This window comes from Lepisma saccharinum, chromosome 1, assembly GCF_977018435.1.
Source record: "Lepisma saccharinum chromosome 1, izLepSacc3.1, whole genome shotgun sequence".
In the NCBI taxonomy this organism is placed as follows: domain Eukaryota; kingdom Metazoa; phylum Arthropoda; class Insecta; order Zygentoma; family Lepismatidae; genus Lepisma; species Lepisma saccharinum.
The window spans coordinates 89,353,982-89,426,070 of NC_139229.1; the positions used below are offsets into that span (position 1 = coordinate 89,353,982).

The window sequence follows — 72,089 nt, forward strand, 5'->3', positions numbered from 1 at the left end:
ATGGGCATAGCCTATAACAATTGACAATCAACTTGCGATATATTTTTCTTACTGCAAGGTTGGAGAGGATCTTACATGAATTACCATGGACGTCCGCAGAATTTCTTTCAAGGGGGGGGGCAAGCATGGTAATTTCTTACCAGGGGGCCATATTAGGCATATTTTCCTTTTAATAGTGCTGGCCCTTCAAAAAACACTATTTCAGTCTGAAATTATAATGTTCTTCAACTGAAATAAATTGTGTGTGAAATATTTAATTTTTAGGCGGACATTCATTTTCCATGACGGGCGTGGCCCTCTTGCCCCAAACGTCCGGACGTCCATGTGAATAACTACGAAAAATGTGCCGTACGTTAAACAGAAACCACCCCTCAAAGCTATGTTGCACGTTCCCCTTTCTGTCATATTACGAAATGAAATTCTCTTTGAAGTAGCAATTGCTACTTTGCATCTCGCAACATCTAGGTAGCAAGTGCAACCTCGCCTTGCTGCAATGTTGAGAGTTTCTGGAGACATCCAAATATACAAAACAAAACAACTGTTCTGTCACGGCAAGTTGTGCAATAGTTTATTTGTGTTATGGTATAATTTAACTTTGAATGTTTTAAGTGGATTGTGGGTTGCAGTTGCACTTTATAATCTGTCTCACTATTAATACTTTAAGAAAAACAAAACAAAACAGTGCCATAACAGGTAACTCAATCTTTGGGTAACTTGTAGTGATGGGTCGTTCGTGAACGAGTCGTTCAAAAGTAACGACTCTCTCTTGTGAGCGGTGAACGACTCGTTCACCAGAATTGAACGACACGTTCAAAGAGTCGTATGTGTGCCACGACTCCTCCGCCCGCCAAGCAACTATTATTCCATTATTCCCTCTCCTTTCCACGAATTTTGCGAGGAAGGCGCATGCGCAAGTGTATACTCGCCTGGCGGCCGGAATTTTTGAAAGAAAGCAAGTCGATTCTGCGGGCAGCAAATGGGGACTGGAGAGGAGAGGGAGGAGGGGGTCCTCTCTGTTCCTTTTCCCGTAAAGCTGGCTGAAACGTGCCGTGTACGATGAGAGGGGAAGGAGCATGCTCGCGAGTCGACTCTTTCCTTCGTTCAAAGAGTCGTGGCACACCTTAGCGACTCTTTGAACGAAGGAAAGAGTCGACTCGCGAGCTCGCGAGTGTTGTTTGCAGAGAGAGAGCGCGCAACCTCAGCCCATGACGGGCAGCGAAGAACAGCCAACAAATTTGTCCTGTAGTTTCAAGTTCGGCCAAACCATTAGCGCTAAAATTACAAGAAATTAAATGTTAGTAAAAAATATTAGGGGAGTCTTGTAAAAATTTTGAGAAGGTGTTAGGCACAGACCTCTTGATTACAATATTCCGATTAGCCTTTATGTGCAGAAAGGATAGTCGGGACTGGACCTACAGTTTAAAGGAGGATCCGAACCTCCACTTTGTATTGAACACGGTACCCCTTGATTACCGGCGACGTTATCACTACGCCATCGGGGACACCCGATTAGCCTATTGGAGCATAAAAGTGGACTTTAAACATTGTCTGACAAAATCGTTTTCACATGACGTGAAATATTTCATTAACATTAACGTGTAAATATTTTACTAATGAAAACAGCATTAAAGAATAAATATAGAAGTTTAATCATAAATCTCATCGTACATGATACTGCAAAAAAGCTTTTATTGAATGACTGCAGAATTAGGAACAACTACGTAAGATGGACATGGGTCATGTTCACGAGTGATATAAACAGCTGTTGGCCATCTGCGGTGAGCCTACGTGTTAAGGTGTTTTACTAGTAGAAAGCAACATTAAAAAAAATACATACGTATAATTTGGCCCGCTTTATAGAAATTCGATCATACATTATGATATTGGCAGAAACTTATATTGAATGACTGTAGAACAACAAAAAGCTATGGATATGGGATGGACATGGATAATGTTCAAGAGCGATATATATTTCTTAAACACAGCTGTTAGCCATCCGCGGAGAGCGAGCGGGTGGATCCTACTTTAAACTGTAGATCCAGTCTGCTGGCGAGACTGCCGCCGCCGCGCCTTGTGTAAGAGAGCTCGCGACTCGCGAGCGAACGATGAGTGAGCAGAAGAGTCGCTAAGGCGAGCGAGTCGTTAAGGTGCTCCACGACTCTTCGTGCCGTCTCGAGAGTCGTGAACGATGAGTGAGCAGAAGAGTCGCTAAGGCGAGCGAGTCGTTAAGGTGCTTAATGACTCTTCGTGCCGTCTCGAGAGTCGTGAACGAATGATGGGGAAAGAGTCGTGGGACTGTGCTGTGACTCTTCGTGCTGTTTCAAGAGTCGTGAACGAGCGATGATGTGTCGCAGCGCAGATCTGGAGTGCATTTTGTTGACTCGCTTTCTCACATTTGTTGCGATATTAAAACCAGTGATCGAATGAAAAAAAGGAAGAATATGTAAATGCACGTTATTACTAATAAAAGGTTGATATAATTATATAGCATTTCTGTGTATGCTATCGTACTGCATAATTTGCATTATCCGCAGCATGAAATGTAAACTGAAACAAGATACAAATATAGAAAATCTCACTCATGAGGCAGAGTAATGAAAACAAGTATGTGCAATAAATTTTGTTTGTGTGTGTGTGTGTTTACTGTTTACACATATATGTATATCCATACACATACAGAATCGTATTTGTATTTTTCTTATTTTATGCCGCTTTTCTTCAAATTTTAAGTAATCGCGACGATGAGGATGATGCGTGATGATACAGATGAAGGGACACTCGTAAAGAATATCCTTGACCAGACCGGGACTAGAACCCGGGAACTTCTGTGGCAAGATCAAATGTCGATTACTTCAGAATCTTGGCCATCTAGTCGGCTACACGCACACACATATACACAAAAATGCAATACAATTTATTAATCTTGAAGGACGTACGTTGTGTTCGTTTACTTAAATACAATCATCTGCTTCAACACCTCCTACCCCCCTACCCCTCTTCAGGCATGTGTTTCGAGAAAAAGAAGCTTGGCGACTCTTTTGAACGACTCATTTGAACGACTCTTCTCAGTGAGCGAGCGCTCATGAGTCGACTCGCACAAATGAACGGCTTGAACCCATCACTAGTAACTTGTCAGTTGTTACGGTTGGCACTTTGGTGGGGGAGCACCAGGTGAACACATCACGAAGGACTTCCGCACTCGGTAAGTTATCGGACTAATTCAGAACAAATTCAAATATGGGGACACTACACTAAAATTGATATTCAAATCTTGCATAGTGTATACTTTATTCTGATGAGTGGGTGTAGGCAGACACTTTCCGAGTAAGAAGGAAAGCAAACATACAGGTTGTTATGGTCGACAAACCGCATTCCCCTTTCGATTATTGGTTTGCATCTAATCTGAGCAGTCGTAATCTTTGTAATAAATACAGTTGAAACAATGTAATTGAAGCACATATAAGTACGGGAGTTAACTAAGTTATACGAGACTTGCCGTACAAATTTTATGTGCTCAACTGTCCAACATTTTCCCTCGAAAGCTACTTTCTCGTCGCCGATACCTAAATTCTGTAGTGGATTTACATACGTTACCGTACTCTGTGAAGCATTGAAGGTAAAACTATCAAAGTCGGGAATTAGATTTCGATACCAGTTAGATATAGTGAAAACACATTTAACTCGTTTATTTCCGAATTATTTACATTTGTACTTACCTTATATGCATAGCGGAACATTTTTCGGTAAAATTTTCGTATCCCCAAAACGTATTTCTTCAATTTTACAGGAGAAAGTACTTACCGAAATGGGTTTATTTATACTTTAGGAAGGTCTTGGAAGTTTGTATTCACCTCGTTGAAATTTTTTTGCCGATAAATCATGTAATTTTCGACATTAATGTCACTCCGATGCACAAAAGCTGTTCCCTTGATGTCCGTCTACTACGTGAACCAAATATTTGCGAGCGTTTCATGACGTAACAACCGGTCAGTCTTTCCAAATGCGCGGTTTTGTAACTGTGTAACAGTTCTAGAACGTAAATAAACGTGAGTTACTGTTCATCATTTCTGATCACGAACTTGCGACAACATGACGTGCACAGGATCAGTGGCGTGCTCAATGTGAGGTTGATGGGGGTTATAACCCCCCCTTTCACCCAGTATCTCTAAGGCTATTTATGAATGGTTCGTGGGGCTATCCGTCAATGGTTCGTGAGGCTATTTATGAATGGTTTGTGGGGCTATCCATCAATGGTTCGTGGGGCTATCCGTGAATGGTTCGTGGGCTATCCGTCAATGATTTGTGGAGCTATTTATGAATGGTTCGTGGGGTTTTCGAACCCGAAAAAAAAATAATAATTTTGAAAAACATATTTAACTATGTTTCCTAACCTAACAGAACTTAACCTAACCTTGCCGTGCATGGTTCGTGGGGCTAATATTTATGAATGGTTCGTGGGTCTATCCGTGCATGGTTCGTGGAGTTTTCGAACCTGGAATAAAATACAAAATCAGTAACACGAAAGTAGGTATTTTTCTATGAAGAAGGTTGCAACACTGCATAACCACTGATCATGGACTACGCTAGTCAAGATTTCTCCGCCTTATCGCGTGTAACGCAAGCGAAAGCGAACAAAATAAAAATACTCGATATTTCGAAAATTGAGATTATTTGCGTGCAAAAAACGAAACTCAAAATAGAAGAATCCTTACGAAAGCAGAATATGTAAGTATCAATGTGAAAAATACGAAAATAAGGGAATTAGAGACGTTTGGTGGTTACCGAAATTTTAATCATTTTTCAACTAGGAATTATGTTTTTTTCTCTGAAAAAAGTGTAATTTTTCACATTACAAGTATTTATTGGTCGGGCGGGCAAATCTTGACTCACGTTGTCTATCGTCAGCTGATATGCAGTGTTTCCAAACTTATGAACCAAAAAATGCCGCACAAACTATCCACAAAATGTTTTTAAGCGAAAATTGATCCACAAACCATTCACGGAAGGTTAGGTTAGGCAAACAGAAAATTAAATTGGGGAAAAAATAACGCTCACACGTCATCTTGTAAAACTACCGCGTGGTTGCTACACTAACACTTATTAACCGAAAAATGATGGTTTTTAGGCTAACATTGATCCACAAACCATTCACGGAAGGTTAGGTTAGGCAAACATAGAAAATTAAATTGAAAATAAAAAACCGCTCACACGTCATCTGGTAAAACTAACGCATGGTTGCTACACTGACAGGGGGTTACATATTCAAACGCACGGAACATTTGATTCATGTAGTTGACGGTAATGGTGGCACGAGCTATCGTGCAACGGAGATACATTAATGTCGAAAATGACATTATTAAAACTCCACTCAATATTGTTTATTCCTGCTGTAAAAAAATATGTGATGTTACATAAAGTGTACCTTTGCTTAAACTGTGAAGCTGCGCCATCTGAGAAAATATGAAGACTGGAAATTGATAATCCAAGTTCGTTTTGGAGATAATCTAAAATATACTGTAAATATACATGTACACTGTATTTATCATGATTAAGGCAGTCAGATGTAATAGCAAAAGACTTCTTTTGTGATGTAGTTCCATTGTGAAACCAAGTTACAGCTGTAAAAACGGTAATTTGTTTATTGCTCCAATGGGCAGATTGGATTTCATCCTGTTCCTTGCATGTGAAGTTCTCAAAAAAGTTAATTTGTAAGACAGCTTCTTCTTCATGTAAGTTTTGAATCCACTGGAAAGCCATCTGCTGTTTACGTTTTATGAAAGTATGATGCAGAAAGTGTGGAATTTTTCCTAACAGAGACTGAAAACAATCTTGGACAGTTCCAGTCTTTTCAGTTTTCTCAACACTATTAGTAGTATTTCCCCACTCATACCACTTACAGAACTATGAAAGATCTGTTTCACTTTCATCCCTGTCTGTTATGGAATTTAAGTCTTGACATATTTTGCATTTGCCAGTCATACAATGTTCATTATCTTGACTACATACTATCTGGTCTATAAATGGCCGAAATTCTGTAGAAACATGTATACCTGAAGGATGGAGGGCGATTAATAACAGTGTAATGTTTTCATGTGTCATGCAAACACAAACATTTTGAGGTATATTTCGTAAAAGAAACACAAACTTGGGCCTGCAATCAGCAAAAGTGGAAAATTTATTTTTATCTCAGCATGCTTCAAGCAAAATATTGCATATGCTTCCTGAAGAGTTGTAAGTAAGTACTGTTTCTGATATTTTCTATTCACACACAGTTACACAGTCTCTTGCTCCAGGAGCTTGCCAAGAGATTTCATTCGTGGAGTATAATTCTTTTATAAAATTTCTAGTTTCTGATTCTATTTGGGCACTTGAGGTAGCTGTAGAGGTATTACCAATCTTTAGTCCTTCATTCCTTGCAAAATCAACTATAATAGCTTGTCTCTTTCTGGGAGAAACAGGTAAGGCAGGTGATGCACGTTTTTTTACTTTCCCAAATGATTGACGTGGTGAATACACTTTTGTCGGTGTTTCAATGACAGATGTTGTTGGTGTTCAGGAGGAATAGTGGCACTAGCATTATTCTGACTACCAGTAGTTTCGCTTTTCCTCTGTCTTTCCTTCCGTTTGTATTGATGGTTTTTCTTCTTAAGCTGCCGTTTACCTCTCTCACTAAGTGCACTTCTTTTTATTTTCTGTCTTTCAGCATCTTTTCTCTTTACTTCTTCATAACAAGCCTTTTTTTCATACACTGTCTATAATTCCGCTGCTTCTCAGCATTGCTTAATCTTGGCATCTCAAATCAGTTTACTGAAACAAAAGAAAATATATTTTGTTAAAATATATTTAGGTATTATTTTTACAATAAAATTTATTTTATAATATAACTAACATTATTTTATAACTTTATAAAAATAATTTTGAGTAATAAAAGTTAAAGCAAGACTGTCAGATAGCATGTATGAAAGTTTTTTTAATATTTTATATAACTTCTCCTTATAATGTCAGTCCGTTACCTACCCATAATACCCTAATGCCTTAAGATATAACTGTGAAATTTTTTGTCTGAGTAGTCTGGGTAAACCTAACACAGGATATAAAGTTTTATGAAATTGTCACTTTGGATTTTCTTATAAAAAAAAAATTCAAACATTTTGGTAACGGACTGACACTACCGCTTAACGAAGTTTAGCATGCATTACTTCTTCATACATGATATTTTTAGTATACAGTTTCTGTGCAAAATAATGTTACTTTTATGCACATTCTAGTAATATAATTAACTTTCAGCTAGATAGTTTCTGAATGATTTTATAGGTGTTGAAATAAAACTATTATTTATACAATGCGAGCTCTGACTAGCAGTACCATCATATTTTATTATACTGCAGCTGCAAAAATCAGTTACATTAGGATGTAATTATACTACATTAATCTAAATGAAGTTTTCTTTCCAACAAGGTATAATACATGCTACTTCGTTACACTTTGATTTTCACAATCCAGGTTGACAATTTTCTGGAATTGCTCTTTAGCAACCTTCTTAATGCAATGTAACGAGTTGCGAACGTCATTTGTTCACATGAGAAAACATGGCTTCTTCGTTGTTTATGTATCGACAATCACCGTGGTAATTCACAATGCTATTTTACAACTTCTACACATTAATTTACAATTTCTACACGTGACCACCAAATCTTAACTGTAGATATGTCATCAGGACTTCATAATTAGTGAGTATTAGAATTATTAACGAAATTATGCCTTTTTTTGGTATTGTAAAATCACAACCTTCTACATGTTATTTTGAAAGTTCCACACGAGAACTCCAAATTTTAACTGTAGATTCGTGATTAGGAGCCCTAAATTAGTCAGTATGCGAAATATGGACGAAATTGGAGAAGGGTCCGGTATTGTAAAATCATACCCTGGATTCATAACTGAAGACAATTTATACTCTAAAACAGTGGTTCTGTGCCCTGGTGCACCGTAGCTTGATTTCAGAGGCGCTTCGAAATGTTCCATTTTTTTCACTGAAATGATTATATTGTTCCAAATATTAGCTTATTTAGTACTTTTTTACATGTAAAATGTTTCTGAATTTGAAATATGTGTATATTTTTTAACCAAGGCAGGCAACCTAACCACACTAACTGAACATTGCAAGTGTTAGTTAGGCCCACATTCTGACTAGGGAGCCACAGAAAAATCATGAAACACTAGTAGGGGCACCGCGAAAAAATCTTGAAACACTGGGGACATCGTGAAACAAAAAAGTTTGGGAACCTCTGCTCTAAAAGAATCCGACGTTTGGACGTTTGTATTTAGTGAATTTCAAGTTCAAATGTTGTCATTGTTCACCTACATTTTGTCTATTTCATGTGTGTTTTTTTTTTTTATTATTTTTTTACCACCATATAAAATTTCAGGAGCGCAGAGTAAATATTGAGGTGCCCTACACCTCGGGGTCCCCCACATTGTGGGGGTGGCCGCTATACCACTGAACCCAATCAATCAATCATAGTTTCGTTATGCTTTTTACAGGGACACACGGAACATACAGCAGTATATTTACAGTTTCAATAGTCTTTTTTTTGGACCTGTGACCAATTCGTCCATCGAGAATGTGCTAGAGTCGTTTTCACGTTCAGAAGACACAATGGGCTCTTATGGGCAATGCTTTTCTTATGGGAAATACGAGCGCGCTGTTGTCAAATTTCTGGATTTACAAATTTAGCTTAAGTAAAATCGGTACCTGCAGTTTTGCAGCAAATTTTGTAGAGAATACGATGGTGAACACAAAAAACTGGTAACTTGCTTACATAATTTTAGATAAATTAAAAACTCAAATTTTCTGTGAAAACACAATTTTTACATTGTTTTCATTCCTAACGTTGAAACATGCCGTAAAATTGAAGCTTTCATTATGAAAAAAATTGACACTGTTTTTTAATTGTCATAGGTGACGGTGGTACTCAGAATTTATCAATACTTTAAAGCATATTTGCATTAAAAAATATTCAAATAAAGTATGTGGAGATTTTTTATATTCGTGCAGTAGAAAATGTCGTCGCTGGCCATTTTTTGTTCTGTAATTCCAAGTAAAAACTTCCAGCGACAAAGTTGTGGAGAAAATAATGAAATTATTTTTTATAACCACTCAAAGGTTCCCAGAAATATTACTTCCATGCATTTGGAGTTTCTTTTTAACCCGAACCGCGCACGAAGTAAGGAGACGTTGTCTGGCCATCTTGAGCTGACTCACCGCAGCATTCCGGCTAATCACCACCAAGTTTTCGAGTTATTTTATTTCCATTCATTAAAAATATGAACTTCATGCTGTTTGTTATAATAGAATTGAAATTACTTAAATTTAATAATTGACAATTATTTCCAATGCTGCTGTTGTGATCAACATTAGTGCTGTTGCAAATACACGTTGTTTTCGTTTACATTACTGTCGACATTAATACTGAAATGAAGATCACCTTTCAGTTTCCAACGTACACATAAATTCATAGACACCATATTAACCCTTGAAAGGCTTTCCAACACGTGACAAAATATGTGGCTTCAAGATAGAAATATGACATGCCTTACTTGAGTCATTCACGTCTTATCAGTTCACGTGGGCCATAACTCATTTGTTTGTTTGGGTTGCAACTTAATCTAATACATGTGCCAGGGTCCCCTTACTTGAGTGAGAGATCTGCTTTGGTCTGTTTAGACTTTTTCCCTCTCCCAAAAAAGTGTTTTCAGTTGTGTGAGCTCTCAGTGATTTTTACTTTTTTGAGTGATTTCTGAAGTGTCATATTCGTGCATTACACTCTCGTGTGTAGTGATCGCAATGGATCATAGTAAAAAAGATAACTGTAACGTTCACAGTATAATATTAATATTAATAATTACATATAATATCATTATATATACAAAATATGTAACACCTTCATTGTGAAGGAAGGTCATCATTTTCCGGCGACATGAGCTAGCGCTGTATTGGCAACACTGTGCGGTTTCTCCATAAGCGCCGTTGTCTCTTCTGAACGTGAAAACGACTCTAGAAGGAAGAAATGGTATGTGTAGAAACATTTCCATTTTTGTATTTGAAGTCAATTCCCTAAAAATAGTAAAATGGTTGTTCCCTATTTTAATATGTTATGTAACACCACACATGTTTACATTGTGAACTAGAAAAAAATGCATTGCACTCTGTTTTGAAAAATACATATTCCAATTTTATAGGTACCAGAACAAGAAGAGAAGAAAATGACAGAGAATGATGATGAGCCACACCTATTGTCTGATGACTCATCACCATTTAGGTAGGATAATAGAAATAAGATTGATATGTTGTTTTTTCTTTAACATGTTTTAGTTTTTATAATTTTTAAAAGATCTCTTTGTTCATTATTTTTTTTGTACAATGTTGACGACAGGCTTTATTATTAAAAGCTGGTGTCTGTCTGCTTGGGATTCTTTGATTTTTGCTAGTGATGTCAAAATTTGGTTATCAATTTACGTAAAATATATTTTTTATACAATATGTGCAAGAATCTGTAATTACAAAATTTTGAGATTTATAGTTATTAACAGTGCCACTAAAAACTAAAGGAAAAAGAAGACAGGAAAAAACAAAATAAAATAAGAATAAAGGCATATAAATTAAAAGATACAAAAGTTAAAGAAAAATATCAGCAACTAATAGAAGCAAAGATACAAGAGAAACATGAAAAGAAAGAAAGAGATGTAGATAAATTGTGGGATGAATTTAAGAAGATTTTGATACAGTCTGCAGAGGAAAGCTGCGGGACAACATACATTGGAAACAAAATGAAAAGAACGGCATGGTGGACAGATGAGCTGAAAGAAGAAGTCACGCACAAGAAAATACTGTGGAAAAAGTACCTATCAATTAATGATTTAGAAAGCTTCGAAGAGTATAGGAGGCAAAGGGATATAGTCAAAAAGAAAGTGTTAGAGGCTAAAAAGATCTCATGGAGAAAATTTGGGGAAAGTATGGAAGAGAACAGCCGAGAAAATAAAAAAACTATTCTACAAAGTTTTAAAGACTATGAGAAAAGATAAAGAAAGCCCATTAAAATACATAAAAGGAAAAGATGGTAAACTAAGAACAAAACCAGAAGAAATCATGCAAAGATGGAAGGAATACATTTCGAAGAATTGCTGAAGGATGAAACACAAACTAACAGGACGGAGGTTCAAACAGGAAACGAAAGAACAGAAGATACAGAAATGGAGGATGAAGAAGAGGAAATAAATGATATCAAAGTAGAAGAATTAAAAGCAGCATTAAAGAAAATGAAGTTAGGTAAGGCTAGTGGACATGATGGTTTAACACCAGAAATGCTTAAATACATGGGAAATGCTGGAGAGCAACTGTTTTTGAACCTATTGAATGCTATATGGGTAAAGAAAACTGTACCGAAGGAATGGGAGATATCAGTAATAATCCCAATCTTCAAGAAAGGGGATAATAGAGAATGCAGAAACCATCGGGGAATCTCATTGCTCAGTGTGCCAGGGAAGATATATTCAAGAATCCTGGAGAACAGACTCCGAAAATATGTCGAAGAGCAATTGGAAGAAAGTCAAGCAGGCTTTAGACCAGCAAGAAGTGTACAAGACCATATTTTCACTAACTAACTAACTAACTCTCTAGCCTTCTTAAACCCGAAGGTTCATGGCTGCAGCAACACAGGCCTTCCATCTGTCCCTATGTTGAGCAAGTTTTATATACGCTTTTCCATCCCTACCAATTTCCCTTAGGTCCATCTCAACGTTGTCCCTCCATCTTCGTCTTGGCCTTCCTACAGGTCTCTTACCATCAGGTTTCCCAACAAGAATCCTGTAAACTCCTCTTTCCCATTCGTGCCACATGGCCTACCCACCTAAGTCTTCTTGATTTAATTATTCTAATAATATCTGGACATGAATACAAATTATGTAGTTCTAAATTATTTAACCTTCTCCACTCACCTGTCTCCTCATCCCTTTTAGGTCCAAATATTTTCCTAAGGATCTTATTTTCAAATACTCTCAATTTATGTTCCTCTTTCAATGTAAGGAACCAAGTTTCACATCCATATAATACTACAGGCAAAATTACTGTTTTGTATATTTTAACTTTTAGTTTCTTAGATATTAAACGAGAAGACAAAAGTTTATGAAGAGAGAAGTAACATGCATTTCCTGAATTAAGCCTACTTTTTATTTCCTCTTTAATATAATTTTCATTTGTTAATATTACTCCTAAGTATTTGAATTTGGAAACTGGTTCAAACGAGTTGTTATGAATAATTAGATTTTGATTATTACCTAACACTTGGTTTCGGCCTGTAAGCATATATTTAGTTTTCTCTTTGTTAACTTCCAAACCTATCTCTTTAGCTGTTTTGAAAAATATTTTAGCATTATTCTTAATTGTATTTACATCATCCCCTAATAAGTCTACATCATCTGCATATGCTAACAACTGAGTCACACCATTTAATTTTAGTCCTTCTTTAGTTTCTTTTACCCTCCTAACAGCATATTCTAAGGCAAAATTAAAGAGCAATGGAGATAATGCATCTCCTTGTTTTAACCCATCATGAATTGTAAATTTGTCAGACATATTAATACCCACACGAATTTTACTTTCTGTTTCACTGGTGCATATTTTTATCATACTAACAAGCTTCTTAGGTATTCCAAACTCGACTAATATATTATATAATTTATCTCTTTTGACCGAATCATATGCTTTTTTGAAATCAGTGAATAGCTGATGGACATTTTGATTATATTCCCACTTTTTTTCAAGTGTCTGTCTGATGTGAAAAATTTGATCTGTAGTTGATCTGTTACGTTTAAATCCACATTGATAATCACCTATAATTTCATTAGCATATGGGGTTAGTCTTGTTAAAAGAATGTTAGATAATATTTTATATGTTGTTGAGAGTAGAGAAATTCCACGGTAATTATTGCAGTTCATTTTATCACCTTTTTTAAACACAGGAACAATTATGGATTCTTTCCACTGTTGAGGGATTTCTTCTTTATTCCATATTAAACAAATTAATTTATGAATTTGACATATTAATGAATTTCCACCATATTTAATTAACTCAGCTGGTATTAAATCAATGCCAGGTGCTTTGTTATTCTTTAGCCTTTTAATAACATCCTTAACTTCAATCAAGTTAGGTTCTGCTGTGTGGACTTCATTTACTTCTGATTTATCTCCTACATGGACATTTAAAAGGTCATTAAAGTAGTTCTTCCATCTATTTAGAATATCGCTTGGGTCAGCTAGAAAATCACCGTCTTTATCTTTTATCAAGTTTACTTTAGGTTGCCACTCCTTTCTAAACTCATTTACACCTTTATATAAATCTCTGATATTTTTATTTTTGCTCTTTGTTTCAATTTCGTTAATTTTGCTTTTCAAGTAATCTCTTTTTTTACTTCTAAACGTGCGGTTAACTTCTCGCTTTATTCTATTATAATTGTTTAGATTTTATCATCAGAGTTATTTAACCACCTAAGTCTACCCTGATTTCTTATTTCTATTAGATTATGACATTCATTATCAAACCATGGCTTACTTTTTCTCGGTTTATGGTATCCTATACTTTCTTTAGCTGCTGATTCTATTGCATTACGTATGTGCTCCCAATTCTTATTTACGTCTGTTTCATTTATATTTTCATCATCATTTAAATCCTGCAAAACATCAAATCTATTTGACAGTTTAATTTGGTAATCTTTCTTAATTCTTTCATCAGTAAACTTTCCTGTATCAAATTTTAGAACTTTTAGATTTTGTTGTTTATGATTTATCACTGCGAGTCTTTCTCTTAATTTAGCAATTACTAAATAATGGTCACTGGCACAGTCAGCACCTCTATGTGTACGAACGTCAATTATACTAGTATGCCTTCTCTTATCAATGAGAATATGATCTATCTGATTATGAGTTTTACCATCTGGAGAAGACCAAGTATATTTATGGATATCTTTATGTTTAAAAGTGGTACTTTTCACAATTAAATTCTTTGAGGTTGCAAAAGTAATCAATCTTATACCATTATCATTACTTAATTCATGAAGACTTTCTTTACCAATCGTGGGTTTAAATGTCTTTTCTTTGCCAATCTGTGCATTACAATCACCTAACAGTATTTTCATATCATACTGAGAAAATTTATCAAAGACCTGTTCTAACTCTGTATAAAAATCATCTTTAGTATTATCATCTTTACCTTCCGTTGGTGCATGTATGTTTATTAAAATAATTTTACACCATCTACCCTGTAAAACTGCATATGATATCCTATCATTAATAAATTCTACTGCTTTAAGAGCAGAGATAATTCTATTATTTATGAAAAAGCCTGTTCCAAAATTATGATTTTCAGTACCACCATAGAAAAAAGTATAATTTTTATTTTTACAATTCCCTTCTCCTGGCCACCTAACTTCCTGGACAGCTACTACATCTAATTTATACTTAACTATCTCATTAACTGCACACTGAAATGCCCCAGGCCGGTAAAGGCTCAGAACATTCCAGGTGCCCAATTTAATATCCTTATTCCTAACGTAGATCTTATCCTTAGTCCAGGGACCTCCCAAAGTAGTCCCCACCCGGAGATCCGAACGGGGGACTATTTTACCTTGGGAACATCCATGGCCTTATATTGCTGTTTCTTGACATTTTTTTTTACAGTGCAGAGTTGTCAGCTCTACGCTTAACCCCCAATATGAATGGAGGAGCTACTGCACAAGACAAACACAAACACATCACAACTATAACACAATATAAACACAAACATACTAGACAGCACAACTACAACACAAGACATATACATACATATCACCAATAATACACAAGACAAACAGAAATACATTAGACAACATAACTACTACATAAGATAAACACAAACACACTAGACAGCACAACTACTACACAAGACAATCCCAACCACACTAGTCAGCACACCTACTACACAAGACAAACCCACTTACAAGCACACCACAACTACACAAGACAAACACAAACACACTAGACAACACAGCTATTACACAAGACAAACTCACACACTACACAGCACAACTACTGCACAAGAGACACAAACACATAACAACCACTACACAAGAAAAGAAAAAAAACGAAAAAAAAAATGCACAACTACTACTACATAAGATTATGAAAATGATTATGATAAATAACAAGAATCAAATAAATTAACCTTTAGTCCCGCGCCGTTCCATATGTGGAACAAAAAAGAAGTATGTCCCTGTCAGCCGCAGTTGCATATATGGAACAAACAGCTTTAGATACAATTATCGAGGGTTTGCCACACTTATATTTGTATATTGAGGTTGAAACATTGGTGGCTGTTTTCTGGCATGTACTGACTGAGGAGTATCCTAATCTAGTGACGTAAACATGGACGAATTTTTGCCCTTTTTAACTTCAGATTTGTGTTAGCAAGCCTTCTCTGCAATGGCGACAATAAAATCCAAAGCAAGAAATAGTATGCATAACCTTGAGGATGACATCCATGTTTTGTTGCCTGATATAAAACATTTGTACTCTAAGCATCAATCGTAAGTCTCATATTAATAAGACAAAACTCTTTCGAAAGATTTCCAATGCAGTAAATTGTATTATATTATGATGTTTGTTTTTTCACACTCAAACAAATAACAGACAAGACAATAGAATACAATAAAAAGGCACATGTATGTTTTATAGATCTACAAAAGGCTTTTGATAGAGTTCCTTGGAATGAGATATGGAAATCTTTAGAGAAGAAAGGAAGTGGATAAAAACCTAATAAAAGCAATCCAAAGTTGGTACAAAGGATGCAGATGCTACGTGAGGACGAGAAACCACCAGTCAGAGGAATTTGAAATAACAACAGGAGTTAAACAGGGAGATATACTATCACCATATCTATTTATAATCCTATTAGATGAAGTAATAAAGGAATGCCATATAAAAATGAAACAATTTCATGTAGGATACTGGAATATGAAATCAATTAAACTAACAGAGCTCATATACGCTGATGATATTATACTAATAGCTAATACACAGGCTAGTTTACAATATAACCTAAATATTCTTAATGAAGAATTAAAGAAAAAGAATATGGAAATAAATACGGAGAAAACTAAAACAATGATAATTAGCAGAGAAAAGACAAACCATAAGATAAAACTGAATAACAAACCTTTAGAACAAGTGACAAATTTTAAGTATCTTGGAGTAATTATAAACAGTCAAGGAAAAGAAGAGGAAGAAATAAGAGATAGAATCATGAAGACAGGAAAACTATATCAAATGATAAACCGAGGATTTATAACCAAAAAAGAAATATCTACCCAAACAAAATTCACTGTATATAAAACAATTTATATACCAACACTTACATATAGCAGTGAAAATTGGACAATTACTGGAAAACACCTGCAAAGTGTACAAACAATGGAAATGATGTACCTTCGAAGAATAAGTGGGAAAACCAGGAAAGATCGGATAAGGAATCAAACCATCCGGCAATCTTTAAATGCTCAGCCACTACAAGAAACAGTTTAACGTAATCAACTCAGATGGTTCGGCCATTTGAGCAGAATGAGTGAGACGAGACTGCCAAAGCAGATATGGGAAGCACGTCCACAAGGAACAAGACCAAAAGGAAGACCAAGAAAGACATGGAATATGAGTGTCAAAGAGATTTTGGAGAAACGAAGCATAAGATGGAAAGAGGCACAGGAAAAGGCGATGGACAGAAACGTCTGGAGAGCTCTCTGTAACCCCTCGACACTGGCAGGTAGAAGAGGATGCGACTAAGTAAGTAAGTAACAGTGCCACTTAGTGTAATGTTTGTTTGCACAAGGATGTTAAGTCCATATGTCATAAATAATATGTCTTGATGCTGACAGTACAAATTGAGCACATCATGATTGTACATGGTAGGCTAAATTTACATTTAACATGGTGTGTGTGTGTTTTGTCACCATACAATACCGACCGATTTCCACAGTGCATAGAGAACATCAAAATGAACGTGGTTTTGATCGCTAAGGATGTATATTTTTTAGTGGCATTTCCATTCTGTATGTATGCAACCATGCAGTACAGTATCAGAGTTGCCACTGACACTTAAATACTCTGTCAGAAAATATCCAGCTTGGTAGTTTCAGCCCACAATCATCTATTTCATGTTTCATATGCCACTGTATTGGTAGGATAAGACTAAACTACATTTTTACATGGAGATAATGACTATGTTCACATAAATTTAAATTTCACTACATTTTTCACTTAACGATTCATATTTGAGGGCCCAATACCACTGTTTATCGTGTACTACTGGACTTTGCGTGTATACTAGAGTACTGAATTGGATCACTTTCGCTCGCTCAAACTCGATCGAATCTCCCACGCTCGAGCTAGATTCAGTTGAATATATAGAACATCAAATATCATTTCAATGTGACAATAATCCTACAAATATATGTGTAAAATTCGTGGTGGTAGTTTCAGCCCATAATCATTTTCATTTATTGCTATGTATTGGTAAGATAGACAAAGTTACATTTTAACATGAAGATGATGACTATGTTCACTTTAGTTTCAATTTCACTCCGTCTTTCACTTCACGAGTATATTTGAAGGCCCACTAGCACAGATAAATTACGGTTGTACGTGAAGTACTGGGCTTTGAGCGTATATCGATCGTTCGAATGTTCGAGCATTATTCGCTCGAGCGAAGAAACAGTCGATTTCGTAAGCCATCTAGTGTCATCTGTGCAAACTATTAGATGATCAAGCAAAAAATCCTCGATGCAGCACTCTAGTGTATACTAGTTGTTTTGCCTGTTCAAACGTTATTCACTTGAGCAAAGAAGCTGTCATTCCGTACGCTATTTAGCATTGTCCGTGTGACGTATTTGGTGCAAATTCCTCTCCCTGCAGCACTCTAGTCTGTACTGCAGTTTTTCACTAAGTACGAATGTTTTAAAACTTACATGAAATGCATGTTGGTTTTGTGTAATGTGCAGAAGCATTGTGAAAAAAGGTAAAGTTATCCCTATATACATTGCACCATACCACAAAGGAAAGACTACTTATGAGTTTTAAGTCCATTTTATGCACAGATAGGCTATCAGGACTGGACCTACAGTTTTAAGTGGGATCTGAATGACTGTATGTCTCTGCGGGGTTTCGAAACCATGTACCCTTTGATTTCAAGATGATGACCACTATGCCATCAAAGAGGCCCAATTTCTGCTGTAGAGGTGGTGATGTGATCAACACCACGTGCTATCCCACAATGTAGCTCCAATAAGGGTGAGTTCCACAGATGCATTATGAGAAATGTTGCCTGACATGGACATCCAACCCCAGTTTTTTATGGAACAGTCAGCCACCCTGCAAACTAGACCATTATGAGTCTCCAGTAGAAAATTATTATAACTGAAATACAAATGTAAATACAACTAACAAATCAACCTTAACAATTGTGGTTCCTAACTATAAGCAGTCTTCATTTTTTTAAAAAAAGATTGTAATATATTTAATCTACCTTAGACTTTCCTACATCCTACTTTTCTCTTTTCATGCCCAGAGTGTAAATTGTATACACATATTTTTATTCATAAACTTTGCTTTAAAACATTGATTGTGTGCATATTTATTTGTTTATTTTAGTGTCAACATTGCAGATTTAATGGGAAGTGATCTAACATATCCATTGTTTTTAACTGACAATGACTTAAATAATGACTTTAATACAGTTCTGCAGGTAAGAATGCTAAAATATTATTGTTCTTATCATTACACTTCATTTTCTAGTCTGTGGCGGCCTAGGTGCCAGAGTTAACTTTCTCTTTCCACTCTTTCTTCTAAGATCTGGTCCTTCCTTCTTCTATGCTTAGTTTTATTTTGGATGTGGACACTGTTGCCCTTATTCTCACATGCAATATCTTCTTCTCGGAAATGTTTTCTTTCCAGTGCTTTAAATACACCTCTCGTCCCCCCATGGTCAGCTTCGAGTGCACAGAGGCCATGGTGCAATTTTATTGCAACTTTCTAAAAAAAATATCCTAATATCAGTCAATAATTTTTGCATAAAAATTTTACAATATAGTATAGAACATTTATCGCTGCAAACATAAAATGTCAATCTCTGCAGGAAGGGAATCTGAAGAAAGATTAGTAGAAAACTTTCATTAGTTAATAGTTCTGTCATTGACCTTATTTCACCCTTTCTATGATGTCTTCATCAGCCAAGAGCTTGTTTTTTTAAACTAAAATAAGATTAAATGTTATTTGAGAAGTACAATGGTGAGTGTGGACTGGCACTTTGAAACTTCGAATGGTGTTGGGCTCGAGAGCCAGACTTGAACAAACTAGCCCAAGAAGTTGCTTCCATCAAAAAAGGGCTCTTAAAATATCATAATTTTTGAAGTAATAATGTACTTTCATGTATAATTATGTAATTTTTTAGTTTGTATTTTGTCCTATTAACATTGTGTGCCAGTTTTTACATTGATTCTAATTATGTATTTTTCATATTAGTTGCTGTTGTTGATATTGTTTTTAAGTCCACTTCATGCACAGAAAGGCCTATCAGGACTGAACCCACTGTTTAAAGTGGGATCCAAACCACTATGTACCTCCACTGGGTATCAAACCCGGGACCCCTTTTTTTCACATTTGTATGCACCAGTGTTCAAGAAGTTACTTTTTAAAAGTAACTTAATTTCTTGTAACTGGTTTCTTCCAAACACTGGTATGCACCTAATAGAAATATGTAGGTATGAGTGAATACCTTAGAAAAGAAAGTTTTGTGTAACAAGTAGGGGAGCACAAGTAAAGGTTGCAAAGGGAGAGGGCTGGATGTAGAACCTGTTAGCTAGTTATACAACTGAATCTTTCAAATGCTACTATTCTGTTCTTGTAATCAAATGCGTAACAACTTTTCTAATTCACCCTGTATATTTATTTGAATGCAGTTGGATTTTACAAATGTTCCTTGCATGTTTCAGAATGAAGAACATAATGATACTGCACCTGAAGATGGTGCCCTCTCTTCCTGCCAGGTCAACTATATTGAGAGCACTAAAGAAGCTCCAAAACACAGAAACGGACCCACCAAACCATGTTTTACAAACTGGGAGGGAGATTATAACTTCACTGTTGAGTTGGCCACTGATATGACAAATGCACCAAGTAAAAAATCATGGGTGGTGAGAAAATTCTTAATTTCAGCTACTTAGATTAAGGTGTAATAAGTATGGTCTTTTTCTATTGTCCATATTCTGTTTGTCTTTATGTGTAGCATGGTAATGTCAAAAACTTTTTTTTAGTTCATGTTGCATATGTACATTGGGAAATGGCATGAATGTACTAACTCAAATCTTTTCTGAGCAAGTTTAACAGGCTCAAGAATATTTTTTAAAGTTTTATTTAAGCCCATCTGATGCTTGTGATAGGCTAATCGGAACTGGCCCCACTGTTTGCACAAATTGTCATTTGTATTGTCTTGTAGCCATGCCAGTCTGCGCATGCTCAGTGTGTGTGTGAACCGAGTCGAGAACGGAGTTGCACACGTCGCAATTACATGTGTATTTGTGGAGAACATTAATTAGTTTCTTTAGTGTATGTTATATTCTTTGTCACTAAAGTGTAAGTAATTCTCCATACATGTTTCATTCTAGCCAGAGTGTAATTGAAATACACAAAACTACATGAACTAGGAGCAGTAGGGAGTTTGTGCATGGTACTCTGCCATGTTGCAAACGTTAACACCCACGGTTTAAATTTGGAACTGAACCACTCTGCAAGATGCCTCAAAGGGGATCAAACCTGAGACCCCTGCAGGAAATGGGTTTTTGTTTCTTTTTAATTCACTTCAGTCCCCATATCTGATCATTCAATTTACCATGTAAATTGGAGAATTTATATTAAATACATGTATTAATAACCAACCATCTATTCCAGCACTGGACCCTTCATAATAAAAAAAACAAACACTAATATCTGGAATGTAGTATGTTCCTGTTTACAGTATCATATGGCCTCCCTGGTGGCGCAGTGGTAGCGTCGTCGCCTTGTAATCAAGGTGTCCTGGGTTCGATATCCGGTGGAGGCACATGGCACAGTGGTTCGGATCCCACTTTAAACTGTAGGTCCAGTCCCGATTAGCCTTATTGTGCATAAAGTGGACTTAAAACACTCAACTCAAACAGTATCATATGTTGAATATACAAAACAGTGCAAGTGTAGGTTAGAATTGATTCTGAGTGAGGTGAGATACCCAACTGAAATTCACCCCTCCCAACTGTAACTTCTGTTTTTCCAAAGAAGAGAAAGTAGAGTTTTTTTTGTCGTTATTAGGAATTTATTGAAACCTGGTGCCAAAAGTATATTAACAGACACATCTGTAAGAGCTTTCGTTGGTTTCAACCATTCATCATGCACCTGATCCAATATAAGGGAGCTTTCAGACTGAAGTGACAGGCAACACATCAACAGCAACATTTCACACCATAGTGGCATGACAGGCTGCACAAGCCTGCATTAAATTGGTAAAATCCTTATGTGATATGGGTTGCCTGTCGCTTATCACTTTGGTGTGGAATCTCCTTTACAGTGCTATAGTAAAGGTAAAGTTCCCCGTGCATATTGCATCGTGCCATGAAGTCACATTTATCGGATTTGGGGGTAGAGCCCCCACACATTCTCGATCTCCAGCATTTTGGAGCTGATGCGATCAGCACCACACTTCGGCCACCTTTATCCCCTCCCAGGTTGCCCCCAGGCCCATTGATTTGGGGCTGGGTGAGTCCCAGAGCCGCTTTATGCAGGGACAAGGCCAGAAAAATTCCAACCTTAGATCACCTACTTCGGGAATTGAACCTGGGTCTCCTGCGCAGCAGGATTTCTGAAACTGGCAGAAAATTGTACGTTGGTTATATCATGATTGTGCTTAAGAAAAGCAGCTTTTTTTAATATTTTAAATTTAATAGGAAGACCCTCAAAGTGTGCACAATGTTAATGTTGCCATTCCTTTTCTTCCAGTATTCTCCAGTGTTGGAGAAAATCTTTTCAGTCCCGCAAAAATCTGTGCCTGTCAATTTTAGAGTCGAGACAATGGAACTGCTACATAATGCTTCCATTAGAGCATTCCTAGTTTATACAGATCCAGGATTTCAAGATTATCAAGTGATTAGATGCCCAAATCATAAGGAGGAGGATTGTGATAAAGGTATGTCTGTAAAACTGATTAATTTTGTAATTTAATTACTTGCAGAAAAAGAAGCGAAGTATTTTTTTTATTCTCCTTCCGCTCCTGCTGCTACCGTTTCCAGTTTCTTTAACCCATTAGCAGTACGATTTTTCAGTTCCAAGGTGGATAAAAATCAAGAATTTTATTTTAAAAAAAAAATTTGATGATTTTTTAAAAAAAACATGCTTAAAATAGCTTGTATGTTTTTTGACAGCATACATATAGATTTGTTTTTTATAGAACGACCCTGAAATATTTGAACACTTTGAAAAGAAATAAAAAATATATGTAAATATACATTTTTCTGTTTCTCATTCGTACATATGAATTTATTGTGGAAACGTTTGTTGAATGTGTTAATGAAACTAACAATTTCAGTAGCATTTGTTCTAATAAAAATATAACATTCCAGATGCATATATAATTGTAACTTAAAATATTTTTTATAGTCTTTGTAGCTGAATTGTGGTGATTTTTTAATGGTAGTTTGCAAAATATTAGCTGTAATGGTTATTTACAGTTTAATGATATTTACTGTCTAACATGATTAGTGTTTTGTACATTATTATACGCAAAATGTTTGCTTGTTTTGCCTATAAAAATTATTGAATTTAAAATCAAGAGAAATTTAAGAGTGTTTTCAGTTTACATATTACATTTCCTTTCGTATGAGCTTCACCCCATCAGTACATATATTTTGTTTCCTTTCTTTTCCTTTCTTAGAGCTTAATAAACACCATTAAATGATTATAAGATTAATGTACTTTCACCAAAAGTAATTCTGATATCTACAAAATCCTTATACAGCATGTCCCGCTTATACGTATAATAAAAGGAAAATTCATAACTTCTAAACAAACTGTCAGAATGATGTGATTGTTGTTTCATTTTAAAGAATGACTCTGACATTTTTTTTTACCAACACATTCAGTGATAGTTGGGCATGCGCAGTAGCCAGAATGTCTTGAAAACTGATATTATCAGTTTCTCAGTAGGCATTCGTCATGTGGTCGCCACAAGAAAAGGTGTTTTGTTGTTTTAATGTCTGAAGTGATGTCTGTGACACTTGTGCAGAGACAATTTTGTGCACGTTATGGTTTGGGTGCTAAAGAAGTAGTCCTCACTGTGTGGGATTTTTTGTTGTGGAGGTGTGTTAAGGACAAAGTTTACTGTACACTGGTTAGAGATTTGCAAGACTTGCGTGAATGAATTGTGGTTGCAGTAAGCAACATTACCCCGCACATGCTTTAAAACGTGTGGCTTGAGGCTGACAACTGGTTTGACATATGCCGTGCCACTAACGATTCTCATGTGGAAGTGCGCTAGTTTTCTTGATTTGTAAAAAAAAATTCTGAATTGTTCCATGTTTGTACAAAGTTTGGACAAAAAATATTGGTAAATAAAAAAAGTTGTGATTTTTTCTTTTATTGTACGTATAAGCGGGACAAGCTGTATATAAGACGTAAGCGAGTTACTAAAGATATATTCGCAAAACTTACTTGTAGTCGAGGAAACAACAACAGAAACTGGAAGTCAATCTAACAATAAAGCATCGAGTTCCGAAGTGGATGGTGGCAGACGCCACCGAAATTAATAGAACATTTACAAGTAAGTTTCGCGGATATATAACTTGCTTATGTTTTATATTATCAACCTCGTTGTTTATTCCCCTCAGCATGAAAAATCCTTATGTGCATTATTCTATAAATTATTTTTTCAAGTGATTTAAATGATTGGTTCCAATTGACATTCCTGTAGTGAGTTTTTGCATCAACTCTTCAAGTTGGTTTATTGTTTTATTATTTGTTATTGTGTTCATCATAAGATCTACTCTAAATATTGTGGTATGTTTATATGTGGTAGTGCATCCATATAGACACACACAAACAACAATATTTCTTTTGTTAAAAGGTTATTAGTTTATTCTCACCCAGAAAAAGATGCTAGTATGGCATACCATTGCGTATTGCCAGAAAAATAAGCACTGATTATAACTATTAACAAAAGGTTAAAAATAAGGTAAAGTGCTCCCCTGTGCATAGCACCATGCCATGAAGGCGTATAGGGGGTGTGGGGGTAACGCCCCACACTTTCTTGATCCGGTCGTGAGTGGGGGTGATGTGATCAGCATCACACCCCTGACCGCCTTTACCCCCCAGGGTTTCCCCCAGGTACCCATGTTATTCGACGCTGGGTAGGCGCCGGGGCTGCTTCCATCGTTAGAAAAGTTCCCAGATTTGAACCGGCCGGGGATCGAACCCGGGACCTTTAGTATGGTAGTCAGACGCTTTACCGACTGAGCCACCGTGGCCATATAATTAAAATGGTACCAACTGTTTCATATTTTGATTCTCTCGTTCATAAGGGGTTACAATTATGTAGTGACATTTTGTAACAACGGGTATTACACAACAAAATAAAATGCAAAATTGGATTAGAGGTATATTTTATTTTTCACAGCTGTTATTATAACTATTATTATTGTTATGAATAATACACTGCTCGCCATTAAAATTGCAACACCCAGAAGGAAATGAGATAGAAACACGAAACTTGGCAAATATGTAGGTCATAATAAGATAAGAAAATGATTACATTTAGAGCTCGCTGGTGTGACATGTGACATGTAGAACATGGTTGCATAACCCCAAGGAGCTAGTAGCGTGTACAGCCTCCACAGGCGGCAATAACTGCTGCAACATGGCAAGGCATGGACAGAATAAGTCTATTGATGTCTGCTTGCGGTATGGCGTCCCAAGCAGCTTCCACACGGTGCCAGAGGTCTCAACATTACGTGCCGGAAACCTGAGTTGGGCCAGCCGGCGACCCAGCATGGACCAGACATGTTCAATTGGCGACATATCCGGCGAACGTGCTGGCCAAGGAAGCAGGGGCATGTGATTAGCTTCCATAAATGCGAGGACATTCCTTGCAACATTTGGGCGCACGTTATCCTGTTGAAAAGTGGTATTATGCAGTGCATGGATTAATGGGACAGCAACAGGGGTGAGAACCTGTGTGATGTACCGTTGGCTGTTCAATGTCCCTTGAATGCGTACGAGATGCGAACGGACACCTATGGCGATGGCACCCCATACCATGATACCCAATGAAGGCCCTGTGTGATGATGCATGATGCAGGCGTCATGAAGCCTAGTGCCACGGTGCCACCACACGCGTGTACGTCCATCATGATGATGTATACAAAAGCGGGATTCATCAGAGAACACTACAGCATTCCACTCTGCCATCCATGCACGACGGTCTTGGCACCATCTCAGACGCAAACGCCTATGCTCTAGCGTCAGAGGAATCCGCAACAGTGGGCTCCGGGAAAAAATTCCCCGGTTCGCCAAACGACGAAGCACGGTTCGTGGGGACACTGGACGTTGTAAAACATTCCGTACTTCATGCGCATTCTCGTTGACGTGGCCGTTCTGTCTGTAAGGGCCATGTGTATCAGACGTCTGTCCTCTCGTTCCGTCATCCGACGTGGACGTTGTGAACCTCTACGTTGCTTTACAGTGCCTTCCTGGACCCACTGGTTCCATACACGGATCACTGTGGATGCATTCCGTCCTACACGGGCACCGATCTCACGGTAGGATAATCCGCATTCACGGTATGCAACAATTCGGCCGCGATCCAACTGGGAAACCTGCTGGAATCTCTGCCGTATTCGACGACGTGGCATTGCTGACCGATTTTAACACACTACACTCACGACCATGCACTTTCACTGCTCTTCTGCACCTATCTGACCTGCTACAGGTACCACTTACCAGATGGCATGGCAGGTGCACATGACGCATGACGGCGTTGAACACCTAATCATTTCCTTCTGCACCTCTCCTCTACACACTGTGCACATTTCATCCGATTCCGATTACTCCTTCTGGGTGTTGCATTTTTAATGGCGAGCAGTTTATAAATGGAACTAATTGTTATATTTTTGATTGTTCATGTGCGTGGGATATGACAGAACAAGCCTAAAGTCCATTTTTTCCACTACGAAGTGGTAGTAAACCAAAGCATGTGTTCTAGAGAAAGCCAGTGCAGCCCTATTGGTGGATTCTGGCAGTAGTCCCTCCGCAGACCTCTTGCACCCTAATAGATAGTCCATTCAATACCATCTCAAAACTAGACTTCTACAGCATTGCATGCTGTTCAAAGCTTTTACTAGCCTTATCCTTGCTTATGAATTCAAAACCATTCATTAGTAAAGCACCTACGATGATATTCACTCAGTCAAATTAACGAAATTCCCGCTACTTGTCTGTCACACTGTGTTGTGCAGTGTTGCTAATTCTCAATATTAAGTAAAGTCTTTATAGACTTGAAACATCAGTCTAGACAGAATTAGAAAACATGATTTCGACTGCCAGTGACTGCGGTAGGAATATCTAGATTACACGCGGTTGATGTACATACTACAAACAGGCACACACATACTTTCAAGTTCAAGAGTTTTATGTAGAACGGTAAAATGAACGCACTACAAAATATTGTAGGGAAACTTTTGAGAAAGCCATTGTGCTTGGTGCAAATACAACCAGTGATGCTTAAAATCGTACGGAATGTTACTTTAGCATTTATTAAATGACCCACCTGTGCTTCCTTTCCTTCCCACATAAAACATGCTCAGATTTCAGGAACCTGAATTCCAAAGAAAAATGCTGGATGCATACACTGACAACCGCTTCCAAGAAGGAATTTGTAGAGGGCGGGGACACAAGCTTTTGGCATTACAGATGGGCAAACTTTGCCATTCAGTGTTGCTACCCGACCTTTATAGAAACATCGTTACCATTTGGTACTATTACAAAGCTGTTATCGTATTTAATTGCTATACAGCAAACTTCACATGTACAAAGTTTTATTAATGTTCCAGCATGCGTGTATGTAATAAGACCTTCACATTTCTTGCATCGATTTCAAGCAGGGAAAAAATAACATAGTTGAAGACAGTACTTTTCCTGGTCAAGAATCCTCCGAAACATGGTTACCCTCAAGTGCAGTGCTATTTATAGCTTTCCTCAACCCTGGCAAAACCTGTGCCCCATTGCCATTGTGGTTCTTGAGATTTTGCGTAATGTTTATATTGGCTTATGTATCATTGAATGTTGATGTGGCTTTAACAGCAAATGTTACAAAGCATCTCCGTTTGAAACCTTTAACAAGTGGCGATAACAAAATTGAGCTGAATGTGTTCAATTATTTTACACAGACAAATCCAAAGTGTTGTGTGGAATCGTTAACTTCTGAATGCACAGGTGTCTTTAAAACAAGCATTCATGCAGCCTGCAAGGAAATTCAGCCAAATGGTACGTTAATTACTATATAAAAAATAATAATAATAAATAATAATAATTCCTAACATAAACGCGGATGGCACATTTTAGTCGAATTTGGACTTGCTACCATCAAAAGGAAAGTGAATGCATTTCTTCTGGATAAATTATATATAAATTATTGAGTGATTGATTTGGTTTGTTTTTCTTCGCATTTCTGACACTTTTGGCTAATCACGAAGATGATATGATGAAATTGATGCAGGAACACTCACAAAAGAACATCCATGCCTAGGCCGGGATTCAAACTGCTGGTGATAACCACTCCACTACGGAAGACAGCTGGATGAATTGTTGTTTGAAAAAATTGGTAATTATACTGATATGTGCAAGATTACAAGATTAGTCGTCTGACGTTATACAAACTGCTGCACAATTTAAATTTTGGATTCTTAAGACTTCTTACGTGGTATATTACCCATCAAAGAGAACCTACATCATTGGTAAGTTCTTACTTCTATTTTGTTATATTTTCCTTCCTCTCGTATTTACAACATTGTTCATTTTCAAAACTAATATTTGCATTTTAAAAAGTCACTCTAGTTTTGACACATTGTGAAAAATACTGACACTGCAGCTAGCACGTGCGCTGGGATGGAGGGACACGTGCTGGTGAATAGAAAGTGGCACCGCATGCATTAATACAAATTTTGGTAACTTATTGGCCACACCTACTTCATTTTAAATCTGGATGGACTTTAGATAAAAGAAGCTATAGCACCTGTTTAAAACAAAATTAAATGGAGAACAAAGTTGCCAAGTGTGGCCGACAGATGTCAGAACAATTTGAACTGGAATTGAAGCTGAACGTCATGTTATGTCAATACTGCTTTGGCACAAAGTTCAAAACACATACGTATGTCTATACTATACGACGCACTTTTTTAGAAGTGATATCGGGTGGAGCTACTGAGAGTGTGTCCTTGGCGACCAGCCAATGGCAGGAGTGCAACGTTGTACAGTTAGGAAACTGCGGTGTGCAAATTACACGCCGTGTTCTGTATTTTTTCTTGCGCGCAAGAAGTTTTCATGAAACTCTCCACTTTAAGGTTCATCATAAGATGGAGCACAACATTTTGAACCTGACTGTCCAAGTCCCATGAATTTCCGTCGCCTACAGCCGGAGCTATCGTTTCTTGAAGAAACACAGGAAACAGTATGTCTCAACACACACGCACACAATAACCCTTTAATTTTGCTTCAGTCTGTTCTTTTCGTTGCCACCGTATTGACCCCGCTGAGTTGTTGTGTCTTGGTAAAGCTATGGGTGTCAAATTCGGCTGAATATACACAATGAATTTTGATTGTCGTGGGCGTTCATGAACATTGCGAGTCATTCAAGTCAGTTTGAGTTCAGCGTTTTCGTAACAAGGGCGGTGTAAGATAATTATACTTGCACGCTACGAAGAACAGTTGTGAGAGGATTCAACAGCCCTTATTGATTGATTGATTTGATTTATTTTACTTCGCCTTTCTGCCACTTTTGGCTAATCGCGAAGATGAGGATTGGTGATGATATGATGAAATTGATGAAGGGACACTTACAAACACCTATGCCCGGACCAGGATTCGAACCCGAGAACCCTGGCATCGTAGCGCACTGTGCAATACAGCCCTTATGTTTGATAATTGTGTAATAGTGTGTGTTCCGTGAGTGTTATTAAATTATGTCGCGCTGGACACCATGGTGCATTGGTTAGCATATCGCGCTACGATGCCAGGGGTCCCGGGTTTGAGTTCCGGCCTGGACATGGATGTTTATGAATGTCCATTCATCAGTTTCATTATATCACTCATTCCCATCTTCGCAGTTAGCCAAAAGTGACAGAAAAGCAAAGTAAAACAAATCAAATCAAATTAATACGAGTAATGTCCCTCTCCAAACCTAGTACCAGTAGTACAGGCACCAAGGGTAAAATATTACGTTCACAAGACAGACATTTTAGTTTTAAAGTGTATTCTTACTTCACGGAAATGGGGTCGGAAGAATTGCAAATTCAAATCTCCTTTGAAACATTTTCAGAAAACAGAAACGAGCGATGATGATGATGACCTTGCAGTTCCTCCATAATAAATTCCTTCAAACTTCTTCCAGGTACGAGTTTATCTTATATGCTGCAGTGATATGCCATAATCCTGTGTAGAATTCTTCACTACATATTTCATTGTTCTCAAATATCACGTGCATGCATTATATATAAAATGTTGAATATTGGACAACGAATTCTATGTGTTCCCCTTCCGCTAGCAGTTGGTTTGGCAGCATCGCAAGAGCGCTGGCTGCGTATTGGCTGAACTCATGTTCCTTCTAAAAGCGTACGCCGTATACAGGGGATTAGGTCATTTAGATGACATAAATGTACAATCGGTACTGTTCAATTGGTTAAGTGTGTTGTGTTCACACACATGAGAAGACCAGAAATTTATTTAGAATGAGATTCCATGAATATCAAATACAGTGTCTTTCGCAGCCTAGGTGTCCGTGGAGCGACGGCTAGCATGGCGGAAAGTAAGTTTGCGTCTGCCGCCAAACTGGATGCAACATCCACGTAACTGGAGCTGCTAGCTATGGTAAAAAGGTAAAAAAAGGTAAAGTAAAGTGTTCCCCTGTGCTTAGCACCATGCCATGAAGGCATATAGGGGGGGTGGGGTAACGCCCCACACTTTCTTGTTCCGGTCGTAAGTGGGGGTGATGGGATCAGCACCATGCCCCTGACCGCCTTTACCCCCCAGGGTTTCCCCCAGGTACCCATGTTATTCGACGCTGGGTGAGCGCCGGGGCCGCTTCCAACGTTAGAAATGTTCCTGGATTTGAACCGGCCGGGGATCGAACCCGGGACCTTTAGCATGGTAGTCAGATGCGTTACCGACTGAGCCACTGCTAGCTATGTCATGAAATAATATTGTGCAATTACATTGACAGTTACAATTAAAATAAGCATGTACCTTGTTACAAGAGGTGTTGGAAATGATGTCCTCCTGCATCCACACATTTAAGGAAATTTTCACTAACGTATTGGTTCCTCTTCCGAAATTGCTCTCCTGATATTTTCTTTCAATTCTTCTAACGTATGACTTCAGGATTGAAAGCTTGGTAGCTTGCCATGCAGATGTCATGAAAATGTCTGTTTTTTGTGCAAGACTTCGGAGGGATATTTGAGGAAAGTGTTCCAATCGTGCTCCAACGTCATCTACTTTCTCCTTAGTAAGCACCCATTTTACCTTTTGCTTTTTATCAAGAACAGTCCCCGATTCCCAAAATTTGTTCGCAAGTATCCGAACCTTGTCTCTGTTTGAAAGATCTTCATCTGGGAATTCTGCTGCAAAATGAATTCTAATTTCCCTACAATAATTCATAATGATGTAAGAGTCGCACATAAAAATGTGTTATCAATTGTACGAATAGCCTGACATTATTAGACTGCAGAAAAGTACCAGTAATCCATAAACTAAAAAAAACAATCTAAAATGCTTGTTAACACCTTAACACTTCACAAACACGTGCAAACTGGACACCAGCTACATGGATACTGAAGCACTGACGCGTCCATTGCCAACGTCAGCGTGCAGCTGTGGGTCTAAATGCCAGCAGATGCTATCTTACTTTCTGGGACGCTAGCCGCCGCTCCGTGACAACCTAGGCTGCAAATGGCACTGTACAAACTTGGACTAAATTTTTCATTGATTATGAATTTATCAGAATAAGTGTATTTAGGGTTTGATTTTTGTGAATTCAGTCATCCGGTGTGTGTAGCACATCACCTAACTGAATGATCGTTAAATAAAACATTAAAATGCAGACCAAGATAGAATTTATTGTAGAACTAGCTGATTGCCCTGCATTGCCCAGGTATTCATTTATACCAATCTTCTATTAGACAGGAAAATAATGAATTCTAACTATAATGTAAAATGAACTTTGAGTTGAACGGCATTGGGAGTGTCACTATTCATCTTAGCAACCCCGAAAACTATGGTTTCCACACTAATATCGGTCATTTGCCAGGGTTGTCTTGGAGTTGAACGACATTGGGAGTGTCACTATTCATCTTAGCGACCCCGAAAATTATGGATTCCACACTAATATGGTCATTTGCCAGGGGTGTCTTGGAGTTGAATGACATTGGGAGTGTCACTATTCATCTTAGCGACCATGAAAACTATGGATTCCACACTAATGTCAGTTGTTTTACATGTCACTACCTTCCCACCCTTAGGGATGCTAGGGGTGTCTGGGAGTTGAACGGCATTGGGAGTGTCACTATTCATCTTAGCGACCCTGAAAACTATGGATTCCACACTAATGTCAGTTGTTTTACATGTCACTACCTTCCCACCCCCCACCCCTAGGGGGTGCCAGGGGTGTCTGTGAGTTGAACAGCATTGGCAGTGTCACTATTCATCTTAGCGACCTCGAAAACTATGGATTCCACAGTAATGTAGTCGTTTTCGATTATTTTATATGTCACCTGGCACCCTCTTCCACCCCCACAGTATTTTTATCCAGATTGTATGTCGCATGTGTACGAAGTTTGGTTATCGTGAATGCCACCAATTAGCTTCCGAAAACTGTGGATTCAACACTAATCTAGGTCATTTTTGACATTTTATTTTCCACCCCCTCTCACCCACATCCCGATAGGTGATGAACTTGGAGTTGAATGTCATTGGGAGTGTCACTATTCATCTTAGCGACACCGAAAACTATGGATTCCACACTAATATCGGTCATTTTCGATTATTTTTACGTGTCACCCCTTCCCACCCCCACCCCTAGGGGTGCCAGGGGTGTCTTACCCCCCCCCCCCCAGTATTTCTTTCCAAATTGCAAGTGATATGTCTCACATTGTATCTAAAGATATCATTTTGGCGGTTACGTGGAGATAGATAATTATCTCGGATAAACTTACTTTTCGTTTTTCCGCGTAAATTTCTTTCAAGATTGATTTTGCCATGAAAAGTAAGTTTATCAGAGAGATATGTGTACCAAGTTGGGTTGAAATCGCTCCAGGCATTCGAGAGTTATGCCGTAACGAACATATATACATATGTCCATTTTATATATATAAACATGGAAACAAGCCATTGAATGATTGTACAATGCATTAAGTTTGCAAGTGTTAGGTTGATTTAATACATATATCCCATAATATCTTTCTGCCCCCTCCCTTCAAGTTCTGTAATTTAGTACCCAGTGGAAAAATATTTTGTAAGAATTTTCAGCTCATGTCACTTTTATATTTTTTTCTGTTTACAATCCAGGTTTGAGAAATCGGCATCATGTTCTTCAGTGTTTGGACGTGAGTGCTGTGCACTATGATGATAACCTAAGTGTATTAGTACCATTAGGAAGCCCACAACCAGGAACAAATTATGTGCAGTATCACTACCAGTTCAAATGTTTGAGTACCTGTGTTGGTGGCATAAGTAGACGAGCCGTGGCCCTAATTTTTCAGCTCGAAATCGGGTAAGGAATTTTGTTTTTATTTATTTGTCAACCATGTGTACAGACCTTCAAGAGGTTATTAGCAGCTTGCGTTGTGGCCGGAAGCATTTCCAGTAAAATTGAATATATGTATCCAATCAACTCAAGAGCATAGCTCATTTACCATCTTCCCGAGGAAACTTTCTCTTTGGTAAGCACACGGTAGAACAGTGCAATGGAGCAAACTCGGATTGTTGACATAGCTAAGTTCATGGGCAGTAAACAAAATAATTAGCTCTTCTATTCAGTGTTCACCTCATGGAATTTTCAGTTTCAATTGTCATTGTTGACAAACATGTTATTAAGAACAGACCCTGTGACTTTGGTATGTGGCACCTCTCTGTGCCTGCCAGTGCTTTGATACAGGTGTAAGGGTTGTATTGAAAAAGGGTTTATATTAGCTTCTGTGTACTTGGCTAAGGTGATAAGTGGTAAACTGACAGTTGTTGAGTGTTATGTGCTAGTATAATGCTGCAACATAAATACATTTAGGACAAAGAATTTTTATTTACGATTCTTATGTGGAAACAAACTTTTTACCAGTGTGAGAAGTTGATTTTAACTGAATTCTCCAAAACAGAAATACTGTGTATCATCTTCAGGGTTGCTACACGTCTGGAAAACCTGGAAAACAGAGAAATGTCAGGGAATTTTGCAGATCGTGTAGAATTTACTTGCATTTTGGAGGCTGCAAGAGAAAAAGTTCCAAAATAAACAAACAGTTGACTTCCACTTCTGGATTCGGTTCTTGTGATTCCACTCCCAAAAAAGATTCAGTGTAGAAATTTGTTTCTTTCGTTCTTATGATTTTCAGTCTTGTACAAAATTATGGTTCCTTCAAATTTCTGTAATAAATTTTCACTTTTATAATACTAGATATTAAAAAGAATATCAAAGTAGTAAAACTTTGCAGTCCAGATATCTGATTGATAACTAAAATACATTGACAATATGATCATAATTATCGGAAGGTTGGTGAAGATGAGGTTATCGTCTATTATTTTATAGATCGTAGTCTTGTTGGAATTTCCTATAGAATTCCTATGTGCAACAAAAAATTCTCCAGATGCTGTGTACTTATAAATGTAAGCAAAACAGCAGCATTTTCTACGACACTATACATCCGCAGAAATTGAAAAATTGTGTATGGTTTATGAACTTTTTCTGTTGTTTTTATATTGTGGAGATCTGTTATGGTGAAATAATGTACTTCTGTTACCTTAGCCTGAAGGCTAGATGCACGTGATTGTAGCACCCAATATATTTGATGCCGATTGTAATTTTACATTTTACTCTTCGAATTTTCACGTCTTCTTGAGTGTGTAGAGTGAAATTTGCTAAAAAAAAAAAAAAAAAAAAAAAAAAAAAAAAAAAAAAAGTTGTGAAAGTGAATATTCATAATAATTAACGGATTATATATTTAACTGAAAAACACAAGATTCAAAAGCAAAAATCATGATAGACATGTCTGGATAATTTTTATTTTTGGACTGGAAAACCTGGAAATGTCAGGGGATTTCATTATTAAAAAATCAAAGCTACCCTGATCTTATTATCAAATTTAAGCTTATTATTAAATTTAAGAAAATAAGATCTATTTTCTATGAGAGGCTGCAAATAAATCACCATGTGGTTACAGAGAAGAAACTTGATGAAAGCTTGACTTTGAAACCTACAAAATGCATAACTCCTTGAATTGAGGGGCTATTAATTAGTTATGCTGAAACAAGCATAATAATAACCAAACCAAATCAATCACTCCAGTTTTATCAGGTCACCTGGACCCACTCGGACAATCAAAACACCTTTGTGACAAGTTTTACTTTATGTACTTTATGTAATACTAACAGAAATGGAATAAAATAAACCTTAATCACTAGGGAACAGATTTTGAGGTGCAGCACCTTTCCTATAGCTGTTTTCATACCGATTGTTTAAGATACTGTATGTATTTTAAGACATGGAATCAAGTAAAATGCACCTTTTCATGAAATTAGCACATTTATCCCCTTATTACCCTACCCCACCTTTTATACTTCATCACCTTTTCTCTTCCTTTTCTTTCAGGTTTTGTTAAAAAATTTATCAGAAAAATAATGATTTTTCACTCTTCTTGAGCAGCTTGCAGAGCAGAACGAGAGCTATAAAAGGGTATTGCAGCCCCAATAAATAGTTCCCAAGATAATGTAGCAAAACCTGCGAGAGAAAACACAAACTTCAACAAAACCTATTTTGCAGAACCACAGTTCTCTATGTGGTCAATGTGCATTATACAGAAGGGGCAGAAAAGAGAGTATTGAATAAAGGCATTTTATCGACACCTTTTTTGCACCTTTTTGAAAACATTATGAGAAACTTTGTTTCCCTTTCCTGACCATAATTTTGCATGTTAAAATCCTTTCCCTAAAATGGCAATGCGGTTTTTTTTTTGGCATTGTTATTATTTTGTTCCCCAAGAAGTATCCACCTATTCCAGCATGCCTGTAGGAATATGCCACTGCTACATACTACATTTTTCATTCAGTTTTGTCTATTGTGTTAGTTGTTCGGGAATGCTGAATACAAATTTTTGATTTTCTTCTTTTTTAAACTTTCATAATTGAGAGGTAAAATGTATGAATTTCACCTCCATTAAGAGTTCTTCCATTCCAAAATAAATTAAAACCAATTTCATCTCTGTATGACAATTAGCTCTCTTGCTACATTTTTTTTCTGTACTCTTCGCAACTTCTTATTTGACCCCCCCCCCCCCGAAAGAATTCTAAGTCCAGAATTCGTAAACTTAGCAACATTGCACTTCTGCGCAAGCTGAGAGTAGCCAACTTTGAGTTGGTCCCTCAACTAGACGAAAAACGCTGCGGTGAAAGGTTTCCAATTTCACACATTCCATGAACTCCGAAACTATAAACTGCTATTATAATACACAATCAAACAGAAGTAGTAAATTGGATAAAAAACCTTGAGGAATTTTTACGATTCTGCTTGCTCGACTTGAAATCAGAGAGGTTTGAAACACTAAATAGAGTTTTTCTCCACCTGGAGGAAATCGCCGTCATGTTTGAGCAGAAAGAAGCAAATTTATGAGGAGTCTATGCGACATTTTATTTACAATCATCCCCTGCATAATATCTAACAGTTTTTAAAAAATAATCTTTTTCACGACTTGTCGAGAAAATGTGCTTGGAACACAGAAAGGTGGTTGCTTTCATAATGTCAATGTATTTTTAAGGGCATATTGTTAGTAAGTTAATGTAGAGCAGTTAGTTAGATGCAGGTGTCTTTATTGAAATCCCACTTTTATATATATATTATAACATAGAGGTGAACAGAGACCGTTAATATTAGAACACTTCAAAAATGCACATTTTTCCTTAGAGGCTATTGATTGCCAGGATTTGAGGTTAAAACTTTTTGTTTTTTAACTTATTCTTCATTCACATTATGACTAATTCAAGGTGCTGTATGTAATGTTAAGATATGTATTGTTTATGCTCTTCACTGACACCTAAAATATTGATTATTTCGATATACTAATACACACATACACAATTATATTAAGCAGTAATGCAATGAAGGGGAGAGTTTAATGAGTTCAAATTGCTAAGATTTGTTATGTTATGTAAGTTACTTCGTGATGACTGTTGTTAATCCCCTCACCTCCATCTTCCGATGCATCTAGAACTAATAGTAAATCACAAATTAACGTAGGAGGTTGTTTTTTTGTTTTTTTTTTAGTTTGTGTTGTAAGTCTCTTCTCCAGTTAACTCACATTAAAATTAACTACTATTTTGAAGAAGCCAATCCACATATGATGTCATGTCTAAAATTTCCTCATGGCAATTTTTAAGTGGAGATGTATTCCACAAAAATCGATTGATTGATTTGGTGTTTTAAGTCCACTGTATGCACAGTAAGGCTAATCAGGACTGGGTCTACAGTTTAAAGTGGGATCTGAACCACTTGTGCCTCCACTGGGTATCGAACTGGGACCCCTTGATTACAAGGCAACGACACTACCACTGCGCCATCCGGGAGGCCCAGCAAAAATCGAGAAACGCTGAAAGGGAAGATATTTCTGTTTGTTTTTTGTCACATTTTGTAAATGGTGTTGTAAATGCCGTGTTTTGAACAAGTTTCAGTTACGATTTTTGTTGTTATTGTTGTTGAAAGTAGGATCTTGAAAGCGAAAATGAGGCAGCTGAACCAGACGGTGGTTGCCAAGGAACTTCAAGCTTTTCCCACAGACCTTAGAAAGAAAGGAAAATTCAACTTTTCAAATAAGAAATATGTGTGAAATTAAATTAAAAGAGTGGAAAATCTTGCAAGTGCATTCTAACGAACTTCAAACTACGAAAAACTTATTTTCGTGGTGGAAAATGGCATTGCTCTTCAAGTCATTTCCGAAATACGAACCTGATTTTTTTCTGTATTATAAAGAGAGATATGGGACGATACTGTTCGTCAGCAAGGAAAATTTACGTAAGCCGCCTCCTTCCCTCCAACTTATTCAATGGTCATAATTAATGTTCGGAAGTTGATGTAAAATCATATTTTTTTTCTGAGCCTTGGGCAATACCAAACCTGATATCAGCCAGTTTCTCTTCCATTACAACCAAAAAACACTGTTTTTAATTTGCATTTTTTCACCCCGTGTAGGTCATTTTTCAGTATTTTTTTGCAGTTTCTGTTGCATTTTTCTTTATTTTTGAGGTTTATTTTTCTTCTTCCCTGTTGTTTAAATTTAAATGCATTTCCTAGCAAAACTTACATATTTAAATTTCCTGACATGGTCCTTTTAGCAAGTTCGCCATCAATCGAAAATACAGTCAATGGAAAGCACAATATTATTCTTAACTGAAATGTTTGGCAATGGATTAAAATACTTTGTCGAAAACCTACTTTCAGGTTCCCTTGCTGGACACTATTATCACTTTAATCTGTAGTTTTAAAGTAAGATTAGCCACAATATTAAATAAAATTATACTCTGATGTAAGCAAAAAAAACAACCATATTTTCGGATGCGAGCTGACTACAGTATCGTAGAAGGCCCACTCTGAAAGGAGATGTACGATTTATACAGAATAACTTTGAGGTACATTTTATGTAACCTTGAAGTATACGAGGTGTGGCTAGAAAGAAACCGGACTGTTTCTACAAAATCTTTTATTGGTTATTTTGTACAATATGAACATTATCCCCTTCAAAGTACTCCCCTGTACTATCGATACACCGCTTCATTCGAATCTTCCATTGATGGAAGCAGTGCTGGAAATCATTTTCTGAAACCATGTTCATGACCTCCATCGCTTTTCTTTTCACAGGTCCTACGGTCATAATTCTGGTTCCTTTCAGTGCTGATTTGACCTTTGGGGGAAAAAAAAAGTCGCATGGAGCGAGATCCTGTGAATAGGGTGGATTTTCTAACACTGGGATCCCATGCTTGGCCAAAAAAGCCTTGACTGACAATGCCGTGTGGGCAAGAGCATTTTCCTGATGAAGAATCTGTGACTTGCTTTTCCACAAATCAAGTTGTCATCTTCTTACTCGCTCACGGAGGGTCGTCAGCACCGTAATGAAATAATGTTGGTTGACAGTTTGACCTTCGGGTACCCAATTCGAATCAATTCACCGACATTTGCAATGTTTGATTCAGTTTTTGATGTGCAAGGCCGTCCAGGATGCAAGTCATCCGTGATCACTTCTCGTCCCTCTTTAAACCTTTAAAACCCCTCAAATACATGCGTGCGTGATAAACACTCATCTCCATACACTTCATCCAACAAACGATAAGTTTATGTGGCGGATTTTCTGACTTTCATAAGAAACTTCACATTGATATGCTGTTCCACTTTCACACTTAACATTTTTTCGACGGAGCACATATGTACGGTTCACTTCGTCCACAAGCTACAGTGGAACTGAGCGCCACACACCCTGAACAATCACACAGTCGATAGGCAGGATATCACGTTATACACTCATGCACCGCATGAGCTTGACGTGCTTGCCGTTTGTCGACAGCAATATCAATCCGTTTTTTTTCTAGCCGCACCTCGTATTTTATGTAACCTTGAAGTTAAAATAAAGCAAACTACATTAGCACTTAATTGCTTTTTCCCCCTTTGCTTCAGTAGTTTTTTTTCAAAAAAGCAATAGGCTTTATCGAATTATTAGACTACTCTCTTGTAATTTATGAATAAATCAAGCTTCATTTTTAGATCGAAAATTATTTTTGGTTCATTATTTTACGATATTTAGGTCATTTTCCAATAATTTTAAGGTCATTCTGTAAGTCATCTTTTGACATTTTTAGGTCATAGAGTCCCAGTCATAATGTTTGATCATACAAGCATGCCCCAGCTATCCTAAAGGCTGGAGCAAACATGCCCCACCTAAAACTTTCCACTTCACACTGCACTACACCACTACAGAAATGTGAATGTCTTCATCCCTCCAACCGTGTTCTTAAAATATAGCTTAAAATTTGTGGTTGTATCATTGAAAATTCTATGTATATTTTAGGTGTGCGGTGAAGAGCATAAAGAAAATAGTACTTGTGTGTGTGTATGTATTTGTATTCTTGTTTTAAGTATACTTTATGCACAGGTAGGCTAATCGGGACTGCGACTGGACCTACAGCTTAAACTGGAATCTGAACCACTTTGCAATGAGCCTCCAGTGGGTATGAAACTCGGAACCCCTTGATTACAACATCCTGTTTAAACACAGATATTTATGACATATAAATTCTTAATGTGTGTTAACATAACTTATGACAGCTGAATGAAAAGAAAGGTTTTGGCTAAAATCCTGCCAATTGCTGAAAAATCAAGGATAATTAAAAAAAAAAAAAGAAAAAAAAGAGCATTTTCATTTTGAAAGAAGAAGTGTTGCAAAGTTGGATTCTGTTTGTTGGCTCTGAAGTGCTATGTTGCCAAATTTACGAATTCGGGACTTTGAATATTTTCAGAGTGGACAAATAAGGTGTTGCGAAGAGTACATTGTGGTAAGTTTGAAAAACAGGCATGCAACTGAAAAGTTCCCAGCCTGAGAGGCTAGCACACCCTCTTGAGATTAAATCAATTAACTTAGCATCAGTCTTTAAATGATTAATTAATTAAATTATAAAATTTAATAGTGAACCAAAAAAAATGTTAATCAACTGCTTGTTTTACTTGTGTGTATTTATTTCAGAAAAACATACACTATATTTATGTATATTTGTTTTATGTATTTTGGTATAGGGATAGAATAGTAGGAAGGCGTGTCTTGAAAGTAAAGATATGTAGTTGCCCTGTCCGAGACATGGAACGAGAAGAAGGTCACATTGATGGAAATGAAGAAGGTGTTAGCAGTGGTGCACCTGGAAAAAAGAGGAAGAAAAAAACAAAGGTTCCAGTGAAACATGCATTAAATTTAAAAAGGATAAAATTGGAAGTAGTGAATGAGAAGTGCCAGTATAATGTGCCTGTGAGTATCTGAACAAGGTTGTTTGAAGATAATGTCTTGTGCTGGAAAAATAGTGTTCTTGTTATTTATTTGTTTTTAAAATCAATGTCACATGTGACAGGGTGGATGTCTGCCAGTTTAGAAAACCTGGAAATGTCTGGGAAATTTGCTGCGTGTCTGGAAAAATCAACATTTTTGTAGTAATGTACCAAAAGAAGATTTATGAAAAAAGAGAAAATGAAAAATAATTTTAAATTTGTTGCAGACTATACGTCAGCTTGATAAACTGAGTTTTACCAGTAGTTACAATAGAAATTGCATATTAAATACTTCAGAAAGAGAGGTCATGTTTTGAACTATTGTCAAGTTGTAGGAATCTACTACTACAGTAAGTGCCTGTTGGTGTTGCATTTGTTGAATTTTTTGGGTTGGGTTTGCTTGATGGGATTAATTAACATGTTACTAAATTTTACTATAATTATGTATTATTTATGCTATGTAGTTGTCATGATTTTTTAAGAAAAAGAATTCTTTGCTATGTCAGAATGTTGCAAGTAAGCTTCAATCGAACAGTCAATTTGTGTTCAGTTTCCCGTATTATTATTACTTGTAACATGTGAAGTGGATATTCTAAAAACTTGGTTAAGTAATATTCTAAGTCTGGTGTTTAGTTAAAATGTAGTGACCTTCTTATAGCCATGTTTAAGTACGTGAATTGCCGTAATGGCTTGGCCTGAAAAATGTTGGTTGTTGGTCTGGAGAAGTCAGGGAATTTTGTTTTTACAAAATTGTAGACGCCCTGAACAAGAAAAATGATCAAAAACGTTGTTATACTTGCACTGTTAAAATATCTTTGTTGAATGTTAGAAAGCAGCTGCTTGTGGATGTTGACAGTTCTGATATTGATAAGCAAATAAAGAGAAATGACAGATCCCCTCAAATTACAATGTTAGGAATAATGCAGATTTCATGATACATATTTTCCCCTTCATAAAATGCAGTATTTGCTTAATTTCTTAAGTTCTAATTTAGTAATGCATGTATATTTGTGGAACAAACATTCAGAATTTGGTATCCAAAAAGTTACTAGTTTTATCCGATCGTGGCAATCCCATCATCTTCAATTGAAATGCATGTTTAATACATGAAAAAATTTCAAGCTACCGAAGTGATTCCAAAACTGTTGCCATTCAAATTATCTAGAGCAAGAACTTTTCAATGCTATTTACTACATTGCAATTTCATTATTTCAAAATAACTTAATATCGTGAAATTCATGTAATATTCAGAGGAATGAAAGAAATGCCTGAAGACTGCAAAAAAACTTATTACACTGTTATGTGTGAATGTTGCTTGTTTTTGGTTACGTACCTCAGAACCTAAATTATGCATTTTTCCATGAGCCTATTGTTACAAAACTTGCAATGTGTAAATGTGAAAACTGGAAAAAACATTAAAACATGCTATTATATTGAGACTGGAGAGGTTAAGTATGTAATGTGGGTAGGTAGAATCTAATTTTCATCCTTCCTCAAATTGGATATTTGTGAACATTGTAATGACTATTTCCGGTTTTTTATTTTGATAGTGTTACTCCGCTGAAGATTTTGAGCGACTTGCACATTATGGAAGACTAATGATCCAGGAGCATGTTACTAAAGGAGAGATCCCTGAGGAAATGCTAAGAGATTTTGATGAACAGATGTGAGTATATGTATTTACTTCTTAAGGTACATGCCCCATTTTTCAGGAGGGAGGGGGTTCTTCTTTGGGTATATTTTTGTAAGAATGTGGTGTTATTTTTGTAATTTATTTTCAACAATGTTGGGTGAAGGTGATTTACTAAGTAGCTGAAATCCAGTTTAGGCATGTACACAGTGGCGTGCCCAGGATTTTCGAAAGGTAGGGGTTATGTATACTTTTTCTTGGTAGTCAGCCCTCATTTTGTCATATTTTCCTACCTTTGACGTTCCTTTTTTTTTAGGAATTCTGGGACAAAGTATGGGGGGGGGGGATTATAACCCCCACCAATCCCACCTTGGGCACGCCACTGCACATACATGATGTGGCGAAAGCTTGTAAAGTAACTGAGTAACTGAAAAGTAAGTACATGCCCAAACTGGACTTCAGTTACTTAGTGAAGTGATGGCATCTGATGTTCGTTTGTTTGATTAACATGCAAAGTTGAAGACATAACATGTATTTATTACGTGTTATATCATTTTTGTCTAGTCTGGAGTTATTTAATCTTTACAAGCCATCTGATATATATGTCTTACCAGCACATGTATTCTGCTCAGAACAGCTGGTATACCTGTCTTACCACCACCTGGCAGCAATAATTCAGTTCCATCTTTTTTGTTCATTCATACACATGAAGATATGGCATACTCTGATCATAAAGCAATATGTCCATACTTACTATTATGAACAAGAGGAGTTTGAAAATGACGAAATATAATCTGGTGGCAATTGATGATTGGCTTCTTCAACATGTTTAGCCAATCCAGAACTACTTTCTTTTCTCCTAATGTAACCTAACTGGTCAGAAATTCTGTCCTTAATTGGTCTTTTACACTACCCTACCATATTTTCCCATGTTCACTATTCATTTACATCAGTAGGAAAAAAAGTTGCACCATCCTTATGAGAAATTTTACATTAAATATCATCAGTAGATATATAATAATTTTGTGTTTTAAATGTCTATTGCAGTTCTCAGCAGAAGGACAAACCAGAGTGAGATGCATATTTTCACAGTATTATGCTTTGGATACTTTCTACAGTATATACTCCAGTGAGGTTTTCTTTTAACCTGTGTTTTACTTTCATTATCATTTCCAGCATGTTGGATGCATGCAACTTACTTTTAAGTATTAGAATGTTGTTGGAACCAACATTTTATTATTCACTGTATTTGCATAATGTATACCATACCAGTGTGTTATATACATGTATGGATATCAGTTTTCAGAATATGCCATTTATTTTGAAGTTATGAGCATGAGCATTCTTGCATTTATATTGATTTTTTGAAGCAAATCATGCAATAATACTTTTTTGAGACTTTTTGTGCAAGTGTGAAAGGTACAGCAAGTACCCTTATGATTTTCTGAATTCCATTGTTGAGTGACAGGCAAGCCCCATGTAGAATGAGCAAATGTCAGTTGGGACACTTTGTTTTTTTTATTTTGTCGATTCAGTAGGAACTGTCCAAGGTTTTTCCACACTGGTTAGTCATTTGTAATGATTGACGATAGATGAAGACATGTGTTTTTTTTAAAATGTAAGTAGAGGCACAACCACGCAGTCTGGTTTCTAAGCATTGAAATTCACTGCATAAAAGAATTTTGCTCCTCACATAAAATATTTTTGTTTATTGCATCTTATCTTTACAAAAAAAATAATTATAATCATGTTATACTTAGTAATTTGGTCTTATTCAGGCTCTTGGGCAGGATTAGAAACTGACTTTTGATATTTGTTTGTGCTGCCTGTCTGAAGTTGGGTGTAATGTCACATTGCATATGTATAGAATACTGTTTGTACAAGTTGTAAGTGTGTGTTATTTATATTTTGTTTAATAAATATGTTACTATCATAACAAGATGCATTAGTTTCTGATTTGAGGTTGCATTGTTGTGCTTTAGTCTAGGCAGAATTACCTAGTTTTCTATGGGAATCTTTAATTTTTGATATTTCTTCTTGTGTTAATATAATTCTAACTTGAAAATATATTTAATTTCTGACACATTTGTTACATATGTGTGGTGTATGTGTATAACAGGAGCACATATTCTAGGCTGTATTCGAAGCCACAAGCCTTGATCCTAAAATACAGAAGAAAAATCAATTATAAAATGTCCATAAAATTGTTCATTTCAATAAGATGAAGGTTAGAGGCATGCATATTTCGTTTTTGACAAAAACACGAAATGTGAAATAACACATTGTAATGTTAATTTTTCATGTTTCTGAAAGGTGTGAGGTGCATTTTCCTACCCTGTTTTGTCACGAAATGATGCGAAATGAACTGCAAAATGCAAAATTTACTGTTTATATAGCGATGCGACACTTTCTGAAGTCCTGCGAGTTATGCAATTTACAGAAAATTGATTAATTCTGCTGTAAATATTTGAGATGCAAAAATGGAACTCTTTATACAGGAATAAACTTAATATTCTGGTAATGATTTAATGTGCTATTGGAAGAAATATGTTTATTTTGTGTAGTAAGTGAAGTTTTTAAATCAAATTTGGGATTATATTCACATTTTTAAAACAAAAATGTCATTTTATATACCGCTATAACAGCAAAATTTCATTTTATTTACCGCTTTTGGGCCCGAAATTGACTGTTTTTGTACCGAAATTTTGCTTTTTTATTTACCAAAAATATGTTCCTCTAATGATGGTGCTTCAGGAGTTTGCAGCCTGATATATTAGGAGGTGATTTTTGTGATTTAGTGTCGCTTTTCTTCCACTTTTGGCCAATCACAATGATGAGAATGAGTGATGAAAAAATTGATGAAGGGACACTTGCAAAGAACACCCATGCCCATAGTAGGATTCAAACCCAGGATCCCTAGCATCATGGCAAGCAACCATGGAGCTCTGCAACAAAGGAGCTTTATGATCCTGTCCAATATTCTGGTCACATGGCACAGTGGTAGTGTCGTCGTCTTGTAATTAAGGGGTCACGGGTGGAGGCACAGTGGTTCGGATCCCACTTTAAACTGTACGATTAGCCTTATTGTGCATAAAGTGGACTTAAAACACCAAATCAATCAATCAAACCAAACCTTAAGACCATGTATGGAGCAGAGCACACACTTCAGACAGGGGACGTAAGGCTGACCTGGTGTGATGTCGGGTAGTTAGAGGAGAGGAAGTTGATAAATTTTAAGAATGAGAATTTGATTGATTGATTTGGTTTATTTTACTTTGCTTTTCTGCCACTTTTGGCAAATCATGAAGATGAGGATGAGTGATGATATGAAACTGATGAAAAGATGCAATCCACCTCACAAATCGGCTAGGAATGAAGAGGTGCTTTTCTTGTTTTCCGTCATGTATATTCAACTTTGAATCTATGGGGACATCTAACATAACACATTTTCAGCACAATAGATATGTGCTGAAAAAGCAGGAAGGAAATGTCTTGTGTGGCATTAATAAAATAAGGTGAAAGGAGGTAGCTGTGTATTACTTCAACTCCAAGCATCCTGTCTTTTATCAGAAATAATGAAATAGCTGACAAAGCCATTACTCATTATTCTGCTTTTGAAAGATATAATTGATAAGGTATCGGTGAAAAACACAGAATATCTTCTTATTTTCACAAATTCCTAGAAAGTACGAAATATATCAATACTGATGAACAGCTTCTCCAGGGATGTCGACCAGGTGAGTTCTGGAAAGGCTTTCGAGAGCTAACGCCACTCTCAACTTCATGGTAGAAATATATCAATGCAACAGATGTTCTATGAAGAATTCAAAACAGTTGCAATTCTCAAGAGTTTATGTAGTAAGTGTGGTTCTTTGAGAAGCATTTTTTAGAAATGTTTGTTGCTGAGTTATGCTTAAGATTAACATATAACAGAGAGCTTGTCAAAAATTGTACATAATGGAAGAACAGTGAATCAAAATGCAAATAAATTGGCAATGTCTTCAGGCATTATTTAATACAAGCTGACAAGAAGGCAAGATTTTTCCACTTTATTCCCATGCATTCATTACCAATGTTACTGCTGTGCTGTAACTGCTCAAATTGTTTCCTACATTGTAAATTTATCAGCATTCTCTGTTGGACATAAAGGCATCCGATATTTTGTTTGTGCTGGAGATGGGTCTGTGACCACAATTGTAGCTGTTTCATACATGCCAACCAGTGACAACAACACACTCTTCAGTACAGGTAAAAAACATATTCTGTACACTTCTGATTTTATTTCTATCATGAAATATGCCAATTCCATTTGGAGAGGGTGGGGCATGGTTTCTGACCCACCTTTGGCACCGCCCGTGATGTCAATAATGAACTTCACACAAACTCTTGTTCCACAATTTAGTACTGTTCACCGCAATAAAGTTACGAAAGGCTTATGATTGATGAAAATCTCGTCTTCGGTGCGCTTCCATTAAAATGACATTTAAGTAATGCAGACGAAGCTGTTAGAGATGTAATATCTTATTCTTTAGTTTTATTTAGTATTTGAATTATTTTTTTTAATAATAGTGGCTAGAGATAGCATTATGTCTAATTATTTTTACCCTTGTAGATTTATATTTTTATTAATTATTTTATTATTAATATTAACTTTTATAAGAACATTTTTTTTGTTTTATTTGTTTTTCGAGATGTTGTAGTTCGAGATTCCATAACCAACAAACGACATGCAAAAATGTCGCACGCAGTCTGAGTATTTAAACTGAGACTGACGCAATAACAAAAAACGACATAAAGCATGCAAAACTGCGTTTTAATATAAGTTAATTCTTGTTTCTGCATTTTACTACAAACTGATTCTTATTTCTTGTGCGAGGTGACAGCAAGATGCTACAGATTACATAATGTGATAGTTACTTGCTAGGTGCTGCCTCAATGGAAATTTTGTACGTCAAGGAAGCTCTGAATATTTATTTACGATCTATCAATCACAGCATACATTATAATCACTACTCAATACTTTTGTATGTAATTTCATTTTGGAGCCATGTTAGGTATTGCTCCTTAGGCTTGTAAATAAGGTCCACATTCCCCTCCTTTTTAGACTAGATTTACATTTTTGCGTTACCTTAATCGATGTTTTTGTTCTGTTAACTGTGGTCCTGGACCATCATTAACACAATCTCGTTGATTCAGCAAGTGCAGTGTGGCGGGGTACGTCGAATGATAATGAAATACTTGGTTGCGATTTTTACTGCGTGTTTAGTGATTATCAAAAATGTCTATATTATTGTGGTTAATAGAATAAGTGTTTATGTGCGTGAAATCGTTGAGTGACGTTTATTATCGAGAATTAACTGAACACCGATACCTGTGTTAAGAACGAATCAATACTAGTAACCCCACGTAAAAAGGTAATTAAGCAGTTGTGGAACGTGCAGAGAAAGTTAGTTGTATTAGCTCTGATTTAATAAATCGTTTCAATATAGCTGCATTGCTCTCTAAGAGTTTAGAAAAATACTTCAGATAGTCGACACGTTTTCCAAGTTTCTGAATTCGTCAAGCAATTTCGGGACCGTTTGACTCTAATTTCGATATTTTGGCAGAGGTCTGTTTATTCGCTGTTTCAACAGCAACAGATTCACAGAAGTTCAGTTTCTTCCACAGCATGGAGTTAAGGCTCGGCTGGAGCACTGACGTGAATTTTCGTGTAGTTTTCTTTCACTGTTGTCTAGATATTATCAATAGTTTCGTGATTACGTAAGTCTATTAAACTATTGATAATATCTAGACAACAGTGAAAGAAAACTACACGAAAATTCGCGTCAATGCCCTCTAGAAGCAATTCTGAGCGTATGTAATTTTTCATATTTGAAATATCCAAGAGGTTTTTCGAATGGAGAGGAAAATTTGAAAAAAATTGTCCATTCGAATGCCAAAGGTCCAGCCGAGTCTTAAGCTTGATCCACATCTACGCTCCAGTAACGCTCAGATCACCCCCCCCCCCCAATGATTTGGTCAAATATCATTGAATGATTTTTAAAGAGAGGCATTCACACCTGGCACTCAGGTCAAGGTTCCGCTCAGCTCGGGGCCCGGTCAGGATCGGATGGAAAAAGTATATGACCCGACCGTGAGGGGGCGGAGCTTGACTTTGCGAAGCTCGATCGTTGATGTGAACGCTGAACGTCTGATACGGTTAGGGTTACCAGACGTCCGGTTTTTCCCGGACATGTCCTACATTTTAGCCATATGCCCGGAGTCCGGGAGGAATTGGAAAAATATCATAAAGGTCGTTACAACTAGTGTTTATGGATCATATTTGTGGTTAGTCCCCTATTTAATTTTTTTTTCATTTGCTAATTGTAATTTGGTTGTTTTGGTCAGTTTTTTTTCTTAAATTTATTTTACTCGGGTTCATGAAATCACATATTTTGCAATATCTTTAAAGACGTTCAACAATATTTGATCGGACCATGGGGGGAGGGTGATCCGAGCGTTACTAGAGCTTAGATGTGAATCAAGCTTAAGCCATCTCCGCCACCTGAAAAGAAACTGAAAACTTTTATAAACATGTTCTTTATAACCAATGCATTTTTTCTTCACATGTTAGTGAAGGCGACCGTAACAGGCTACTGAAAAAAAAAATCGCTTGTTCGGAATCTGTCAAACGTTGGAGAAGGTATTATGGGCAACAAGTGGCTTTCGCCACAGCGCGCAATCCTGTTAATCTTGCAGGCGAGATTCTGTGTACCCAAGCTCTGATATTAGTGAAATAAAAAAATCAACTGCTGCAAGAGTACAGAAACGTACAGTAGGACACATTGCTACTTTAATTTTCTATCGTACAGTGGAATGCATAAATACTAGCAGATACATTTTATCTCTCTCTTCCTACGTTGTAGTCACGGACACTGCTGGTTTGTAACGATTCCACTGAAAGTCAATGTATTCATTACAACCCGGCAGTGTCCGTGACTGTACAGTGGGGTACATAAGTATTACCAAGCAAATTGTCCATCACCACGTTTACTCCCTTTATTTTACGTAATGAGAGCTTCAAGAACTGACACAAAACACCAAACAATCTGCTTACAACCTCTGAACCAGTATACGTAAAAATACGTAGGATAAAGATAAAAACCATCGAAAATAGCCATAGACAATTTGCTGAGGAATACTTATGGATCCCACTGTACGCAATGCGATGTTTTAAGAATGTACGAGGCGCATCCAGAAAGTAAGTTCCGATGGATTGTAAAATGAAAGACGAACATCAGAAGACAGTGATTTTATTATTGTGGAGTTAGTGATACATAACCTACTTTTCAACATATGCACCATCCTTGTTGAGGCATTTGTCGTAACGCAGCACCAGCTTTTGTATGCCTGTGTCAAAGAATTCTGCCGCCAAGGACTGGAACCAGGATGTCAACCCGTCTGCAACTCAGCTACGCTGTCGAAACGTTGTCCAGCCAGAAATCGTTTCAGGTGGAGGAACAGATGGAAGTTGATGGGCGCGAGGTCGGGGCTGTAGGGGGTGTCATCAAAGATACCCCAACCATATTGCTGCAGAGTAGCCTGCGTGAGCCTTGCTGTATGGAGGTGTGCGATATCATGCAATAACGTTATTCCTGCGTTCAGCATTCCACGTCTCTTGTTCTGGATCGCCCTCCGCTGTTGCCGCAAAGTGTCACAATACCATTCGGCAGTGATGGTGTGCCCCTGGGGCAAGAACTGGATGAGGAGAACACCCTGTCGGTCCCAGAAGACCGTGCACAACACTTTTGGGCAGACAATATTTGTTTGAATTTAATCTTGACGGGCGAACCGCTATGTCGCCAGTCCATAGACTGTTGCTTGGTTTCTGGCGTCACGTAGGACACCCTTGTTCCGTCCCCGGTGACGATGCAATTCGCGATTAAAATTATCCGATATGCCATCTGATGGGATTTTGAGGAACCACTCCCAAGTAGGACACTTCGCTGTGTTGAAGCCGTTCAAAGAACAGGGAACATGCGAAAAAGTAACGTCTACTGTTCACTTTTTTCCTCCATATCATTTTGTGGGTCAGGACAAATGAAAAGCTTACATGTATTTTTCAACCCTTGGAATCAACAAGATGAAATTTGTAAATAAATCAGGGAAAACAGAACTGATTGACAAGATTGGCATAACTGAAATGCGGCAAGGAAATTACGAAGAACGCACGAGTCTATTCACTTGATTTTCCGAAAGATGATTTTATTAGCATGAAAGTAAGTTTTAAATTGTTCTTTATGAATATAACATTTTTTCTTTGAAAACAATGTAGTATGTATGTAATGTTGCTGTTTCATTCAGTAAGTCAATTTTCAGTGAAGTCTGAAGATAGCCTCAATGAAATTGTTGTTGTTGTTGTTATTATTATTATTATCCTGTGTTGTTATTAAACCAGCCTGCCTCTTTGGGCAAAGAACTGCAACGGCATGTTTACATTTTTCTCCTGCCCAAGGCATGTAATACAGGTGAAATGCTTTATTTTCAAATCATTTCTGAGTAACAACCGAGGTGCAGATGAAACAGCACTGCTTTGAAGAACCAGTGCGTATACATTAGTTTCGTCTGCGTTTTCCATGTTATTTTTGCCTATCATAATTAAATGCTTCGCGCTCTCAGAACAGCTTCACCTTCGTTATAGTTCCTGGAATTCACATCGCATTCGCAATATTTAAATATATCGCGTGTTTTAAACGTCTCTTCCATACCAGAAATGACAACATGCTGCTATTACGTACTACTACCTATGCTACTACTACAGCGCCTTGAATAACGTAGTGTGGAAAACGGCACGGTTCTGGCCCCTCTCGCTGGTTCCACTCGAAAATGATCCCCTAGAGGCGCTGGTGTTGTACCCGGTGCTTGGTATTCGTCTGCTTATAATGGAAGTAAATGGAGTTTTTGCTGCAACGTCTGATTCTTTTACATGAAGCATTTCTATGAATGTGATAATTGCTATGGTATTTGGTACAGTGGTCGCGAAGATATTAACGAACATTCTAGACAGTCGACCACGTCCTGTTATCGTCATACTTTCATTAATAATACGGGAGAAAAAATACGCGTGGAATGCTCTTGGTAACTAAATTTTTATGGATGAATTAGGTTCATAATTATTATCATCATCTTCATTTCTTTTAAAGATACACACACTGAAGCATTTATATTTTTTATATTTACTGTCTATTTTCTTCCGCTTTAAACTAATCGCGGCAATGACGATAATGATGATTGCATGAAACGACAAGGGGAGTGCCATCGACATGAGTGTAAGGAAACTTTCAGACCAATGGGACAAGCGCCACGGGATATTTACACTGATGTGACTAGTGACACAGACACTTCCAGACTGTAAAATAGCATTCATTGCGCATTAGGGTCGAAACAGCAAAGGACACGTTCATATGTCGTATTTGCATGCTAATTGTTTTTTCGGTCGGAAAGCTCCTTAAAGGTAGGGTGCTCAGACCGAATGGACGCGCTACAGGGGAAGTTCCCAACTAAGTGACAAGCGACAGCCTTGAAGCGGCACTTCCAGGGACGTAGCTAGGTTGATCAGTTCGGGGGGCCCAAAACTTAAGATTTTTTCTATCAAACCATTAAAAACTAACACACTATTAATATACCATATAGGCCTACATAAGTATATGAACAGTATATATATATATATAATCCTGTTGGAAGAGAACATTATTTTCTCCTGTAGCCCTCAAAAATTGACGGATATAGACTCGCGAAATCCACGGCCATTATTCGGGAATCTAAATGCAGAATGAACTTATTAACTTAATGGCATCTAGACAGTCTATGTATTTTCTCTTATGTCAGATTAGAGACACCAAGAACAATGTCATTAGTCCTTACTCCTTAGGTTCGTAAATTTGCACGAAGAAAATTGAGAAGTAGAGAAACCCCCTTCCGTGGGTTTAGATATAAAAGGGGGCTGGTATCAGGTGTACAGTGGGATCCATGAGTATTACCCTGCAAATTGTCCATCACCATGTTCGTGCACTTTATTTGACCCAATAAGAGCTTCAATAATTAAAAGAAAACTCAAAACAAGCTGTTGACAACTTCTGCACCAGCATACATAAAAATCCATCGCTTAAAAACACATAGGATGTAAGAGAAATTTTAATGAAAATAGTCATGGACAATTTGCACGGTAATACTCATGGATCCCACTGTACATACAAGTATGACAACGGTGCGAAAATGAAATGTTTGTGTAATGAGTTCAAGATAGGCATCCCATGTACATATTGTTTATACCAGAATCGAATCCGGCGGCCTTTAGTGCAAGACGACACCCTTAACCACTATTCTATGGGACATGCACGAGTCTTTTGTGGCGTCGTACTGTACACATTGGAGAATGATGACGATATATATGAAATTTTATGCACACATCTAGTTTCTTAAAAGTAATCTTCTTTGCGCGTGCAAAACTGAATATATAATCAATAGAAACAACAAAATTCCTGCGCGCTCAAAATTAACGTGCTCTAGTCTTTCGAGGTTCGATCCCTGGTAGAAACTCCAAAATTTCTGTGAGACCCTAACATCGTGAGGACAATTGAGAACCTACTTAAAATCAATATGTAAGCGAATTCCACTCTCAAAACTAGATGGGACTCGATGTGATGACCACGCATCACCGAATGGAAAAACACTTCGGAGGCTTTGTCTTTCAAAATTAATTTTACTGAATAACTGTAGTTTTCTTTAGAGGACCTAAACATGGCTTTTTTGCACAGTACAATGTTGTTTTCTTTCACCCTACTTTTATAGTTTTTCTTTCAAAGGATTCCACTCCCGAAGCATGGGCATGCACTACGAAACCAGAGGTCCAAGTTAAGATTAACTTGATGAAAGGACCATCACAAAGAAGACACATTCTCAGGCCGGGATTCGAACACGGGACATTCTGCTTCTTAGCGTAACCTGCTAACCACTCCACCACGGAGTTGTCGGCTCAAATAGAAATGAAAATTAGAAAATGCCGTCTTGAATTTGCAGGAACCGAGTTCACCAGCAAGGGCAAAAGATTCTCGCTCCCACTAGGATAGACAAATAACAGAAAATGCTTGATAAGTAATTTGGCTTTCCATAGTGGAGAGCCTATATATATCATATTTTCCGTATGAATTTAAAAACGGTGCAGGAACTCTTTTTTCGGTAAAATTTAAATACGGTCCAGGAACCTTGTTTTGCGAATATTTTCCGGATCAATTTAAATACGATCCAGTAACCTTTTTTTTAATGAACAATACACTACTAGGACCGAATTTAAATTGTGCGAGAAGAAAGGTTCCGGTCCTGCAATAAAACCCATAGAAGTTATGGGTAGATGGACCTTTGACAACCCTGGTGGAGGCTAAATGAAGAAAAATCACAAAATATGCAGAATTTTGGAACGTTTTATTTCTAGAGCATGTACGCTACTATATAAAGTTGACTACATACCTCGTTTCCTTCCTTAATTGAAATGTGACTTATTCTTCATCATATGTGACATCAACCGCCCTGGGAGTCAAACCCGGTCTCCTGTGTGGTAGTCGGACACCAATTTAGAAAGTCAATGTGTTGGACATTTGGTCGATCAGTCGATCCTACTTCAATTTTTTCGAGAGGAAAACGAGCTGGCAGCTTCACATTCGAAATTTCACTTCGTCTACCCCCGTGGCGGAGTGGGTAGCACATCGTGCTACGGTGCCAGGTGTACCGGGTTCGAATTTCGAACTGAGCATGGGTGTTTGTTGTGTCCATTGATCAATTTAATCACATCATCACTGATCCCCATCTTCGCAATTAGCCAAATGTGGCAGAAGAGCAAAGTAAAATGAACCAAATCAATCGAAATTTCACTCGCAATGCATGAAAATGACATCTCAAGCACTCCGTGATCCTACCGGAATCTCACGTTTACAGAAGTTATTATGAAACCACTTCTCGGATCAAACTCTTTTTTTCGAACTAGCTGACAGTCATCAATTGTCGACCAATCAACACAGTAGGGCAAAAAGAAGCAGATGTTTCTTGAAAATGAGTTGAAAGTTACCAAGGAAGGATATAAAATCGGTACATTACAAAGACTTATTATGGCCTTTCCCTTCATTGCAGGTTATGAGCACAAGGGTTGAGTGTGGGAACCTGAAGGAACCGCGACATCTTTGTCATTCATCTCCCGCCAGAAAAGGGACGAACAGTAGAATTTTGTCTCTTGCAATTTGAAAAGCCTATGTCCATGCTGAACCATAAATTAATTAACCCAGGAAGTCCTAGCTACCTGCAGTGCGTTTCGGCGCGGCCGATAACCAGAGCCAGATGAAGAGAAGATTTTGTGGGAAGTGACCTGTCTACAGCGCCTTGAATAACGTAGTATGGAAAACGGCACGGTTCTGCGCTCTCTGGCTGGTTCCACTTGAAAATGATCCGCTAGAGGCGCTGGTGTTGGATCCGGTGCACGTTACATCTCGAAGTATGTATGAATGCGTGAGGTGGGGCGTTGAATATTACACGATTTTAAGGAAAACGTTGCTACTGAAGTAAAAGTGGGCTACTCTTGACCCAGGGGATACTACTGAAATACTTTCATCATATTGAAGTTGGAAATAAAAAGAAAGGCATACGTTCAAGCAATATGTTTCTGTATTTTGTCATAAATTATAATTAGGTAAATTCGTGCTTTAAATGCCATAAAGATATCATAAGAACAGTTTTAGAAAGGGGACTTACGCATATATTTTTTAGTAGTCAGCCCTCATTTTTGCTATCTTTTCCTGGTTTTCATTTGCGTCGCCAAAATTTTTGTAGGGGCATCAGGACATTGATAAATCTTCAATAGCAGAAATAATAGCAAAAATAATAATTATTATCATTTATAATTGTTATTATACAACAAACGTTTTTTTTATTATATAAACTTTTGCACACCACGTTAGGGAAGATACTTTATAAGCCAGGGGGAATTTTTTTACTCAAAAAGTTTATGTTGTGTGACCTCTTAGATAAAACTATAATATTTGGAATTTTGAAAATAATGAAACCATTTATTCTTTGGATTTCATGATAGAATACGAACATAACCTGGTTCTTTTATTTTACACACTAGTTTTTCGATCTAATGCACTTTTACCTAGGTTACTCTGTTCGAATACTAATTAAATCAAGTTTGTTTGTGTTATTATCAATAAAAATAACACATCTGCTTTTTTGCAACTTGAAATGAACGATGCCAATTTCCAGGGGATGGAGGGCGGGGGGGCTTGACAGACCCGCGACGACCATGCTGGTTTGACGTTTTTTTTTTACGAATACTGGGCCAAAGGGGTAGATATAATCCCACCTCTTGGGCACGCCATTGTATAATAAAGGGTAGAGACAAGGAATTAGAAGGAAGTGCATGTTCCTTAAATGCACCATCTCAGCATCCACCTGAATTGGCTGAGGAAATCCCCAGTCAGGTGGTCCCTCTTGCATTCTGACGTACGTTTGACATTTCGCTAATGCCCGGAGCTGCAAATCTTACGAACACCTTCAACGACATTTACATTGTGATCAAGCAAATACTCGGGGGACAAGCAGCGGTATCCATTCACAAACAGAAACCTTATGAATCAACTGTGTCTTTTGAAAGTACTGTAAATGTTATATTTTCTCCCAAGCAGCTGGAGCGACACTCCTAAAGCAGTTCTCAAACGGTTTAATTCAGGTTACATTATGGTACGAGTTCTACTTATTTTTTTTTTTTTCTAAAGTTCACCAATGCGCACATGATCCCCTCCCCTGCTGCTACCATATATTCCTACGTCAATCTGCTCGTTATGGCCAAAAGTGAAAGTGACCCTCATTCCCGATTGCTTTGACGTTGTTACTGCCTGCTCCAAGTCGCCAGACTGGTTTGGAGGCCACGTGCCATTAGCTTCCTACGTGTTTTTACGGACGTTTCTGCTTAATAAATAAAGTGGAAGAGTTGCCATCATTTCCATGGCCATATAAGCTCTTCATTATGCCGAATGCTGTTCGGTTAAGTGGTTATTGTTTTTTCATCTTCACCAGCCGTCCTGAGTCACACTTAAGGGGGAGGGTCATCCACACTGAAATCATTTTAAATATGCTCTCAAAGAAGATAAATATGACATGCGCGTATCCACCGGGAGACAAGGGGGATACTTGCTCTCCCAGGAAAACCAGCTGTGTTTATGTTCATTGTGTTTATTTTGCTTTTTTACGTGAATAGTAAAATATATGTTACTCCATTTTCAAGTAGCTCAAAGCCTTGCCCTCCATTGTTTGTCCCTCTTTCCATTCACCCCCCCCCCAGAAAAAGTCTGGGTACGTTCATGAGAAGGGAGAATGGAACCAAGATGCGAAAGGACAGGTGAATATAAAAGAATGGAAAAAACGAAGAGGGGGAGGCAAGAAAAAGAAGAAGAAAATATTTAGAAATCTTAAAAATATATATTGAAATTGAAATAAGTTTATGCGTACAGAATAAATTAACGTGTAGAGAGACATGGAGAAGGGCAATGCTCAGTTACGGACACTTCTGAGTTGTAACAGTTCCATCGGAAGTCAGTGGGATCAGTGGCGTGCCCAAGGGGAGTTGGTGAGGGTTATAACCCCCCATTTTTTGGCCCAGTATTCCTAAAAAAAGGAACGTCAAAGGTAGGAAAAGATGTCAAAATGAGGGCTGACTATCAGAAAAACTGTACATAACCCCTCCCTTTCAAACATCCTGGGCACGCCACTGAATGGGATCCTACAACCCAGAACTGTTTGTGACTACATTACAAACTCGCCTAAGAAGGATGGGGCTAACACAAAAAACATCTTCCAGAGGGAAAGTGGAGGGATAAAATATCACAGAAAACGTATATACTCACTTGAAAAAGCACAACCAGGGAAATATAGATACCGACAAGGATATAGTTGTGCAGACAAAAGTCATTGGAAGAAAAATCTACCAAGTTACCCATACCCTCTGTTTTGACATACTTGTTCACCCATGATACTTCAAAATAATAATAAAATAGTGTCAGTAATAATTAAATGCTGCCTTCTAATGTATTATTTACAAACCGAAAGCTTTTGACACATACCTAGGTAGAATAGGTTGATCTAAATTATCTTGTTTGCGATGTTCACTTTGTGGGATTTGATTAATTGCGGAGTGGTTTGGATCTAACTTTAAACTGTAGGGTTAGTTCCGATTAGCCTATATGAACAAGTGGACTCAAAGTGTGAGAATTTCGAGATTACGATTCTACTACGTGATATCTCCCAATTTATTTTTCTACTTCAAAAGAGAATTAGTCGTTGTTATGGAATCATTAGAATACACCTTAATATGAATATAATTGATTCTGCGTTTTGGCAGAAGAAGAAGCAGCTAATCGTAAGAACCAAGTGGCAGTAGCCTATGCACGGTTCCATTTCAGGACTGAATGTTAGTTATATGAATTTTAGCGTTTTTGAAAAATATGAGCCCCTAACAACGCCAATTTATTTACTTCCCATTTTTACATTTGGTGTGCGTAGCAAAGATCAAGCAACCCACTATTCACTGTAGCATCCGTGGAGCAATCACATTGTACACACGAGTGATCATGTTGATTGGCTAATCAAGAGGAGGATTGAAGAAAAGGAAAAACATCTGTTTGACATTGGAATTCGTAAACCTCTGTGGTTCCAGAGTGGACAGTTGGCGTAACTGACAGCCACAATTAGAAGGAAAGTGAGTGAGGAGAAGGGGCATTTTTTCAAGTCTGCCTGCTTTCCTAACCCCATTCATGAGGACATATAGAACTTAATAATTCTTAAACAACAATATATGACGAAGTGCTTTTCTCATCCTCTCACTGAAAATTAAACAATACATTTATTGCAAAGCATTGCTATACATTACAAGAAGTACGTTTTCATCCATTTTCACACCAGTGGCGAACACACAACATACGCTCTCTACACCTGCGTAATGGGCGGGTGAACACTTGGTAAGTCAACCCAACTCAAGATGTCTATTCCCGCGAATAGTAGCAAATATGAAAAAGGCTGCTTTACGAATAGAAAATTAGGGGTTGGCGGGTGCTTCTATTTTCCGCTAGCCCTCTCTGAAGCGTAGTGTTCGCCACTGATACACGCAGTGCAAGTGTAAATAAATCTTCCTGTCCGCAATATACAGGCTTGTTAAAGGTCCAGGAGCCCATCAATTCTAATGAGTTCTCTTGGGTTTCGTAACAGGACCGGAACCTTTCTTCTCGCATAAATTGAATTCGGTCACGTATTGTATCATTTCAATACCGAACTTGGACCGTATTTAAATTGATCTGGAAAGGTTCGGGACCGAATTGAAATACTTTAAAGATAAGAAGGTTCTTTACGGCCCATAACCCATTTACGGTTGCTGATTTCCTCTCCCGAACTGGAATTGAATTTATTTACAATTCCTGGATCTTGAACAACCCTGGCACTACACGTCTTAAAACTAAGAGATTGCTTGCAGGATATTTTCCCCTTACATGCATAACCCTTTCCTGGCACATAACCGCAGTTACTATCATTATTTTATGGCTTGCAAGGCTCTGTAAATTGTGAATCACTATCTATTTCATTTTACACAATTTCTTGCACCCTTGGCGAAATTAATTACTTTCTTCTTTACAAAAACATTTATTTACAAACAAACAAACTATATTACAGGTAATGGAGCACTCGAAACAACAGAATTAACATTGTAAAACATCAAACAAGTAATCATCCATTAGGAAACTAAAACGCCTTAATATTGACATGGGCGTGTACACTGTGCATTCTTCGTTACACAATAAAATGAGAATCATTTACACCCCCTTTTCAGTTCGTACACTCAAGGAAAGCGATTTCGACCTTCTTCTAGAAATAGATTTTGCACACAAGAGATCGTAACAGACGTTAAACGTGGATTTTATTAGCTCAGAGTACATATCATTACGTACTCGCTTCTACCTCGTTATCGACATTTTCGTCTCGTGTCGACCTAGTTCAGTCCACGTTGCTTTCACATTGACCAGGTTAACTCGGATTGACTCACCAAGCGAGCAGTTAACGTGATCTCTGCCATTTCGTAATCCGTATCTTACGGAGTTTCTGGTGCATATATTACGCAGCTGAAGGGACTACGGACCATAGAATAGTTATTTCCAGTCTTACCGTACGGAATTTTCTTGCCGAGGAGTAACTTTCAGTTTTTGTCATTTTTTTTCCTTCGCTTTAGGCATTGCATCGAAAGAAAAGAAAAAAAGTTTATGCTAATTTATTTCTTATGTAAGTTTTGCTTTAGTAAGAGCAATTAGCCTGTCTAAAGAGAAATAGATAATGATGATGTAGTTTAGTGTTAAAGTTGTAGGAGGGAAACGCTCGTTGTATGGTATTGCTATAACACATTACCATTTAAGGAAGGAAAGTTCACACAAATATGATCGCCAATTTTATGCTTCGTTCACTTCAAAGATAGAGTAAATTATATTTCTTTGTGGAACATCTTTCTTCGAAGTTCGACAAGTTACTTATGGAATAAGAGAAAGCGCTGTTATTGAAATAGTGGGCAACTACATTCTCTATTACTGTAGAGAATGTATAAGCAGCCTCATGCATACTTACTATAAATGACACTTAACAAGAATTAAGCTGCGAGCTAAGTTTCCTTTGGCGAAAATAAAATTGCATAATTAAATAAATTATTACTTTTCTGTCTAATTATCAGTTATGTAACGTATTTAAATGCAATTTATCCTCAATCGTGATTTGATTCAAAGTTAGCCTTAGGAATTGTGGACCAGTATACATTTTACTGAAAACTTAAAAGTGTTGGTTTCACATTGAGGGTAATGCGACAAGAATAAATGCGTGGACATAAATTAAATAATTGTTATGGAAATATGCGACAGGAGCAGTTGATTAATATTTTAAGGGCAATTTTCTTTGCAAAGAAACTCAGATTGACACAAGCGATTTTCATTGTACAAGGGCACAACAAGTGGGCTTAAGTTTCTCTACGAAATAGAAAAATAGCTATGCAAATGCATTATAAAGCTTAAGTATGGGATCCTAAACAATAAGTGATGGAAAAAGTAGCTCAGATTTTGAAATTTCAATCACTTTGGAACATTTACTAGTATTTCTTATCTTTGGTTTCGACCCATACTTTCATTTAAACCGTATAATACCGTTTTAATATTTGGCCTGTCAGTCCCGACATGAACTCTTTTAATCTAATTATGTACAAGCGCGAGTAGAATATTTAATCATGATGATGATTTCAGCTTTGGTTTTGGTTTTAGCGACAATATGTGCGATCTTTTTGTTGGTTGAACTGTTGTTGTCGTCGTTGATGCAGTTGTGACAGCTTCTGTGCTTTCTTCTGACGCAGGCATTGTGGTTTCTAACATGAGTGTAGTAGTTCTTACGGGAGGGAGTGTAGTTTGTTCTTCCACCGTCTCTGGAACAGTCCCTGCACTTGTCCTAGGAAGTATCCTAAAAATGCTAGTTTCACGAACATGGTTAGGTTTTGTGTCATTGGTAGTGTTGGGTATTGCAATAACTGGCACTGCTGTCGTGCTGTGATTCGACTCGAATGTGTCTGCTGTGTTGTTTAAAGTGACGTTTACTTCATGAAATGAAGAGTTCTTTGTTGGTTTCAGCGACAATATATTACTCAAGGAGGTTGGTTTAGGTGGAGATGTATAGTCGAATGTTGTTGTCGGAGTTGTTGAAGTAGATGATGTCGTTGTTGGTAAAGTTGTACTCTCTTGTTCAGACAATGTGGTAACTTCTGGAGTAGTGGTGTTGAATTCATCATCAAACCAAAATATTTCCGGTGTAGTTCCATAGAGATCTTCATAATCTTCCTCAGGGGCGTCCGTGTAGAAGTCATGAGGACTTGGTGTCTTTTCGGTTGGCGTTGATCTAACGGCTATGATTCTGTTAATGAAAGGATTGGCGGCAATGCTTTCTGGAAGGATAGCGTTCATGATCCTTGTAACAATGGACGAGTTGAAGGGATCGTCTACGATAGGTGGTTCCGTCGTCGGTGGTTCTATAGGTTCTTCCGTGACAACGGAGTAACCAGTCAGGGACGCTGGCAACAGGGATACCAATCTGCTAAAAAATGGATTCAACGTGAAGTTGTTTCGACGAGATTTGTGAGCGTCGTGTTCGTGTATGTGACGCCTGTGCTTTTCGGTCTCTGTCGCGTTGGACCTGTCCTGCTTCGGTTGGTTGGGCTGGGGGAAGATGTAACTGGACATTCTCGATCCTAGAATCCGTATGGGGTCCCACAGTCTCTTCATCAGCGACGGTTCAGATTTCGTCACGGGAGGAACTCCCTTCTGGCGACTGAATCTCTGCTGCGTGATGTATCGAGCTCTTTCGTCGGTTCCAAGATACGACTGCTGCATCGGGTAATACGCGCGGGTCATGCTAGCCATGGGAATGCAGTCCTGCATGTTGGGATTGCACTTGAAGCACTGATCGAGATCTAGAGAACAGTATAGGCACTCCTCGAATACATGCCGGCAGTGACACTGGCCATTAGAGTTGCTGCAAGTACAGATCTCTGGACGAACTCGTGGTTGAAAGAGGCCACGTCGTACGCGTAACTGTCGCGTGCAGCGTCTGAACGGACGCGCGTTGCTTCGCCGCACGCGGTACGACGGGGCGCAACATCTGTAAAAGGAAGTGGTCCCCGTGCTTTGCTGTAGTGGCTGTAGCGGCTGAAAGCTTCCGACACTTCCTGGCCTGACGTAGGTCCTCTCGTAGTCCCCCGACTTGATGTAGGCAATGTCGTACTTTTGAGGGCGTAGGAGTTGGCTGAAGTCCATCGACCCGTGCCTGGCGTACGGTTCGGGGTAGTTCTCGTGCGTATCGTAGGAGAAGGAGGCGTCGCCAGGCCTGGCCCTAAAAAAGGAACCGTCGCCTGGCGCTCGGCTAAAAAAGAACCGGTCGTCTGTGGATTGTAGTTTCCGTCTTCCGGTAACCTCGAAAGGGGCGGTGACATTGATGATTCATTTGGTAGGTCGTCGTCTGTGAGTTCGGCCTTTGTCATGACGGAGAAAGGAACCTCGTTGCTCTTCTTGTCCGTGGATCCTCTGTTCGCGTTGGTCTCGTATCCTCCCAGGGCGTTCTCCGGGGCTGCAGCGGCGAGGGATGCGTCAGCGTAAGACACCGTCGGAGATACTCCTGCTGCTGCTAGCGATACCACAGCGGCCAGGACGATGAGCTGAAACGACAGATGCAAGATGCATTGCTTCAGTATATGGAACGTACACACAAAATTTCATACATGTTAAAGAACTTAGATATATTAGCGTATTTCCAAAGAAAAATAATATACAATTGTGGGGCCCTCATGGACACAAGGTGCCCAAGCACAAGTGGTTCGGATCCCACTTTAAACTGTAGGTCCGGTCCCGATTACCTTTACTGTGCATAAGTGGACTTAAAACAACAAATCAATCAATCAATCAAGGTGTCCAAAACGAACATACAGTGTTTTTTCTGGCGATAAGCAACAGCACACTGTTCCTTGTTACGTTGCTGGTAACCCTTTATTCCTCTACTCCTGTAGCCGGGGACATGAAGACTCTAATGGCCTACACTGAAGCGCAGGGTAGGTATTCAATGAATGTCCAATCACTGAATGAATTTTACTGAAAAAGTTTATTATTCTTCTAGGTTAATTACACCAGGACGACAAAATCTCGAGATGCCGGGGTATTTATACTCATGCTCTCAGCCTCGAATTCCTGTCGTTTGTAATTTTGTAACATAATATTCTGTCTTATTATATGTAAATAATTAGAATATACATATACGAGTTTTGCGAAATATACAATGAGAATTGACACATTTTTTTAGGTTGACAAATATTTATATCAGTCAATCTTTTTATTGTGGGACAACAGCTAAAAAATCTTTCTTTATTGAGGAATTATAATTTTTAAATATTCCACCATTAGAAAATCACCAAAAGGTTAGTGCATTAACACCAATAATTTCATGATTGGCAATCCACGTTTATATCATACATCGTTGTGCATTTGTTAAACAAGCTTCATCCATTACTTCATCACATAAAGGTTAGTACATTAGAACAATCATTTCTTGATCGGTGAGTTCACGTTTACGGCACGAAGTTATGTTCGTTCATTTAACAAATTAGTTTATAACCAACATTATGAAATCTTCGCAATACTAAACCTTTTAATCTTTCGATTTGTACATTTTTAACTTATTTGAATTGTTACGAAAATGTGCAAGGGCGTAACATCCTGTACCTTTTTATAGTGTTAATAAAACTAATAACATTTTATTTTTACCAAATAGATTGTGTTTGTGTGTATGTGCGTGCGTGTGTAACTACATGAATGCAGGATCATTTATTAACATACCACAATATTTTGAGCAGTGGCGGCGGTTAGGGGGGCGAGGGGTGCAGTTTCCCCACACTTTTCGCCACTTTTCCCCCCACAGTATGCTAAACCTCATACACAAAGGGAAATATACTGTATTTGCCCCCCAGTTTTGACACCTTGCCCCCCTGGTTTTGGAACCCAATCGCCGCCACTGATTTTGAGTAGTTCTTACGAACACTGGCGTCGGAGCACGCTGTATTAACCACTCCGCCATGTATGTCGGCTTGAATAATTGATTAGACGTAAATTGAAAGCGAGATGGACAGACATTCAAGGATGTTCCGAGACACTCGCACACATAATACGCATAATGCACAGCATATCGTCTCGTTGATTCAATTACAATTTGTTTAAATCCAGCACAATTCACATTGTTTAATTCCATTGTCTATTTTGTATAGTTGGACCTCCTCAATGGTGTAGTGGAAATGTCGTCGCCTTGTAATCAAGAGGGCACGGGTTCGATACCCGGTGGAAGCATATAGAGGTTCGGATCCCACTTTAAACTGTAGATCCAGTCCCGATTAGCCTTTCTGTGCATGAAGTGGACTTAAAGGCAAACCCAAATTAACTAGTTTTTTAATTACATTTTATGTGCAGGTCCACATTTTTAAATCATGATTCCTGCCACTGTAAGTTAACTCCTACAATCAATAAAAAGACTATGAAACCAAAATAAAGCCAATTGATGTGCGTATATTAACGGTTTAAATTTTGTAGTCTACATAAAACCTTCAATTCAAATTTGCACTTTCGCTTCAATATAAAACACATCACATAACGATATTTGCCATGATAATACGCTGCACCAATTTCCAACATCAAATTATTTTACTTAACTATCGTGCTTTTACATAACCGCTAATATGATTATAATCGTTGTACGCCCTTGGCATTTTCAAGTAAGACCAAAATTGTGGCGTTTCACGTTTCAATGAAACCTACGAGTCATGTGAAATCGTATTATCCATCAATTTTGGTGAGTTAGTAACCCTGAATATTGACCATATATACGGAAGTATATCATAATATAATTTATATTCTCGGCCGGTTCTGTGTCGGTGCGGGGGCCTAGGGCAAATAATATGTGCGGCCCTATTACCAACTTTTGAAAATTAATTGAAAAAAGTTCAGTTCCGTTGTCTAAAACACCGGTGCCATATTTAGTAATAATATAATAAATTGCATGTCGTCCTGTCTTGGTCACTATCAATTCCATGTATGCTAACTAGTAGTTCCTAAGGTGTACGGCACACAAAAGAAAACCTCACTTCCCCTGCTTCTTGCAGGCCAGCGAGAGTCTGGCGTCTGAACCTGCGGCCAGTATAATAATCTCTAGGACTTTGTCTTGTCCTGTGGTTGTCATTGTGTGCGTTGAGTGTTCCTTTTACAGCCTCAGTTTTTAATAGGTAAGGAGATTTTATCCCCGGGCCGGGGGCAGTATAATTTAAGTTCTTGCTAAGTAAGGAATGAATTAGTTTTAAAAACTGAGTATAACAGACATATTTTCTTTTCTAGTTAGGTGTCTGTCCTCAATTTTCGTTTAGTTAAGTTATTGTAGAACTACTGTTTGCTAAAATTCATGTTACAGAGGGCAAGACTTAGTTGAATCAAGTTCCAACTACAAACATAAATGAGCCGTGAAATCAGTAATCAGAATCGGTCCTATTTGGTTGCGAATCACAAATTGTTCACATGAATTCAAGAAGTAAAAAATAACGGCAATATTAATTTCTGAACCTGAAGCTATATATTGTCCTATATAGTCGTACGAAGCAATAATTTATGTGCAATAATAATAATAATAACACGGGGACCAGGGGTTACCCACCGAATGCCAGCCTCACTCCCACCTTCCGAGATGGGAGATCATTCAACCAATTACGGATTGACGTGTGGTCAGTACGGCGAACCCCCAGCCGTTATTGCAGGTATCAGTGACCGGGTTACGCCACTCATTCGTAGCTCCCGAATTTCCTCACCATGGTGGGTGGCCACCGGTCCCATACACTGCCCGAAATCTCAGGAGAAAAGTAGTTAGCTTCCCCCCAGAGGCTCGAACCTGCGCGCGTTCCGTATCCGGACCCCAAAGCAGACCGCACGGCCACGGTGTGGGACATACTTTACGTATCCCTCCCCATAGAGAGAGAGAGTGCCCGAATTGTTTCTCCCTCGAAAAGATCAATATTTATATAAAATCCTATAAATTCAAACAAAACATTATGTAGCCTCTGCGTGTGTTTGTTACTAGCTTACATTGTGTAGTAATTAGCATAAAGCAATACAAAATCCTGGGTCCTAGTTTCGAATTCTGGTTAAGGCATAGACATTTCATCCTCATCGTCACTATTAACACCGAGAGGTAGAAAAGCCAAGTAAAACAAACATAAATAAAATTACCAAAAGAATTACGAGCGAATATTGTTTATTAGAATTTGTAATACTAATTGCGACGTTATATTTGTAATGAATATGTAAGGTAATTCCAGCGAATGATCAGCAATTCCGCTTCTTTTTTTTTTCTAAAATATGTTTTTATCACGCTCACAATTTCAATTTTTGGCTTCTCAATGAGATTATTGTTTAAAAATTAAACAGATATGTAAATTGAAAATTGATTCTATTCTCTAGGAGTGGTAGTGTTGACATGCAGGCAAATGACTAGAAATACATTTCGTGAAGGGTTGGAACAAAGTATCACAGATGTCGCTAATAATAATGTCTATAATATATATTAATAAATATATTATTAATGGTGAGAATCACTACTTAATAGATAAATAGATGGTATGCAATAGAGAGATAAAGAAGCACACTCATTATCTAATTGATATTCAGTTAGGATCACTAAAATTTGCACAGAAACAGCTGTTTTAGCAAGGAAATTGATTTCAAGGAATTATATAATAAGGAATATTTATTGAATCTGAAGAAAGTTGATAGTTCTAGGTGGTTAAAAGTATGGCCGTAGTTATTATTTTATTGAAGAGTATTGTTATTATTATTGGTATTATTATTATACTTAATTTTCGTAGACAGTGTCAATACAAAACTAATTCATCCTTAGTTAATCTTTATCTTCGTCGGAAACAAAAAAAAAGTCGTTATGTACAACGAACAGTAATGACGTATTTTGTTTATTAAATTATATTCCTTGGCAACTATTTCGAGGAAGGGGCGGGTGTCCGGGGCCGTCTGGGCCTTCTTTCTATGCCCCTGTTGACGTGATATGATGCCATAATCGCATGCAGTGGAATCTCAATAATAAAAAAAATATATCTTCCTGGCAAAAAAAATACATTTTTCAAAGTGAAACGCGTATACATTATTGTTTGGTTCTTTTGAATAATTATAATTAATGCACACTTAAAAAGTACATGCATACATGTGTTGTGTATTTTGATGAAAATATCTATACCCACATAATGCATGGATTTTACCCACAAAATATTTAAGTACGCTCATTTAGATGCATAATGATTTTCTATGTACTCATTTTTATATACTTGGGACCCCTTGATTACGAGGCGACGATGTTACCACTACGCCATCGGGGAGACCCTAGAATGAAAGTGCAGATGGAGGAAGGGGATCGATACTAGTATTTTCAGAAGAAAGAATACTTCTCGCAGGACAGAAGTTTTAAGTCCTCTTATCCTAAATAATGTATTTGAAATTATAAATTGAAGAAATGTATTGTTAGTTTTACAATAATATTGAAGGAAAACTGAGAAAGAAGTCCGAATCATGTGTCAAGGTTACAAACACAAGTGATCAAATATAGACAGCTATAAATGAGAAACAGTTTTCTGTCCAAACCCACCTTGGGCGATTTTCCCTCACTCACAATATGACGAAAGATGAGAAAGAGGAAAACCTTGGAAGAGATAGTAGAATGGAGCTTGAAGTCCCACACGACAGTTGGAGATTAACCTCTTGCATCATTAAAAACCTTTTTTATGGGTAGTTGCACCAGCCAAGCTCGCTTTGGTAGAAATCAAACAGGTTTTAATCGAAGCGGAATTTCTGTGAGTACCTGAAATTCGCCTACAGAATATATTTCAATCTTACAATCCGATACGGAACTTTGGCAAGAATGTGTTAACAGAATGTGCACATACGAACGCTCTGCAGCGGGTCGTGAGTTCCTTCTTTCTCCGTGTGTGTGGCGTTTCTTGTCCTATTCCTTCCAGAAACCATTATGCAACTGCGTAAGAGAAATTCAACCGGTTTTTATGAACTTCCATTATGTAAAGGTAAACTGAAGCAGAGGAAAGTTGTTCATTGAGCTTGAGGCGCGTGTTTCAGTAGATTACCAGCATTGCACACAAAAGTTCTATCTTTGCAAATACGGTGCTTGTTGTTTCCTTCATGATTACCTACTGGCACTGTTTGGGGTTGCAATTTTGGTCTTGTAGCCACCAGGCGGGTGCTAGCTCACCATGAAATAAAATTGTAGAACATGGGCGTCGGGAGGGGGCAACCGGTCCGTTGGCCCCCCTGGAAATTGTCATCGTTCATTTCAAATTCCAAGAATTCAGAAAGCTTATTATTTTTTTATTAATAAAAATAAAATTCAATTACAGTAAAACCTCGTTAATCCGGACTAATGGGGGGGGATAAGTTGACCGGTTTAACGAAAGTCCGATTAACTGAAATAACCTAAAAAAACAGTAGAAAGTGCATTAAAACTACGTTTATAGCAACAAAACACGTTTATTATGGTGTATTTAAAGGGCATAGGCCTAAGTACACTATACAGTACAACAGGGTGCGAAATCCTGGGGGGGACGGGGATATTCTCTCCACCAACAATCTTGGTCTCAAAAATCCCCCCCCACCAAAACTTTCCAAGGGGGAGAGTTTTTGTTAAAACAAACAAAAGATAAGCAATTACTTTTAATTTCAAATATACTGTACTAAAATTAATATCGAAAACGTACAAAAATTAGTGTAGTGAGTGTTCAATGCTTTTTCTCTCTCAAGATATCATTAACAAATCTACATCAATACTCACAATAAAAGTAAAACAAGAATGCAAAACAATAATAACTATGAAATCTAATTGATTTATATTAACATATAGCAAAAATTAAATAAAAACTTACATATAATAAAACCACTTCAACTATTTCATAATTTATTAACATCTTTATCAGTTAGTAAAGGAAGTAGTTTGCTATATTATAATATCTGATATACATAAAAGTAACATATTTATTTCATTGTGTGTAATTAATAATAATACTATTTTTAATTACTAATTTATTTTTACTTTTAATAACATTATAATATGTATATCGTATAATTTATATGTATGTTTGTGGGGGAAGGAGGTTTGTAGATTAAGATATTTCTTCCCCCCCACCAGTCTTAAATGATTTCGCACCCTGCAGTACAATACAAAGTCTCCGGGAAACAGAATTTCATCAGTGGTTGACTTCCTTTTCTTTGGGAAGTTCTCTTGTTGACTTCTAGCAACATTTAAAACCTTGCATTGTGTTCTTTTTTTTTGTTTGCCTGTCCGGATTAAGTGAAGTCCGGCTTATCGGGGTCCGGATTAACGAGGTTTTACTGTACTTAGTATTCGAACGGAATATTGAAGTAAGAAATTCATTAAATCGAAAAAAAATGAGTGTAAAATAGAGAAATCACTTAGTGGTTCACATGCTACCATTTAACCAAGGTATAAATGGTTTCGCAATTATCAAAATTAATACAAAATAGAATTTTATGTGAGAGGTCACATAACATAAACACTGTGAATAAGAATTTACTTAAATTTTAAAGCTTTTTATTGAACGAGGCGTCTAAAAGTTAATAACAAATTGTAAGAACAATAATATAAAGCAATTGTGCTTGATATTCACTCATCTGGTCGATCAAGTAGAAAAGTCTCCCCAAGGATATAATAATAATAATAAATTTGGAACAAAATTGGTTTATTGTTGTTTATTTTATTTTATGGTAAAATAATAATCTTAATAATAATAATAATAATAATAATAGTTATCATCATTACCGTAACGGAGTGGTTATCACAGCGCGCTACGACGTCAGGGGTCTCGGGATCGAATCCCGGCCTGGGGTGTAGGTGTTCTTCGTGAGTGTCCCTCTATCAATTATATCATGTCATCACTCATTCTCATCGTCACGATTAGCCAAAAATGATAGAAAAGGGACGCTAAATAAAATAAATCAAATAATTATTGTTCTTATTTCTACTACGTTTTATAAATGGCCTGACACCTCGTACACACATTTCTGGTGGCACCCATGTTGCAGAAATATTATAGTTGAACAAGAATCACATGCACACAAAGAGGGATAGAGATAAAGATGTAGAAAGAATAACAGAAATGGAGATAAAAAGATATAGGGAAAAAGAGAGAGAGAGAGAGAGAGAGAGAATATAAATAGATAACAGAGTAGGGAGAGGGGCAGAAAGAAGAGAGATGTATGGAGAAAGAGGAAATATTAGTTTCATAGTCCACCTGAAAATATTTCATCTGCCCTTGAACCCAACCGAATGTGTGTTGAGGGCAGGGTGGTGGTGCGTAAATTTCACTTGCTTTTTCCAAGACGCGATTGGCTTGAATTGGCTAAGTCTTGTATATCAGCTTGCCATAGTTGAAGTCTACTTTGCGCACAGGGGTGAATGATTAAGGAAGAGAAAAAGAAATGAATCCAGGAGAAAGAACGGGTGTGGGTGCAAACTGGATTTGGGATTTAGGGAGATACACCGTGCCTACCCCACTGTTCGCTTACACAACATTGGTTTCTTGAGACTTCAATATCCATAATTCAAGCACAATATTTATGATTTCCTTAGTTAGCGTCGCTTTTCTGACACTTTTGGATAAGTGCCACTGCAAGGCTGAGTAACAACTAGATGAAAATAATGAATAGATACTCACAAAGAACACCCATACTTAACCCGGTACTCTAGCCCGAGATCTTCAGTGGGAAGGCAGAAAGTCAACTACTTAACGAACTGACTTGGCTCTTCAAGCACAGTAAATGAGTTGTCAACCCAAATTATACCGAATACTTGATTTTGGCTACTTGCTCCATAGACTATCAATATGTAATTCCTCTGAGTAAAATTAATTGCAATTATTCTGTAGGTCTCATAGAATGTCACTAAGTAATGAAAAATAGTCGTGTAATTAAATCGATTTCAAAGTACCATATGTCAATATTTTGTTAGCTCGAAAATTATGTTAAATTCCTGTCAAATCAATGCATAAAATCGTTAGACTGCTGTTGCACGTTGAACCTAAACTAGGCTATGTGGAAAATATTAACATAAATAAGAAAGTGACATAATTTTCCGTGCAGAACATACCTACATGCCCATTAAAATCACTGCTGCTCAACCAGTACCATTTACTGGTATAATTAAAGCAAAATGATAAGTAACTACAAGTATAAACTTATGTAACGATTCTATGCGACACAAATAAAAGTCACAGGTCCACGGTTTAAATGAAGCACGAAATTACAGCAGACTGTTAAAATTTATGTATTCTAAATGGAATGGACTTTGAGAAACGTATTCGTTCATAATAGGAAAATGCTAAATTTATGACCTAGTTTCAGTTAATGGTTCTATTCCATTATGGTTATTTTACGTTGCTTTCCTACCTCTTAAGTTAATCGCGGCGATGAACTGATGAAATGGGCGATGGGACGGAACAAGTACATTGATGTACCCATATCTTACCCAGGGTTCGAATCTGGGACCCTAGGCTTGATAGCACGTTAAGCGGACCTCTATGGCAGGCGATTGTGAAAGTGATGAATGGACTTTCATAAAAGGCAAAAATTGTCCTGATGGATTTTTTTCAGTAACGTGGATGAGAGGATATCAAAACAAGTTCTGAAAAATGATATCCAGTAGGTAAATTTATCCAGCAAGAATACTCAATGTAACGTGGCTATTAATTTATAAAAAAACAGGACGCAATCGTTTTTAGTTAAATATGAATATTTTATCATACATAAAGATTAGACAATAATCATAAATCACAAATTAATCACCATAAATATACGAAAAAAACTGAATCATTGAAATTGCATTAATAAAGGTAACTATGTAATGGTTTTTAATTAATAATTTTAAAACTGTCTGGATATTTTTTAAGGTGGATGACAATGTAACTTTCTTGCAGATAATACAACTGTTGTTTAATTTCAAATTTTACATAAATTGAGATATTTTGGTTGTGATCCATTTGATATTACATCTAGGCTACTGCCTGGCAAATGCACGCAACCAATATTGATATTTTGAGGGCACTTCTGGTTTTATTTCCAAAAATATGCCAG

At 37.4% G+C, this 72,089-nt stretch overlaps 1 protein-coding gene across 1 annotated transcript; it reads left to right on the top strand.

The window, feature by feature from the left end:
- The first annotated feature begins 3,124 nt into the window (after positions 1-3,124).
- LOC145997479 (cellular tumor antigen p53-like) lies at positions 3,125-44,207 on the top strand. The gene is made up of 9 exons (XM_083134570.1): positions 3,125-3,202; positions 10,240-10,319; positions 18,728-18,821; positions 20,068-20,268; positions 22,103-22,289; positions 32,924-33,128; positions 40,392-40,617; positions 42,185-42,300; positions 43,312-44,207. Exons 2-9 carry the CDS (start codon positions 10,264-10,266, stop codon positions 43,337-43,339), a joined length of 1,113 nt encoding a protein of 370 aa, XP_082990696.1. The 5' UTR covers positions 3,125-3,202; positions 10,240-10,263; the 3' UTR covers positions 43,340-44,207.
- Positions 44,208-72,089: the final 27,882 nt, after the last annotated feature.

Excerpts from the sequence above, each read along its gene's own strand:
- LOC145997479 (XM_083134570.1), top strand. The coding sequence starts at position 10,264 with ATGACAGAGAATGATGATGAGCCACACCTATTGTCTGATGACTCATCA. Across the intron at positions 20,269-22,102 it reads CAAGTAAAAAATCATGGGTG|TATTCTCCAGTGTTGGAGAA; the intron begins GTGAGAAAATTC and ends CTTTTCTTCCAG. Across the intron at positions 42,301-43,311 it reads AGAGATTTTGATGAACAGAT|TTCTCAGCAGAAGGACAAAC; the intron begins GTGAGTATATGT and ends TGTCTATTGCAG.